Source organism: Oncorhynchus kisutch, linkage group LG16, assembly GCF_002021735.2.
Source record: "Oncorhynchus kisutch isolate 150728-3 linkage group LG16, Okis_V2, whole genome shotgun sequence".
NCBI classification, from domain to species: Eukaryota; Metazoa; Chordata; class Actinopteri; order Salmoniformes; family Salmonidae; genus Oncorhynchus; species Oncorhynchus kisutch.
In genome coordinates, this window is record NC_034189.2 from 21,620,505 (window position 1) to 21,692,593 (window position 72,089).

Here is a 72,089-nt window from a genome sequence, read left to right on the forward strand (position 1 = left end):
AGAGATTTGAGACTGGGACGGTGGTTCACCTTCCAGCAGCACAATGACCCTAAGCATACTGCTAAAGCAACACTCGAGTGGTTTAAGGGGAAACATTTAAATGTCTTGTAATGGCCTCGTCAAAGCCCAGACCTCAATCCAATTGAGAATCTGTGGTGTGATTTAAAGATTGCTGTACACCAGCGGAACCCATCCAACTTGAGGGAGCTGGAGCAGTTTTGCCTTGACGAATGGGCAAAATTCCCAGTGGCTAGATGTGCCAAGCTTATAGAAACATACCCCAAGAGACTTGCAGCTGTAATTGCTGCAAAAGGTGTCTCTACAAAGTATTGCTTTTGCATAACTGTTCACTCCCCCAAAACTCAAGTTCAGTTTTTTCGTCTTATTTCTTGTTTCACAATAAAAACAATTTTGCATCTTCAAAGCGGTAAGCATGTTGTGTAAATCAAATGTTACAAACCCCTCAAAAATACATTTTAATTTTAGGTTGTAAGGCAACAAAATAGGAAAAATGCCAAGGGGGGTGAATACTTTCGCAAGCCACTGTATATCAAAAAGCCTGTTGATTTTGAATTGCTTATTCAGTAGCCCGCTCCTTCTCCCTTTAAATGTGAGGCTGGTTGAGGCTAAGTTCCAGAGAGTCCGAGTGGAGGAGTGCAGACAGGGAAAAGTGCCCTTCAGGCGCTCATGAATCTGATCACCGGCCTGGTCAAGTAACACATCGGCGAGATGGACAGGAGAGTTACACAGGACAGAGATATTACAGAAAGGAGGAGATAGGAATCACAATGGGAATTGGAGGAACGTATAACACCCCACCCAGCAGACTGTCGACCAATCGCATTCAGGTTGTCATGCTGCGTCACGAGTTTGCTAATCTAATTGTCACGCAATCTCAAAATCACGGTATGAGTTCACGAAACCTGCCTATTTTTCTAAAAAAGTGCATAATGTCACGATTCTAAAGCTATATGATATGACAGAGAACTAGTTAATTATCTCACATCTCGGAAAATATTTGTAATGTTGTACTTCTTGTTTATGAAAATCATGCTAAAGTAGTTTTTTGGAATTGGCGCCCAATTGTCTCCCATTCACACCTTGAAGGAGAGCTCCCAGAATGCAGAATATCCCAGAATACAACCCATGCCCATTGACAATGTCAATGTCAATCTACACAATGGGCGGTAATACAATTCCAATGGTGTTTCCAGTCTCCTCAAAAGTATCTCTGCACAGGATAGGGAGGAGGAATAGAAATGTTAAGGTAATTTTCCGTTGCTGGAAGTATCTCCCTCTTTCTCTCTCTAGTGTACAGTCCTCCCTCTGTACGAGTTAAAACCTCTAGTGACTCCCCATCCTGCATGAGGGAGCGTAATCATCGACTGACACTAATTAGCATAACGCAATGGACATAAATATTCCTAGAAAATATTCCTATTCATGAAAATCACAAGTGAAATATATTGAGACACAGCTTAGCCTTTTGTTAATCACCCTGTCATCTCAGATTTTCAAAATATGCTTTACAGCCAAAGCTAGACAAGCATTTGTGTAAGTTTATCGATATTCTAGCATAGCATTTTGTCCAGCTAGCAGCAGATAACTTGGTCACGGAAATCAGTAAAGCAATCCAATTAAATCGTTTACCTTTGATGAGCTTCGGATGTTTTCACTCACGAGACCCCCAGTTAGATAGCCAATGTTCCTTTTTTCCAAAAATATAATTTTTGTAGGCGAAATAGCTCCGTTTGTTCTTCACGTTTGGCCGAGAAATCGCCCGGAAATTGCAATCACAAAAACACCAAAAAATATTCAAATTAGCTCCATAATATCGACAGAAACATGGTAAACGTTGTTTATTATCAATCCTCAAGGTGTTTTTAAATATCTACTCGATAATATATCCACCGGCACATTTGGTTTTTCAGTAGGACCGATTGGAATAATGGCTACCTCTGTATTTTACGCGAGAATCACTCTGAGAGCATCAGGTGACCACTTGCGCAATGTAGCCGCTTACGGGTATTCTTCAACATAAATGCGTAAAACTATGTCACAATGCTGTAGACACCTTGGGGAATACGGAGAAAAAGTAATCTGGTTGATAGCCCATTCACTGCTCAATAGGGAGGCATTGGAACACAGCACTTTCAAAAATGAGGCACTTCCGGATTGGATTTTTCTCAGGCTTTCGCCTGCAATATCAGTTCTGTTATACTCACAGACAATATTTGTATCGTTTTGGAAACTTTAGAGTGTTTTCTATCCTAAGCTGTCAATTATATGCATATTCTAGCATCTTGTCCTGACAAAATATCCCGTTTACTACGGGAACGTTATTTTTCCAAAAATGAAAATACTGCCCCCTAGTCACAAAAGGTTTTAAGACGGAACAGAGAACTCCCATACCACTCTGGTGGACATCAGCAGCGGAGGAATCATCAAGCCTCTTTGTGCTGACATTCAGAGAGAGAGAGAAAGAGAGAGAGAGAGGGTGAGTGTGTGTAGTGTACTAACAACTCTGATATCTAATGTCTCCTTTTCCCTATAGATGTAAGGCTGATGAGGGCTGAGGGTGAGGTCCAATACATTGATGTAGAGGAGCGCAGACAGGAAACAGAGCCCAGAAAGATGTTGGAACATTGCTGCAGGGACTTGGTTCCATTCAGCCACAAGAACATTAGTGAGGTCGGGCACTGATATTGGATGATTAGGCCTGGCTCACAGTCGGCATTCCAATTCATCCCAAAGGTGTTCATTGGGGTTGAGGTCAGGGCACTGTGCAGATCAGTCAAGTTCTTCCACATCGATCTTGACAAACCATTTCTGTGTGTCCAAACTTTTGACTGGTACTATATGTTTATGATTCTGGGAGTCAATTACCTTTTACATTATATGTCTGATTAATATTGTAAGGGAAAATATTGTGGTTGCACAACATTGCGATGTTGAAGCATTTTCTGAAATTTCGAACCTATAGCATGAATTATTAATATCGACATAAACATGAAATTATGTCTGATAGTACATCTGTTGAAAGTAATGAGGATTATAAACCAGACAAATGGAGATAAGACAGATTGTATGCACCTCTCGCCAAATATTACTTCCGTCCCAAGGCTGTGTTACTCCCGCCCCACCGGCAGTTACAAAAGTAACATTGCGTTAGTTCTGTTCTCTGTCTAGTTAACTTCAACAAATTTTCCCTAGAAATGAAATTACAGTTGCTAATGGTAGAGGACACATATAAGTTGTTTGTCATAAAATACAGTGTCTCTACCTTCATCCCGGTTCTCCTCTAGCCTGGAACTGTATGTTTATGACAGTTTGCGATGGGAACACATAAAAAAATGCTCTTTGTTAACCAGACCTTTATCTCTTTGTGATTATGTCTCCTGAAACTCTGTAAAGCCATTCTTCCTCACCGCCAATCCTGATAGGAAGGGTGCGGTCTGACACCACTGCCTTGCGTCAGTCAGGTTTATTGGCCAACTGTGTGTTGTTCTGGATTGATTTTTAAGGCTTCCCTCTTGACCTTAGTTTAGACATACGTTTGCTTGTTATCAAATGTCCTGCAACAGATGGTAGCTTGTGTAAGTTGGGTGTGTTACTTACAATTTATTTTTTGTCGGCTGTCATAACGAGTGATATCTGCTCTCAACGTTTATGTAGTCAGACATAAACACACTAGATCAAGGACAAAGGGCGACCATTGTACTTTTGTGGCTCTCCGCCACCTGATAAGAGAGAGCAGGAGACTTCCAGCAGTGGATACTTCACAATCTTAATATAAAATACAACATCCACAGGCAGCAGGCAATGATTATGTCCGTACACATTGTGCCTCTCAATCTTTTAAAATGTTTTACTACTTTCTTACATTTATACAGTATAAGAAAAACAGCACAACAGGGATAACTACACAAAAAGGGCCAATTGGTCACAAAATGTTCACACGCTGTAATACCATCCTTGACCAGTGGGAGACACACACTTGCACATTTTATACAGTAAGTTCAGAATCGAATAATGAGCAAGACGATGAAAGAGAAGCCATAGCCATCTCAAAGCACGTAGGACTACCAGGATGGTTAGGCTATTATTATTTTGACCACCTATGCTGCAAGTTAATGTCCTGTAACAGAGACTGCCGTCGCAGTGGAGGTTTCGTTGAGGAGGAAGACAATAAGTAGTAGACAACAAGTAGTAATGCAATGTCGAGGGGGCGAACGTTTATTTACAGTGCAGGTGAATATCTGGTCAACTGTGCACTATGTACATAACAAGGAAACATAACTGATAAATCAAATCATAATGAAGCTAAAATAAACCAGGCCTCAATAATACCCTGTAACAACCATGTAGCAACCTGTCCCATGCCTGGCCAAGACAGGAATGACCAGGCTTAATGCTGTGTTCAAAACAACTGGGAACTGGGAATTCTGAAAATCTCCGACTTCCAAATTCAGTACATTCAAAACAATTGGGAACTCGGAAAATAACAAGTTCCGACTGGGGAAGAAATCTATTTGAAAGGTGTTTTAGGGAATTTTTATCAATGATGACTAATTGTGTATACATTTAAATCTGGACTGAATAATGCGAATACTATTATGTTACTGTACATGTATGAATTTTCTCTCTTGCTCCCAGTATTGAATATAATGTAGTCAAGAGTTTAGTAACAATGACGGTCTGTTCCTTTGTACAAATGAATGAACTATCTCCAGATGGCAGGGACGGACTATCTCCAGACTGTCTAGAATGCTTATCGACACTGACTGACCTTGGCTTTAGGCGAGGAGGGAAGGCTCGAGAACTATAGGGCCTCTCTACCATTGTCAAGAAGAGATAGAACATTTAGAAAACGCTGACGCCATTTTCAGTTTCTAACCTGTGGTAAAATGTGTATGAAGGGAGTACTCTCTTGAATTAAACGCTGTTACCTGACTTTTAAGACCGGGGCTCTGTCCATTCTTATAAAATACTTACAAACCCTTCGAATGCATTGACAGAGTGTTTAATTTTGATTGGGAATTAAAACAGAGGAATTCGGAATTCCTTCAACAAAAGGTCATCCAACTAGGAATTCCAACTCGGGAACATGGGATCACTGACGTCATGATTTGACGTTCCAGTTCTTGCTGTGAGATGTTACCCCACTCTTCCACCAAGGCACCTGCAAGTTCCCAGACATTTCTGGAGGGAATGGCCCTAGCCCTCACCCTCCGATCCAACAGGTCCAAGACGTGCTCAATGGGATTGAGATCCAGGCTATTCACTGGCCATGGCAGAACACTGACATTCATGGCTTGCAGGAAATCACACAGAGAATGAGCAGTATGGCTGGTGGCATTGTCATGCTGGAGGGTCATTTCAGGATGAGCCTGCAGGAAGGGTACCACATGAGGGAGGAGGATGTCTTCCCTGTAACGCACAGCGTTAAGATTGCCTGCAATGACAACAAGCTCAGTCCCATGATGCTGTGACACACCGCCCCAGACCATGACGGACCCTCCACCTCCAAATCGATCCCGCTCCAGAGTATAGGCCTTGGTGTAACGCTCATTCCTTCGATGATAAACGCGAATCCGACCATGACCTCTAGTGAGACAAAACCGCGACTCGTCAGTGAAGAGCACTTTTTGCCAGTCCTGTCTGGTCCAGCGACGGTGGGTTTGAGCCCATAGGCGACGTTGTTGCCGGTGATGTCTGGTGAGGACTTGCCTTACAACAGGCCTACAAGCCCTCAGTCCAGCCTCTCTCAGCCTATTGCGGACAGTCTGAACACTATTGGAGGGATTGTGCATGCCTGGTGTAACTCGGGCAGTTGCAATCCTGTGCCTGTCCCGCAGGTGTGATGTTCTGATGTACCGATCCTGTGAAGGTGTTGTGACACGTGGTCTGCCACTGCGAGGACAATCATCTGTCCGTCCTGTCTCCTGTAGCACTGTCTTAGGCGTCTCACAGTACGGGCATTGCAATTTATTGCCCTGGCCACATCTGCAGGCCTCATGCCTCCTTGCAGCATGCCTAAAGGCACGTTCAAACAGATGAGTAGGGACCGTGGGCATCTTTCTTTTGGTGTTTTTCAGAGTCATTGGTGTCCTAAGTTTTCATAACTGTGACCTTAATTGCCTAACGTCTGTAAGCTGTTAATGTCTTAACGACCGTTCCACAGGTGCATGTTCATTAATTGTTTATGGTTCATTGAACAAGCATAGGAAACAGCCCACCCTGCCGACCCCTCGCAGTTTGGCCTAAACCTACCAGTATAGGCTATAGGCCCATGCCTATTGCCATGATGGACAGAGCAGTGGTGTAGAGCAGAAATCCATTGATGGCAGGACCGGCAAAAATGTTGGTGTGCCAAATTCTAGGCACTCAAATCGTCATTAAATTATCATAAAAGCACACCCTATAACCTACTGCATGGTTACCCAACTGGTGGCCCGCGGAATTGGGTGGCCCCCGGAGTGATTTTCATTTAAGTATTCCCACACACAGAGTATCTAAGCAAGGTTTGAAATGATTGTTTTAGTTAAGTATTATATCAGTTTGGGCTTCTTGCAGCCTACAAATGATGTGTTTGTAAATTGTAAATGAGAACTTGCCTACCTGGTTAAATAAAGCTGAAATAAAATAATAAAAATAAATGTGTAATTATGTTTATTTTTTTATTTAACCTTTATTTAAGCAGGTAGGCTAGTTGAGAACAAGTTCTTCAACTAAGTACTTATTAAAGGGTCTGAATACTTATGTAAACGTGATATTTCTAAAACCCTGTTTTTGCTTTGTCATTATGGGGTATTGTGTGTAGATTGATGAGGGGGGGAAACTATTTAATCAATTTTCGAATAAGGCTGTAACGTAACAAAATGTGAAAAAAGTCAAGGGGTCTAAGTACTTTCCGAATGCACGGTATCTGTATTCAGTACCAGTCAGAAGTTTGGACACACCTACTCATTCAATGTTTTTTCTTTATTTTGACTATTTTCTACATTGTAGAATAATAGTGAAGACATCAAAACTATGAAGTAACACATATGGAATCATGAAGTAACCAAAAAAGTGTTAAACAAATCAAATAATAGTATATTTGAGATTCTTCAAAGTAACCACCATTTTCCTTTGCACACTCTTTGCATTCTCTCAACCAGCTTCACCTGGAATTATTTTCCAACAGTCTTGAAGGAGTTCCCACATATGCTGAGCACTTGCTGGTTGCTTTTCCTTCACTCTGTGGTCCAACTCATCCCAAACCATCTCAATTGGTTTGAGGTCGTGTGATTGTGGAGGCCAGGTACAATGGGGCGGCAGGTAGCCTAGTGGTTAGAGCGTTGGACTAGTAACCGAAAGGTTGCAAGATCGAATCCCCGAGCTGACAAGGTAAAAATATGTTGTTCTGCCCCTTAACAAGGCAGTTAACCCACTGTTCCTAGGCCGTCATTGAAAATAAGAATTTGTTCTTAACTGACTTGCCTAGTTAAATGAAGTTTAAATAAAAACTCTCCTTCTTGGTAAAATAGCCCTTACACAGCCTGGAGGTGTGCTTTGAGTCATTGTCCTGTTGAAAAACAAATGACTAAGCGTAAACCAGATGGGATGGTGTATTGCTGCAGAATGCTGTGGTAGCCATGCTGGTTAAGTGTGCCCTCAATTCTAAATAAATCACTGACAGTGGCACCCACACATACCTCCTCCTCTTATTAGCAGTGGTTTCGTTGCAGCATTTTCACCATGAAGGCCTGATTCACACAGTCTCCTCAGAACAGTTGATGTTGAGATGTGTCTGTTACTTGAACTCTGTGAAGCGTTTATTTGGGCTGCAATTTCTGAGGCTGGTAACTCTACTGAACTTATCCTTTGCAGCAGCGGTATCTCTGGGTCTTCCTATCCTGTGGCCGTCCTCATGAGAGCCAGTTTAATAATAGTGCTTGATGGTTTTTGCGACTGCACTTGAAGAAACGTTCAAAGTTCTTAAAATGTTCAGTATTGACTGACCTTCATGTCTTAAAGTAACGATGGACTGTTGTTTCTTTTTGCTTATTTGAGCTGCTATTGCCATAGGACAACGACCCTAAGCACACAGCCAAGACAACTCAGGAGTGGCTTTGGGACAAGTCTCTGAATGTCCTTGAGTGGCCCTGCCAGAGCCAGGACGTGAACCCCATCGAACATCTCTGGAGAGACCTGAAAATAGCTGTGTTGCAATGCTCCCCATCCAACCTGACAGAGCTTGAGCGGATTTGCAGTGAAGAATGGGAGAAACTCCCCAAATACAGGTGTGCCAAGCTTGTAGCGTCATACCCAAGACTATAGGCTGTAATCTCTGCCAAAGGTTCTTCAACAAAGTACTGAGTAAAGGGTCTGAATACTTATGTAAATGTTATATATATTTTTTATGTGTTTATTTATTAGCAAAAAAAAAGCTTAAATTCTGTTTGATTTGTCAATATGGGGCATTGAGTGCAGATTGATGAGGGGGGAAAAAACTATTGAATCAATTTTAGAATAAGGCTGTAACCTAACCAAATGTAGAAAAATTCAAGGGGTCTGAATACTTTCCGTGGGCACTGTATATAATAGGCTACTGTAATCAAATAAATACAATTTCTAGTGGCACACTGACTCACCTAATGATGAAGCCATAGGCTATTGCCAAGACAAGCGCATCGCCCATCACCGTGAGTAGTAGCCTATCTCAAGTTGAGCTACTTTGAAAAACTGCTAATGTTCCCACAAAAATTGGGAGTTGGGAGAATTTCTTACAGACAGATTAGTCATCTTTTTTCAGCAGTGGGCATTTGCTTTCCAAACTGTATGTTTTTCCCACAATTGTATTTTGATATTTGCAAAATGAAAACAGACAGCCACAACCAACCATAGAAATATAATCCATAGATAGCAGTTTCCATTCAAGTCAGGACTGGCAGCCATTGTTAGCGTACCCATGCGTTTAATAGTCAGAGTATAGTAGAGTAAGAGGTTCCAAAACACTTATATGGATGATATGTCTATGGCCACAACGCAACAAGCTGTATATGTTGTGTGCATGCTAGCCAAATTGAGGCCTTGCCGGCAGGCAACCGGTAACTGCCAAAATAATGGAAACACTTGAGTAAATGAGGGACGCAAATTATGGTGTGGGGTGCATTTTCATGGTTTAGGTCCACTTGTAGAATCTATGCCAAGGCACATTGAAGCTGTTCTTGCAGCTCGTGGTGGCGAATCACCCTTAAGACAACAGGAGGGCTTCTTAAAGAAAAACTAACAGGTCTGTGAGAGCTGGAATTCTTACTGGTTGGTAGGTGATCAAATACTTATGTCATGCAATAAAATGCAAATTACTTACTTAAAAATCATACAATGTGATTTTCTGGATTTTTGTTTGAGATTCCGTCTCTCACAGCCTGAAATGTGGCAAAAGGTCGCAAAGTTCAAGGGGGCCTAATACTTTCGCAAGGCACTGTATATATGTCTCTATTAAGCAGTTCCCCCAATCAAGGCAGGGCCCCCCTTAGCAGAGCAGATATGTGGTTGTCCCACCTAGCTATCTTAAGATGAATGCACTAACTGTAAGTCACTCTGGATAAGAGTGTCTACTAAATGACTAATATGTAAATGTAATAAAATGGTAGAGCTTGAAGAACCTGTGTCTATGAGGGTCCAGATGCTGGCCCCCTCATCTGTGTCCTCAATACAAGTGGCATGTACTCATCGATGCCAAGGGAAGCCAAGCTTACCCCATAATTTTCTTTGATTTCGCAAGAGGCTGGATGTATCTCATTGGAGAAAGCCTCAGATGAGCTACACATACTGAGAAAGAGAGACACTGTTATGCTCCATCTATCTGATTGTGTCTAGTAAAGAAGAATACGACGTTGCTGCCGCCTTTAGCATTCTACATACTGAACAGCTATCACTAACCACAATTTGGATGAGGACTTCTACTTCAATGAGTCGGAAGCAAAATGCATATTGTTTATCGTGGATCAGGCCCAAATCAATGACACTTGAAGAAGTAGGAGACGTCGCTATAGAGGCCGGCGAGTGAGGGATACCTGACGAGACGACATCGGAGGGGATAAATCGACTCTACCCACTGTTCTATTGGCGAAAGTAGAATCACTGGAGAATAAACTGGATCAGCTCCATTGTTGACTATCCTATCAACATGATCTGAAGAACTGTAATATGTAATTTCGTAACTGAACAAGGACATGATAAATATACACTGAGTATACCAAACCTTATGAACACCTGCTCTTTTCATGAATCCAGTTGAAAGCTATGATCCGTTATTGCTGTCACTTGTTAAATCCACTTCAATCCATGTAGATGATGGGGGAGGAGACAGGTTGAAGAAGGATTTTTAAGCCTTGAGACATGAATTATGTGTGTGCGCCATTCAGAGGGTAAATGGGCAAGAACATTTTTTTTAAGTGCCTTTGAAAGAGGTATGGTATTAGGTGCCAATGCTGCTGGATTTTTCACACTCAACAGTTTACCGTGTGTATCAAGAATGGTCCACCACCCAAAGGACATCCAACCAACTTAACACAACTGTGGGAAGCATTGGAGTCAACATGGTCCAGCATTCCTGTGGAACATTTTCGACACCTTGTAGAGTCCATGCCCTGACAAATTGAGGCTGTTCTGAGGGCAAAAGCGAGGGTTGCAACTCATGTTTGGAAGGTGTTCCTAATGTTTTGTACACACACTACGCTGACACAAGCCCACACACATATACATTACATAAGCACACAGATATAACACACACGCACCCATACCGACGCCACACGTTGACAAACACACACACACATGCTGCTGTTTACAATTCAATAATGGAGAAATTGCCATTTTCAATTACTTCTCAATAAATTGAAAAGTAGAAGCTATTTATTTAAAAAGTTCAAAAAATGTAGATATTTTTTATTCATATCACTTCCTGAATTGACTGCCTTGAAGAGCCCAATTCTGCTCTTCACAGGCAGGTGCCAGTGATCTGATATAATGAACAATGCATAATCTAAGCTGGGTTTCCGGTCTGAAATGGACAGCTAAATGCCTTTCTGAGTAATTTGGTTAGAAAATGCTTATATTAGCACCCGGGGGCAGTGGTTAATCTATCAAAACCAAATTGTGGATAACAGTCTCTCCTTGTCCATAGATTTCCACTATTTTATTTTTTACCAATCAGACCAATAACTGGGGAAAAGATAAGAATTGGGATGCCTGTGTAAACGCAGCCAAATATACACATTTGTAATTTGGTTGAACTATCCCTTTAATGCACTGTCCTTCCCTGAGAAGTGCTTGTCCTTTTTCCCTGGCCTCATTACACCAACCCAAATGATAATTATTGTGCCCGATGCTTTGTCATGGTGAGTTTCAGTCATGGCCAAAGAGTTAATTAGTAGCTAGCTAACATTACTGGCGGCTTCTAAAGATAAAGAATACATAAAAACCAATAATCCTTATTCCTTCCTGTTGTAAAAATAGCCAGGCATGTTTTGTTTTTTTGTCCGACTGAAACCACAGCATGTGACTGCATCGTTATACTGTATTGATAAGAGAAAAACATGCAGATCAATACAGGTACTAAATATACAGTGTACAAAACAGGAACACATTCCTAATATTGAGTTGCACCCCCTTTTGCCCTCAGAACAACCTCAATTCATCAGTGCATGGACTCTTGAGGTGTCAAAAGCATTCCAAAGGGAAGCTGGCCAATGTTAAATCCAATTCTTCCCACAGTTGTGTCAAGTTGGCTGGATGTCCTTTGGGTGGTGGACCAACCCAGCAGCGTTGCAGTTCTTGACACACTCAAACGTTTGCGCCTGGCACGTTCAGATGAACTTAAATCTTTTGTCTTGCCCACTCACACCCTGATACCTACACAATCGATGTCTCAAGGTTTAAAAATCCCTATTTAACCTGTCTCCTCCCCCTCATCTACACAGATTGAAGTGGATTTAACAGGTGACATCAATAAGGGATCATAGCTTTCAGCTGGATTCACCTGGTCAGTCTGTCATGGAAAGAGCAGCTCTGACAAAATTGTTCACTCATGACATACCATGCCCTTTATTCATGTCACAGTTAAAAACCACAAAGCATCGGTCCTACAGTGATACTCAAATGTGTGGTTTGCTAACACTGAAAATCTGCAAGGCTTGGGGACAATGATGATCTTAATAGCTCCAATAGTGCCTTCCAGACACATACTTTAAGAAACCATACACAATTAATTAAAATGTTTTTATTTACAATCAAAACTGGAGAAAAAAAAATGTAATCGCTGAAACATCTTGGTATTTTGATACATAAAACAAAATCTGTTAGTATCATGCCATTATGATAACTTGAGTAAATGAGGTTATATTATGGATAAATAATGTTATCTTTACATGTTGTTTTCTTGCAGCTACACTGTCAATTAAAGACAAATGAAAGCCCTTTCCCCGAGGGCTGTTTTACTCTCGTGTACTGTCGTGGTATTCATCTTTACCCAATCCCTAAGAAAAGATGCCCCCTGTGGACAACATGAGTGATTCACATCACAGCTGCCTAATTCTTACCAACTACACACTTAGCAGCTTGGACACTACACCACAACACTTACCTCTAAACATAAGACAATTCCCTAAATACAAATGCTTTCTCTGTCTAAATTAGTAAAGACAACAATAATTGAAGTTAAATTGCACTTATAAAGAAATTAATTATAGTCCACCACATGCTTAGATGCTAACTCAGTGGCTGCTCAGGGTGCATGCTAACATACTGAGGTCAGTAAGTCAAGAGATGCCATTCAGTAACGTGTTCCATCACACTTATTTATAATATAGAAGACAAAGTGCCACATTAAACCTCTATGAATATACACATGTCAAATTCACTGGAATCAAAACCTGTTTCAAATATGAAGACAATTTAAGTGAATCTAAGGCTACTTTCAGAAATCAATCCCCAAAGATGGTTCCATGGGCAATGAGTGAAATGTTTTGGGAGATCCATGGGTGGTCTTCTCATCTTGGGGAACGGCAGCCATTTCCAACTTTAGTTTGAATTTGTTATGGGGAGAAGTTTGAGGAGGGCATGTCAGTCTTTCTTTGAAGCGTGTTAGCAAAACTAAGTCCCTCCCCACTCCATATTAGGACCTTGGACCATGACCCTTGGACACAGCCAATCCGATGAGGCCTGCTAATCCAGCCACGCCCAGGCCGATTCCTCCGACAATTGCCATGCCAACCAAACCATCTGTGTAGAAAAAAAGTGCCGTCAAAACATGAACATTGCCCTTATTACTTATACCTATTCAGCTTCTACCCATCCTGTGTCATGGTAATTTCCTGTATTACTAAACATCGAGAGAGCAAACCACACACAAGTCAGAGTTATATTATAAAGTCCATCTTTAATTATATGAGCTTCACCATAGCCCTGTGACTCTCAGATCAATTCAGTGTCTATAAATTAATTTTCTGAGAGTCCTTACAAAACACTTCTTAGTATAATTTATAGCCAAGACACACCCATCTCAACTCACATGTCAAAACACAGATCTTAGGAACATTACAAAGGAAGACTTTACTTGGGAGAGGAGTATCCCATAGCCAGACAGCATGAGCTATAAATTATCATTCAGTTTGCTCTCTTAAGACGAGGTTCTACTTCTCGTTCTTGGTACAACATACTACCAAACCATTACCTCATCCAATGGCATATCAATTGTCAATTCTAGATACTCCCATCTCAAATACAACCCCTCCTGGACAAGCTCACGGAGACAGTGAGCCTCTTAGGTCATATACTAGACCAAGATAAGTGCAACCTCAGAGGGGACATACAATAGTTAGACACATTCCCATAGAGAAGACAAGCCTCCATTCTGTCCTCCTCCCCTTCTGATATTCTTCATAGCATCACATGGTTTAACAGATACATTGACATATGAAGACATGCCTGACCACTCCCCTCTCTGGGCCCCTAGTGACTAAGCCCTAGCAGAGAAGGGAGAACTGCAAACTGCCAACAGTATTATCCAAAAGAAGACATTCTAATGACATATCGCACATAAGCATTATTATGTAAATAAAACATCTTATTTATGAATGTTACCTAACTAATTCTGATTCAGCCACGACACCTGTCCTGCCTGATCAGTGATCAGAGAGGAAAGAATATGAGAACATGACACAAATTAGACCCAGCATTGATAGGTGTTCCTTGGCCTCCCCACTCACCTTTCTTTAGAGCCTTGTCTATTAGCTTCTCCAGCTCCAAGGCCTGGTTGTTGCCCGGTTCATTCTTCAGGAGAGTGCGGATATACTTCAGACCTTTCTCATAATCCTGTGATGATAAAAAATATATACATATATGGAGCGATAAAGAGAGATAGAGATACAATTGAGTAAGAGGTGCTATGATATCTTCCGCAATTAACTCAAGAGATGGGAGACGGAGTCATCTATTTCATGAAAATAAGTTATCTAGTGAGCTTTGTCTTATAACCTATGGGTAATATAGTAGTACAATGAACATCACCTTCAGTCTGTAGTTGGCCACAGCTAGGTAGAACAGGAAGTCTCTGGCATCGTCCTTTGATCCCTTGTTAACCAGCTCTATAAAACAAATTGAGCAACAGTACCGGAAACATTACTATAGGCAGGTTATGTAGGCCAATGCATATTGCACTATGTCAGCATTTCATTCAAATAAGTTGGAAATCCAATCACTCATATTCATAGCTATGTAGAGAGACATTTGTAAGGATATCTTACTGACAGTCTTCTGAGTATACAAATACTGTTGGCTACCCACCTTCCAACAAAACAATTCCTTTCTTAATGTCGTCAGAATACTTGCTCCGGATCAGACACCATGCATATTCAAACTTGGTCTCCTTTGACACACCCCCCTTCACCAACTCAGCATTGTACTTCTTCTCAAATTTCTGGATGGTCAAAACAGAACAAATATGGGTACCTTCAGTGGTTTCAGACACTGACTGGCAAGGGTGATATGTTAGGCCAGGGTGTTGATAGTCTTCATGCTGAATTTACAGGAGGCAGTAACAGTAAACACTCAATTGCTGTGTTACATCTCAAGACTTGCTGCATTCCTGTCATAACGAAACACTTTTTTTTAATGATGTTGACAGTGCAGTAGCTACAGTAATGTAGTCTCATAATGCGTCATGGTAATGCATGTTGTGTAAAAGCCAACTCACATGGGACAGTAGCAGATAACGTCAATACAATATGATACACGCAATGTACTCAACAATTGGCTTTTAAACTTTTCATTGGATTGAAAAATCCATCAAAAGGCTTCATACATATCTGTATACTGTGTAGTTGGGGGAAAAATAACATACCAGAACGCAGCTGGTGTAAGTGATGATGTGTAAGGAATGACACAGCTAGCTACTAGCAATATGGCTAACGTTAGCTAGCATATGTTTCACTTCTACAGCTACACTGTTGTAAACGTTTGATCAACTATTAACGACTGTAGCTGGGTATTTAGACACCATATTGTCTACATAAAATACAGCTATGTTCTAAATCATGACAATAATAAAACGTAAACTTACCAAAAGGTCTTCTGGAGCTACCAAATCGCTCACAACAGCCTCCATGTTTTCAGAAGTAACAGATAGAAACGCACACTTTTACCACGTGACAAGCTCGATCAGTTTCCACTGGATACCACAGCCACAAAGTCTAAATTGGCTATATCAATTAAATTCATTAAAACAAAAACAAAAATTGTGTGGCTGTGGTAAAGTTAAAGTCATATCATTTCCATGTTTCCAATGAAACACGTTTTTGCTACATCAATTTGAATACAAGGTTTTATTGTCACACATGACGCTACAAAAACGTTAAAATCCTATGGTTTTATTTAATGCAAACAGACAATGGAGTGTATTGGAACATTTGACTCTTAGCCTGAAGAGTCAAACTAAACGTACTGTCCGTGGGCGTGGTGTAACGTTTGGCCAGAGGAAGGAGTGTGTAGGCCAGTCAAATATTTTCTCTTTCTTCTGAAAAAAAATGCGTTTTTCATTCTACGTTTTGAAGCTCCACAATGCCACTACAGAACACATTCCCATTTTGTACTTTAACTATTATCGTTACAACACTGTATATAGACATAATATGACATTTTAAATGTCTCTATTCCTTTGGAACTTTTTACTGTAAAAAAAATGTATTGTTTATTTCACTTTTGTTTATTATCTATTTACCTTACTTTGGAAATGTAAACATGTGTTTCCCATGCCAATAAAGCCCTTTGAATTGAGAGAGCGAGACACAGACAGACAGACAGACAGACAGACAGACAGACAGACAGACAGACGGACAGACGGACGGACGGACAGACGGACGGACGGACGGACAGACAGACGGACGGACAGACAGACATGGTTAGACTGGTTATTATAGATCATGGTTATAGACAGGTCAATATGTTTAGTTTCACCAGTCTTACAAGTAATTTAGAAGGTATGATTTAGAGGGCTACAGGGCTAGTATCTCACCATGTAACAGCAATGGCAGTCAAATTCCTGTGTCCCTATTTAAATATATATATATATATATATATATATATATATATATATATAGAGTCATATATATATATATATATATATATATATATATATATATATATATATTTATCCTTTATTTAACCAGGTAGGCTAGTTGAGAACAAGTTCTCATTTACAACTGCGACCTGGCCAAGATAAAGCAAAGCAGTGTGACACAAACAACACCAGAGTTACACATGGAATAAACAAACATACAGTCAATAAAACAATAGAACAAGTCTATATACAGTGTGTGCAAATGAGGTAAGATAAGGGAGAACAGGCAATAAATAGGCCATATTGCGAAATAATTACAATATAGCAATAAACACTGGAGTGATAGAAGTGCAGAAGATGAGTGTGCAAGTAGAGATACCGGGGTGCAAAGGAGCAAAATAAATAACAGTATGGGGATGAGGTAGTTGGATGGGCTATGTACAGGTGCAGTGATCTGTGAGCTGCTCTGACAGCTGGTGATTAAAGTTAATGAGGGAGATATGAGTCTCCAGCTTCAGAGAATTTTGCAGATCGTTCCAGTCATTGGCAGCAGAGAACTGGAGCTATGGCTCTCTGTGTTGCTGTTCTGTTCACTAGACATTGCAACCTATTACACACACAAACACACACATACATTCCATGTGGAAATTCATTTTACTTCAATTAGAGTAAAATGTGAAATGTGCAGCTGATGATAGTGGAAAGGTGACGTTAGTCAGTAATATCTAAGATATTACCTTTGATTATAGCGCTCTCTGCTGTCGATATTGCGGCATCGACCAAGAACCGTCTGTAAGGGCAATATGCCATTTCCAGTGACCTGATGCACTTTGAAACGAGTTCCCTCAGTTTAGCGTTGTCTGTGCACGAGATATGAGTAGGATGACACAGAAGAGAATACAATCAACACAAACGTACAAACGTAATGCTTTTAGCTCTATCTGCAGAGTCATATTTAGGATTGGCTGCGTGTTTAAAATACCGCTGATAATAAAATATAATGGTCTCTATTGTAGTGCACTTGCCTGCCATTGGAATCGAAAAGGGTCCTCCACAAATAGTGGACTCTACTTTGGCTTGTTTTGAAACTGAAAACGGAGATCATAGTATGACAACTTTATTTAAGTTACGATAGAGTGGTAGAAGTTGTTTTGCAAATGTATCATCTTACATCGGAAGGGACGAACCTACACTTGTGCAATGTTGAGCTCTATGCCATTGGTTCATGTTGACCTCTACGCCCGTCGGTTCAATGAAGGCGTGTGTCATTTTGGGGTGAGATTTGAAATGTGCCAGCACAGCCACAGTCTCTCAACATTAGAATAATGAAATGCCTGTTTCTACTTACTACAGTAAACACACATTCAACGAATACATTCAAAGAAAATGAAATATTTTGTAAGGAGAGCAGTTTTTCTTATTTGCTTTATTTTTCGTTGCAGTGACTAAAAGGCTTGCACGCGCCAATCGCACACCAATTTGGTGTTGGTGCCACAGAGCTCTCAAGCGTCCACACTGTGCAAACTGCAGTGTCTTCACATGTTTTTGCTTATAATCATAACTTGATTAGCCTGCTTAATAGCTTACACATTAGTTCAAACGGTTGAAATATTAAACTGTTTCCCATAACCCTGTTACCCAGATCACAAAGGACACGGTATTCTGAGGCCTCAACTCATCAGAAACCAAATCTTGAACTGGCTCAAGCTACTGAATTTCACTCTATACCTGACTACATGACAAAGTAGCAGATGATCAGTTTCGTATTAACCAACGTCTGTACTGATGCATGTATGTCATCTTGAGACTCAGAAGAAGAATTTGCTATTTTTTTAAGAGAGAGAGAGATCACAAACTCAACACCATGCTGAAAACAATGAACACTCATATTACGTTGTAATACTGTATGAGAGGTACTTTACCTATTATTGAGATCAGAACAGAAGACCGACCTGGAGACCGGTCTCCATTTTTTGTGATTCCTTTAAAGCTAAAGGGAAATAGACACAGGATTGGTATCTAAACAGTCATTTCAATGGACTTACAATCTGACTTAAAATATTTGATAGATGGGTCAGGGTTCAAAGTTTTTATTTCCTTAATTGCGACAGCAAAAACTCTGACATCTAAAGATTCCAGTTGCAGCTTATATTCACTAGACAATGAGACACTTCCAAGAAAGATAATGCATAAGATAAACACACACACTATAGTTAGCACTTATTATTACATTTGATTAACTTGACAAACTTTTTTTTTGGTAACTTTATTTCAAATGCTGAAATCATAGTGAATGGATGTCCAATGCCATGGAAATGAGCACAGACCTCAAATCAGTTATTGATAAAACTATACAGTATTCAATACATAGACTAGGAAATAGCGGAGCGATTTCTGCACAGTGCACCTTTAAAGACAGAATCCTATTTGATTTACTGGAAAAACACTATTCAACACAAGTTTTGCTGAACAGTAGGCTGGTTTGAAATGTCTTTATTGTGGCAGGATGTGAGGAAACAGTCGCCAAGCCACCACTAACACTTCACATGAGTTTTTCCCAATGATAATGCTTATAGTACATACTGTTTATTTCTCATTGAATTCAATGGGGAAGATGTTTGATTTTTTAGTTGATGTTATTAACCATATTAGTGTGTTTAGTTACAGCAAATAGACCAGATTGTCAAAAACCCTTTAGTCAAAAAGAAAGTCTCAGAATCACATGGAAAAGTCACATGAGAATGAATATGCAAAATCTTTGAGATTAATTCTAATACTTTCATGAATAATCAATAGTAGTCAACATATTGAAGATGAATCTGATGCTTATGTACAGTAGCCCACAGTGACTAAGTTTACGTCCATGATTCTATTGGATTATGTTGGTGATAATAGCATTTATAATTGAAGAGGGTTTTGCTAAATTGATATTCCATTGACAGCTGACACACATATGTGCAAGAGTGTTCAGCATATTCTAAAATAGTTTTGTAGTTCCAAATAAAGTGTTTAAATGCCTAATATTGCCTACTATTCTCCTTTCATCCCATTGGAACAAAATCCAACTCATAATTGCTTCATTTGGATTACTCTTGCCCAATAGCAGTGTTTTGCTGCGTTCAGGTGCTAGTCGGAACTAGGATACTCTGAAATGTCCAACATGCTAACTGGTTGAATGCAGCATGTGTATAACTACAAGCATTTGTATGGTGTGTTATATTCCAAATTAGTGTTCATTATGACTGATATTACGGGTACATTTCAGCACCCTCAGTAGCTAGGTTTCCATCCAATTGGAGACAGATTTGTATTTGAATATTAAAAAACATGTCCTGACGAAAAGGACTCTGAGCCAATGCATTATAACCATCATATTGTTTGAAGGTACTGCAGCCTGTTCATTGATTGATGGCTCCCTAAAACCTGAAATAAGGCTCTCATAGGATTGCCTCTGATAATTCAAAGGCTGACTCTTGCAGCACTCACTGAATTGCTGATAGAGTTTGATAGCCATCACTATCACTGCACTAATGTTCAACATGACAGAGGAAAATAATGTAAACCATGACAGTCTCATTATGGTTGGTTTGATATATACATATATTGATGTAGATTATCACGCTCAGGTCCGGACTGGTTCACCTGGCATTTCGGGCAAATGCCAGATGGGCTGGTGCATTTTTAGTCTAGTGGGCCTGTCTAACTTATTTTATTTAGTTGTGCACGATGATCATTATCTGGCTAATAATGGGGGAATTGAGGAAAAGAAATGGGCCAGTGTAGGGACCTCAAGGGAAAAAAATGGGTGTTGAAAATGCCAGGGCCGATTTCTGGTCCCAGTCCGCTCCTGATCACACTACCTGTAACAAAGTGGCATAAATAATGTATTGATGACTCAAGAAGGGCCATGCCAGAATGTCTGGCTGGTGATGATCAGAGCCGTGTATAGAGCTACTGTCTCTCATAATAAGGTCATAGCTATGTTAAAAAAAATATGTATGTATTTTTTATCCCATAATTAGGCATACTTTTTACCAATCAAGGCCCTTGAAATCAAAACAGGGCCTCATGCTCATGAATTAGGGATTTCTCTCACATATGACTGTACATGTGATGAGAATAAAGCCCACTACAGCTATACAAACATCCATGGGTCCAGGTGCAGAAGGGCACCAGCATTTGGAGCTGATGTATATGAACACCAAGACCAGGCATAAAGATCCAAGCAGAAAGGGATGAAGGAATGGACGTGGGAGTCATTGAAGTACACAACACCTAGAGATGCAAAGGTAAAATGTATTTACAGGGTGGGTTCTGGGACGGTGTGATTTCAATATGACGGTTGGAAATGTATGTGTTTGAAAGTGACCATAACTTACCCTTCATAATGTTGACCCAGCCTCAAATTCCACCAAATGATGGAAGCAACAATTCTAGGGTAATAGACAAGAAAGCTTACATACAGTTGGAAAGAGAGCCATTGCTATTATCTCTTTTGTGACAGCAAGGGCATCGCTGTTGACGGCTAATTCAATTTTTAAGTGAAAAATAAATAATGAATAAATTAGTAAATTTTCAAATTTTGTGTTTGGAAAAAGTGAAATAATGCAGATACACCTGAATGATGAGACAGAGTGTCCTGGCAGAAGTAAGGATGTAATTATAAACTGTTATCAAAGCTCAACACAAAACTGATATTCAAAAATAAAAACTCTTGTTTGCCTAAAAAGCAGAATGTTTCTGGTTAGTTACTCAAAATGTGATTGTAATGGTTGTGTTTACAAACTCTGATTTAAAAGACTCCAACAGACTTGGTCATTTGACAAGTATTTGAAAATATTTGTGTTATGCTTGATTAAGCTTGGACTTTTCACTTTTGGGACTATTCCATTGATTACATTATACAAGGCAACTCAATAAAGCACAACTCAAGTATTCAAAATCATTTTGACCCAGGTCTGCATACCGAAACAGTGTCTCAAAAAAGACGCATACGGTATACTCTAGGTCTAGTGCAGCCTATACTAATTTAATCACTATATTGTCCAATCATAGATATCAAAGGTAGGCCTACCCCGAATTGTGAATTGTTTATTTTAAAAGTATTAAATGAGAGATAATAGCTGTACAAAGAGTTGAAAGTTAAGTAAAGAGGATCCTACCGGCTGTAATCCTATGGTTCTATTTAGTAGTCAAATACCTACGCTATTAAAACTGAACACAGTTCATGTAAGGAATCTATTACTTTCAGTAATGACACATGACTAGTGAGGTAGCTGATAGTTAAAGATAGATATGATAATTAGTCAGTGATAGTAGACAAGCTATACAAACACAATGATAGTGTATATAAACCTGCTGCCTGATAATACACAAAGTGTGTGTAAAAAAAGTACTTCGATAAGATGCAGCGTGATGAGTTACAATAATACAGTAAATTGGATGAAAATGCTATTCCTCTGGCATAGAAAATACGACTGTGATCTAGAAGGAAGAACAAAAGCCTGTCAGTCAGAAAGTGCATATTCTAGATCTACATTATATCAAACAAGCTAAATGTAAGATAAATAGAGGCCAGGTTATTAAAGTGCAAGATTATTCTGTGGGGATTAGTTTCTTTTTGACTCTCATCAATCATTGACATGGATTTTATGGCTCATAAAAATTATATTAGGGTACTGAAGTTAGATATGCTATCAATTTAATGAGTCGATAAACCAGGAATATCCATTGATATTAAAATGCCTCAGACAGAAAAATGCAACTGTTACCCAGAAGGTATATTCACACCCCTTGACTTGTTCCACATTTTGTTGTGTTTACAGCAAACATTTTTTGTCACTGGCCTACACACAATACCCCATAATGTCAAAGTGGAATTATGTTTTTCAGAATGTTTTACAAATTAATACAAAATGAAAAGCTGAAATGTCTTGAGTCAATAAGTATTGAACCCCTTTGTTATGGCAAGCCTAAATAAGTTCAGGAGTAAAAAGGTGCCATACAGTATCACATAATGAGTTGCATGGACTCACTCTGTGTGCAATAATAGTGTTGACCATAATTTTTTAATGACTACCTCATATCTGTACCCCACATATACAATTACCCGTAAGGTCCCTAAGTCGAGCAGGAGATTCAAACACAAAAGGCAAAGGGTGGCTACTTTGACGAATGTCAAATATAACATTGATTTTGATTTGTTTAACACTTTTTTGGTTACTTCATGATTACATATGTATTATTTCATTGTTTTGATGTCTTCACTATTCTACAATGTATAAAGAAAAATAAAGAAAAACCCTTGAATGAGTAGGTGTCCAAACGTTTGACTGGTACTGTATATACAGTGCTTTCGGAAAGTATTCAGACCCCTTGACTTTATCCTCATTTTGTTACGTTACAACCTTATTGTAATATTAATTAAATCGTTTTTTCCCTCATCAATCTACACACAATACCCCATAATGACAAAGCAAAAACTTGTTTTCCAAAATTTTTGTACATTTATATATTTTTTTAATGGAAAAATTACATTTACATAAGTATTCAGACCCTTTAATTAGTACTTTGTTGAAGCACCGATTACTGCATCAAGTCTTCTTGGGTATGATTCTCCAAGTTTGGCACACCTGTATATTAGGAGTTTCTCCCATCTTCTCTGCAGATCCTCTCAAGCTCTGTCAGGTTGGAAAGGGGGCGTTGCTGCACAGCTATTTGCAGGTCTCTCCAGAGATGTTCGATCGGGTTCAAGACCGTGCTCTTGCTGGGCCACTCAAGGAGATTCGGAGAAGCCACTCCTGCGTTGTCTTGTCTGTGTGCTTAGGGTTGTTGTCCTGTTGGAAGGTAATCCTTCGACCCAGTCCGAGGTCCTGAGCACTCTGGAGCAGCTCCTTCAAGTTGGATGGGTTCCTGCTGGTGTCCAGCAATCTTTAAGTCATACCCAGATTCTCAATTAGATTGAGGTCTGGGCTTTGACTAGGCCATTCCAAGACATTTAAATGTTTCCCCTTAAACCACTTGAGTGTTGCTTTAGCAGTATGCTTAGGGTCATTGTCCTGATGGAAGGTGAAACTCCGTCCCAGTCTCAAATTTCTGGAAGACAGGTTTCACTCAAGAATTTTCCTGTATTTAGCTCCATCCATCCTTCCTTCAATTCTGACCAGTTTCCCAGTCCCTGCCGATGAAAAACATCCCCACATTATGATGCTGCCACCACCATGCTTCACTGTGGGGATGATGTTCTCGGGGTGATGAGAGGTGCTGGGTTTGTGCCAGACACGGTGTTTTCCTTGATGGTCCAAAAGCTCAATTTTAGTCTCATCTGACCAGAGTACCTTCTTCCATATGTTTGGGGAATCTCCTACATGCCTTTTGGTGAACATCAAACATGTTTGCTTATTTTTTTCTTTAAGCAATGGCTTTTTTTCTGGCCACTCTTCCGTTAAGCCCAGCTCTGTGGAGTGTATGGATTAAAGTGGTCCTATGAACAGATACTCCAATCTCCGCTGTGGAGCTTTGCAGCTCCTTTAGGGCTTGTTGTGGCCCTCTCTTGGCAGGTTTGTTGTGGTGTCATAATCTTTCAATTTTTTAATAATGGATTTAATGGTGCTCTGTGGGTTGTTCAAACGTTTTGGATACTTTTTTATAACCCAATTCTGATCTGTACTTCTCCACAACTTTGTCCCTGACCTGTTTGGAGACCTCCTTGGTCTCCATGGTGCTGCTTGCTTGGTGGTGTTACAGACTCTCGGGCCTTACAGAACAGATGTACTGTATATATACACTGAGATCATGTGACAGATGATGTGACACTTAAAGCCCAACTGTGTGCAATCTATTTAATTAATTATGTGACTTCTGAAGGTAATTGGTTGCACCAGATCATATTTAGGGGCTTCATAGCAAAGGGGGAAAATACATATGCAAAATATATATGCACGCACCACTTCTCCGTTTTTTTTTTTTTGAAACAAGTAATTTTTTTCATTTCACCAATTTTGACTATTTTGTGTATGTCCATTACATTAAATCCAAATAAAAACCCATTTAAATTACAGGTTGTAATGCAACAAAAGAGGAAAAATGCCAAGGGGGTGAATACTTTTGCAAGGCACTGTACAGTCACTGTGGGGATGATGTTATTGATGCACTTATTGATGAAGCCAGTGACTGATGTGGTGTACAATGCCATCGGAAGAATCCCGGGAAAATATTCCAGTCTGTGCTAGCAAAACAGTCCTCTAGCTTAGCATCTGCCTCATCTGACCACTTTTTTATTGACCGAGTCACTGGTGCTTCATGCTTTAATTGTTGCATGTAAACAGGAATTAGGAGGATAGAATTTTGGTCAGATTGCCAAATGGAGGGCGACCTTTGTACCCTTCTCTGTTTGTGGAGTAAAGGTGGTCTAGAGTTTTTTCCTCTATGGTTGCACATTTAACATGCTGATAGAAATGAGGTAAAACTGATTTAAGTTTGCCTGCATTAAAGTCCCCGGGCCACTAGGAGCGCTCTGGATGAGCGGTTTCCTTTTTGCTTATGGCAGTATGCAGCTCATTGAGGGAGTCCTAAGTGCCAGCATCAGTCTGTGGTGGTATGTAGACAGCTACGAAAAATACAGATGAAAACTCTCTCGGTAGATAGGGAGGTCTGCAGCTTATCATTAGATACTCTACCTCAGGCGAGCAAAACATAGACTTCCTTAGATATCGTGCACCAGCTGTTGTTTACAAATGTACATAGACTGCCAACACATGTCAAATAAAATAAAATAAAATGTATTTATATAGCCCTTTGTACATCAGCTGATATCTCAAAGTGCTGTACAGAAACCCAGCCTAAAACCCCAAACAGCAAGCAATGCAGGTGTAGAAGCACGGTGGCTAGGATAAACTCCCTAGAAAGGCCAAAACCTAGGAAGAAACCTAGAGAGGAACCAGGCTATGAGGGGTGCCTCTTCTGGCTTTGCCGGGTGGAGATTATAACAGAACATGGCCAAGATGTTCAAATGTTCATAAATGACCAGCATGGTCAAATAATAATAATCACAGGCAGAACACTTGTAACTGGAGCAGCAACACGGCCAGGTGGACTGGGGACAGCAAGGAGTCATCATGCCAGGTAGATCTGAGGCATGGTCCTAGGGCTCAGGTCCTCCGAGAGAGAGAAAGAAAGGGAGAAAGAGAGAATCAGAGAGAGCATACTTAAATTCACACAGGACACCGGATAAGACAGGAGAAGTACTCCAGATATAACAAACTGACCCTGGCCCCCCGACACATGAACTACTGCAGCATAAATACTGGAGGCTGAGACAGGAGGGGTCAGAAGACACTGTGGCCCCATCCGATGATACCCCCGGACAGGGCCTTGTTTTACCAGAGGCTGCTGTTCTATCCTGCCAATACAGTGTATAGCCCGCCAGCTGTATGTTATTCTTGTCGTCATTCTGCCACTTAAACGGTGTGCCATTCAGAAGGTGAATGGGCAAGACAAAAGATTTTAGTGCCTTTGGTAGAGGGTGCCAGGCTCAACGGTTTGAGTGTGTCAAGAACGGCAACGCTGCTGGGTATTTCACGCTCAACCGTTTCCTGTGTGTCAATGGGCCAATACCCAAAGGACATCCAGCCAACTTGGCACAACTGTGGGAAGCATTGGAGTCAACACGGACCAGCATCCCTGTGGAACGCTTTTGACACCTTGTAGAGTGCATGCCCCGACAAATTGAGGTTAAGTTCAATCTGAGAGTGCTTCAGAACAAAGACATAGGAATACACACCTTTGGACCGACCTTTGTCAATTGTGAATGATGCAGATACACCTGAATGATGAGACAGAGGTCTGGCAAAAATATTGCCACCTACATTTGAGCTTTTATGCTTTTATATTTTTATACATTTGAGCCCCTGCTAATTTTGTACTTTTGCCCACTGACAAAGAAATGATCCGTCTATAATTTTAATGGTAGGTTTATTTGAACAGTGAGAGACAGAATAACAACAAAAAAATCCAGAAAAACTCATGTCAAAAATGTTATAAATTGATTTGCATTTTAATGAGGGAAATAAGTATTTGACCCCTCTGCAAAACATGACTTAGTACTTGGTGGAAAACCCCTTGTTGGCAATCACAGAGGTCAGACGCTTCTTGTAGTTGGCCACCAGGTTTGCACACATCTCAGGAGGGATTTTGTCCCACTCCTCTTTGCAGATCTTCTACAAGTCATGAAGGTTTCGAGACTGACATTCAGCTCCCTCCACAGATTTTCTATGGGATTAAGGTCTGGAGACTGAATAGGCCACTCCAGGACCTTAATGTGCTTCTTCTTGAGCCACTCTTTTGTTGCCTTGGCCGTGTGTTTTGGGTCATTGTCATGCTGGAATACTCATCCACCACCCATGTTCAATGCCCTGGCTGAGGGAAGGAGGTTCTCACCCAAGATTTGATGCGGTGAAGTTGTCCTGTCCCCTTAGCAGAAAAACACCCCCAAAGCATAATGTTTCCACCTCCATGTTTGACGGTGGGGATGGTTTTTTGGGGTCATAGGCAGCATTCCTCCTCCGAACACGGCAAGTTGAGTTGATGCCAAAAGCAACATTTTGGTCTCATCTGACCACAACACTGTCACCCAGTTGTCCTCTGAATCATTCAGATGTTCATTGGCAAACTTCAGACGGGCATGTATATGTGCTTTCTTGAGCAGGGGGACCTTGTGGGCGCTGCAGGATTTCAGTCCTTCACAGCGTAGTGTGTTACCAATTGTTTTCTTGGTTACTATGGTCCCAGCTGCCTTGAGATCATTGACAAGATCCTCCTGTGTAGTTCTGGGCTGATTCAAATCAAATCAAATCAAATCTATTTGTCACATACACATGGTTAGCAGATGTTAATGCGAGTGTAGCGAAATGCTTGTGCTTCTAGTTCCGACAATGCAGTAATAACGAACAAGTAATCTAACTAACAATTCCAAAAAAAACTACTGTCTTATACACAGTGTAAGGGGATAAAGAATATGTACATAAGGATATATGAATGAGTGATGGTACAGAGCAGCATAGGCAAGATACAGTAGATGATATCGAGTACAGTATATACATATGAGATGAGTATGTAAACCAAGTGGCATAGTTAAAGTGGCTAGTGATACATGTATTACATAAGGATGCAGTCGATGATATAGAGTACAGTATCTACGTATGCATATGAGATGAATAATGTAGGGTAAGTAACATTATATAAGGTAGCATTGTTTAAAGTGGCTGGTGATATATTTACATCATTTCCCATCAATTCCCATGATTAAAGTGGCTGGAGTAGAGTCAGTGGCATTGACAGTGTGTTGGCAGTAGCCACTCAATGTTAGTGGTGGCTGTTTAACAGTCTGATGGCCTTGAGATAGAAGCTGTTTTTCAGTCTCTCGGTCCCAGCTTTGATGCACCTGTACTGACCTCGCCTTCTGGATGACAGCGGGGTGAACAGGCAGTGGCTCGGGTGGTTGATGTCCTTGATGATCTTTATGGCCTTCCTGTAGCATCGGGTGGTGTAGGTGTCCTGGAGGGCAGGTAGTTTGCCCCCGGTGATGCGTTGTGCAGACCTCACTACCCTCTGGAGAGCCTTACGGTTGAGGGCGGTGCAGTTGCCATACCAGGCGGTGATACAGCCCGCCAGGATGCTCTCGATTGTGCATCTGTAGAAGTTTGTGAGTGCTTTTGGTGACAAGCCGAATTTCTTCAGCCTCCTGAGGTTGAAGAGGCGCTGCTGCGCCTTCTTCACGATGCTGTCTGTGTGAGTGGACCAATTCAGTTTGTCTGTGATGTGTATGCCGAGGAACTTAAAACTTGCTACCCTCTCCACTACTGTTCCATCGATGTGGATGGGGGGGTGTTCCCTCTGCTGTTTCCTGAAGTCCACAATCATCTCCTTAGTTTTGTTGACGTTGAGTGTGAGGTTATTTTCCTGACACCACACTCCGAGGGCCCTCACCTCCTCCCTGTAGGCCGTCTCGTCGTTGTTGGTAATCAAGCCTACCACTGTTGTGTCATCCGCAAACTTGATGATTGAGTTGGAGGCGTGCGTGGCCACGCAGTCGTGGGTGAACAGGGAGTACAGGAGAGGGCTCAGAACGCACCCTTGTGGGGCCCCAGTGTTGAGGATCAGCGGGGAGGAGATGTTGCCTACCCTCACCACCTGGGGGCGGCCCGTCAGGAAGTCCAGTACCCAGTTGCACAGGGCGGGGTCGAGACCCAGGGTCTCGAGCTTGATGACGAGCTTGGAGGGTACTATGGTGTTGAATGCCGAGCTGTAGTCGATGAACAGCATTCTCACATAGGTATTCCTCTTGTCCAGATGGGTTAGGGCAGTGTGCAGTGTGGTTGAGATTGCATCGTCTGTGGACCTATTTGGGCGGTAAGCAAATTGGAGTGGGTCAAGGGTGTCAGGTAGGGTGGAGGTGATATGGTCCTTGACTAGTCTCTCAAAGCACTTCATGATGACGGATGTGAGTGCTACGGGGCGGTAGTCGTTTAGCTCAGTTACCTTAGCTTTCTTGGGAACAGGAACAATGGTGGCCCTCTTGAAGCATGTGGGAACAGCAGACTGGTATAGGGATTGGTTGAATATGTCCGTAAACACACCGGCCAGCTGGTCTGCGCATGCTCTGAGGGCGCGGCTGGGGATGCCGTCTGGGCCTGCAGCCTTGCGAGGGTTAACACGTTTAAATGTCTTACTCACTTCGGCTGCAGTGAAGGAGAGACCGCATGTTTTCGTTGCAGGCCGTGTCAGTGGCACTGTATTGTCCTCAAAGCGGGCAAAAAAGTTGTTTAGTCTGCCTGGGAGCAAGACATCCTGGTCCGTGACTGGGCTGGGTTTCTTCCTGTAGTCCGTGATTGACTGTAGACCCTGCCACATGCCTCTTGTGTCTGAGCCGTTGAATTGAGATTCTACTTTGTCTCTGTACTGGCGCTTAGCTTGTTTGATAGCCTTGCGGAGGGAATAGCTGCACTGTTTGTATTCAGTCATGTTACCAGACACCTTGCCCTGATTAAAAGCAGTGGTTCGCGCCTTCAGTTCCACACGAATGCTGCCATCAATCCACGATTTCTGGTTGGGGAATGTTTTAATCGTTGCTATGGGAACGACATCTTCAACGCACGTTCTAATGAACTCGCACACCGAATCAGCGTATTCGTCAATGTTGTTGGTTGACGCAATACGAAACATCTCCCAGTCCACGTGATGGAAGCAGTCTTGGAGTGTGGAGTCAGCTTGGTCGGACCAGCGTTGGACAGACCTCAGCGTGGGAGCTTCTTGTTTTAGTTTCTGTCTGTAGGCAGGGATCAACAAAATGGAGTCGTGGTCAGCTTTTCCGAAAGGGGGGCGGGGCAGGGCCTTATATGCGTCGCGGAAGTTAGAGTAACAATGATCCAGGGTCTTTCCACCCCTGGTTGCGCAATCGATATGCTGATAACATTTAGGGAGTCTTGTTTTCAGATTAGCCTTGTTAAAATCCCCAGCTACAATGAATGCAGCCTCCGGATAAATCGTTTCCAGTTTGCAGAGAGTTAAATAAAGTTCGTTCAGAGCCATCGATGTGTCTGCTTGGGGGGGGATATATACGGCTGTGATTATAATCGAAGAGAATTCTCTTGGTAGATAATGCGGTCTACATTTGATTGTGAGGAATTCTAAATCAGGTGAACAGAAGGATTTGAGTTCCTGTATGTTTCTTTCATCACACCATGTCACGTTGGCCATAAGGCATACGCCCCCGCCCCTCTTCTTACCAGAAAGATGTTCGTTTCTGTCCGCGCGATGCGTGGAGAAACCCGCTGGCTGCACCGCTTCGGATTGCGTCTCTCCAGTGAGCCACGTTTCCGTGAAACAGAGAACGTTACAGTCTCTGATGTCCCTCTGGAATGCTACCCTTGCTCGGATTTCATCAACCTTGTTGTCAAGAGACTGGACATTGGCAAGAAGAATGCTAGGGAGTGGTGCACGATGTGCCCGTCTCCGGAGTCTGACCAGAAGACCGCTTCGTTTCCCTCTTTTTCTGAGTCGTTTTTTTGGGTCGCTGCATGGGAACCATCCCGTGGCGCTGGTTGTAAGGCAGAACACAGGATCCGCATCGCGAAAAACATATTCTTGGTCGTACTGGTGGTGAGTTGACGCTGATCTTATATTCAGTAGTTCTTCTCGGCTGTATGTGATGAAACCTAAGATGACCTGGGGTACTAGTGTAAGAAATAACACGTAAAAAAACAAAAAACTGCATAGTTTCCTAGGAACGCGAAGCGAGGCGGCCATCTCTGTCGGCGCCGGAAGTTCATCGTTCTCATGACCATTGCAACTCCACGAGGTGAGATCTTGCATGGAGCCCCAGGCCAAGGGAGATTGACAGTTCTTTTGTGTTTCTTCCATTTGCAAATAATCGCACCAACTGTTGTCACCTTCTCACCAAGCTGCTTGGCAATGGTCTTATAGCCCATTCCAGCCTTGTGTAGGTCTACAATCTTGTCCCTGACATCCTTGGAGAGCTCTTTGTTCTTGGCCATGGTGGAGAGTTTGGAATCTGATTGATTGATTGCTTCTGTGGACAGGTGTATTTTATACAGGTAACAAATTGAGATTAGGAGCACTGCCTTTAAGAGTGTGCTCCAGATCTTTTTGTTACCTGTATAAAAAGACTCCTGGGAGCCAGAAATCTTTCTGATTGAGAGGGGGTCAAATACTTATTTCCCTCATTAAGTGACTCCCCATCCCGCATGAGGGAGCATAATCATCGACTGACACTAATTAGCATAATGCAACAGACATAAATATTCATAGAAAATGTTCCTATTCATGAAAATCACAAGTGAAATATATTGAGACACAGTTTAGCCTTTTGTTAATCACCCTGTCACCTCAGATTTTCAAAATATGCTTTACAGCCAAAGCTAGACAAGCATGTGTAAGTTTATCGATAGCCTAGCATAGCATTTTGTCCAGCTAGCAGCAGGTAACTTGGTCACGGAAATCAGAAAAGCAATCAAATTAAATAGTTTACCAGTCAAGAAAACGGCGAAAAATATTCAAAATTAGCTCCATAACATTGACAGAAACATAGCAAACGTTGTTTATAATCAATCCTCAAGGTGTTTTTCAAATATCTATTTGATAATATATCCACCGGGACAATTGGTTTTTCAGTAGGACCGATTGGAATAATGGCTACCTCTGTATTTTACCCGAGAATCACTCTGGGAGCATCAGGTGACCACTTGCGCAATGTAGCCGCTTACGGGTATTCTTCAACATAAATGTGTAAAACTACGTCACAATGCTGTAGACACCTTGGGGAATACGGAAAAAAGTAATCTGGTTGATAGCCCATTCACTGCTCAATTGGGACGCATTGGAACGCAGCTCTTTCAGAACATGAGGCACTTCCGGATTTGATTTTTCTCAGGCTTTCACCTGCAACTTCAGTTCTGTTATACTCACAGACAATATTTTTACAGTTTTGGAAACTTTAGAGTGTTTTCTATCCTAAGCTGTCAATTATATGCATATTCTAGCATCTTGTCCTGACAAAATATCCCGTTTACTACGGGAACGTTATTTTTCCAAAAATGAAAATACTGCCCCCTAGTCACAAAAGGAAGGCAAATCAATTTATAACAATTTTGACATGCGTTTTTCAGACTTTTTTTGTTATTCTCTCTCTCGCTGTTCAAATAAACCTACCATTAAAATTATAGACTGATCATTTCTTTGTCAGTGGGCAAACGTACAAAATCAGCAGGGGATCAAATACTTTTTTCCCTCACTGTATATGATTACATGAGAAGACATTTATAGACATTTTAAAGTAACCTCAAAATTTGGCCATAGATGTTACTCATTTTAAGGTTGAATGTTACATTAGTTTGTAAAATAGTCTTAACTTTAGGCTATTTATTGTATCATGCAAACAAATAACATTTTAAAGGAGCTGTACACTGAGTGTACAAAACATTATGAACACCTGCTCTTTCCATGACATAGACGGACCAGATGAATCCAAGTGAAAGCTATGATCCCTTACTGATCTCACTTGTTAAATCCACTTCATTCAGTCTAGATGAAGGGGAGGACACAGGTTAAAGAAGGATTTTTAAGCCTTGAGACAATTGAGACATGGATTGTGTATGTGTGCCATTCAGAGGGTGAGTGGGAAAGACAAACGATGTAAGTGCCTTTGACCGGGATATGGTAGTAAGTGCCAGGAGCACCGGTTTCTACCAAGAACTACAACACTGCTATGTTTTTCACTCTCAACAGTTTCCCATGTGTATCAAGAATGGTCCCCCACCCAAAAGACATCCAACCAACTTGAACATACTGTGGGAAGCATTGGAGTCAACATGGGCCATGGGCATCCCTGTGGAAAGCTTTCGACACCTTGTAGACTTCCTGCCCTGACAAATTGAGGCTGTTCTGAGGACAAAGGGTGTTCCTAATGGTTGGTATACTCAGTGTATCTTCTGCATGGATAGTTACATCTGTGCCACTGACTTAGTCTGGCTTTAGGTCCAGTTTATGTACAAATTGATTAGTTGGGTTCACGTCTCCATCTCAACCACATACACAATCAAATCGAACTCTAAATGCACTTTAAATAACGGGTTTATATTTTTTTATTTTTTTATCCAATTTATTTTCCATGTAGATTCCACGTCATAATACGATGACAAATTACGTTGAAACAACGCTGATTCCACCAGTTTTTGCGCAATGGGTATCTCCTTTAATCTAAATTTAATTTTTTTTTTAAGATGGTACATATTTCAAATGAATTCACAGCGGTCTGTAGGTTTTTGATGATGAGCATTGTGACAACTAGCCCCAGTCTCCCCTAATGCAAAGACATTTCTGATGTTCTCAATCAATCAATTACAATAATACACACAAAATAGTGTGTATTTCACAAGCAGATTCGTTAACAAAAACACAAATCAAGGGTCATTTGCTTTTGTACGACTTACTTTCGTGCTTCGTCTTGTGACAAACTGTCCTGTTGGTTATTGAAGTGCGTGCTGATACAGCTGCCAGTAAGAAGAGCCAGTGCCAAAGCCCAAATGTATTTACATATTTTGGAGCCTAGACCTGCACACATACCTATCGTGCCTACCTACATGTGAAAAAAGAAGACATTGTATTGTGAAACACATTTTAATGATAGCACACATTTGTCCCCTCAAGTCAGCAAAAGGGATTCGACCTTCGTATTATGTACACAACTTCAAATAACCTTGGCAGCTGTACAGAACCATTAATGTTTCACAGTTTGATTATTTTGCTTTAGGATAACGCTGTGCCCTATAAGGTCTGACCAGCAGAGATGTAAAACTAGGGCATGTATTTTACACATGAACTTATCTCCACTGCTTGTGTGTTCCAAATAAATCATTCCTCTTTACTTAGTAGTGCTGAGTTCTCATAACTATAGTGAAGGAATATATAAATGCAACATGCAACCATTTCTACGATTTTACTGAGTTACAGTTCATAGAAGGAAATCGGTCAATTGAAATAAATTATTTTAGGCCCTAATCTATGGATGCCTTGGAATACAGATATGCATCTGTTGGTTACAGATACCTTGAAAAAAAGGTGGTATCAAGAATATGCATATCCTTGCGTCAGGTTCTGAGCTACAGGCAGTTAGATTTGGGTATGTCATTTTAGGCGAAAATTAGGGAAAAAATGTCCGATCTTTAAGAGGTAAAAAAAAAAGGTATGGGTGTGGATCTGAAAACTAGTCAGTATCTGGTGTGACCACCATTTGCCTCATGCAGCACAACACATTTTCTTCGCATGACGTTGATCAGGTTGTTGATTGTGGCCTGTGGAATGTTGTACCACTCCTCTTCAAAGCCTGTGCGAAGTTGCTGGATATTGGTGGGAACTGGAACACGCTGTTGTACACTTCATTCCAGAGCATCCCAAATATGCTCAATGAATGACATGGTGAGTATGCAGGCCATCAAAGAACTGGGATATTTTCAGCTTCCAGGAATTGTGTACAGATCCTTGCGCCATGGGGCCGTGCGTTATCATGCTGAAACATGAGGTGATGGCGGCAGAAGAATTGTTACGGTTTTCTAGTGGTGATGAAGGAGAGTCGGACCAAACTGCAGCGTGTCGATTGCGATCCATGTTTAATACAACAAAGAAACACGAACTTACAAAAAACAAACAAAACCGAAACAGCCTATCTGGTGCAAACTAACAGAGAGTACACATAGGACACTAAGGATACTCAGGAAAAATAGGACAAATCACCCACAACAAACTCAAAGAATATGGCTGCCTAAATATGGTTCCCAATCAGAGACAACGATAAACACCTGCCTCTGATTGAGAACCACTCCAGACAGCCATAGACTTAGCTAGATAGCCCACTAAGCTACAATCCCAATACCAACACCAAAACCCCAAGACAAAACACACCACAATACAAAAACCCCATGCCACACCCTGGCCTGACCAAATACATAAAGATAAACACAAAATACTTCGACCAGGGCGTGACAGAACCCCCCCCCCCTAAGGTGCGGACTCCCGAACGCACCTCAAAACAATAGGGAGGGTCCGGGTGGGCGTCTGTCCATGGTGGCGGCTCCGGCGCGGGACGTGGACCCCACTCAGTCAATGTCTTAGTCCCCTCTCCCTTCGTCCCTGGATAGTCCACCCTCGCTGCCGACCATGGCCTAGTAGTCCTCACCCAGAACCCCACTGGACTGAGGAGCAGATCGGGACTGAGGAGCAGATCGGGACTGAAGGACAGCTCGGGACTGAGGCAGCTCGGGAGTGAGAGAAAGCTCAGGAGTGAGAGGAAGCTCAGGAGTGAGAGGAAGCTCAGGCAGGTAGGTAGATCTACCAGATCCTGGCTGGCTGGTGGTTTCAGCAGATCCTGGCTGACTGGCAGATCCTGGCTGACTGGCAGATCCTGGCGGATCCTGGCCGACTGGCGGATCCTGGCCGACTGGCGGATCCTGGCCGACTGGCGGATCTGGAAGAGTCTGGTTGACTGGCAGATCTGGAAGAGTCTGGTTGACTGGCAGATCTGGAAGAGTCTGGTTGACTGGCAGATCTGGAAGAGTCTGGCTGACTGGCAGATCTGGAAGAGTCTGGCTGACTGGCAGATCTGGAAGAGTCTGGCTGACTGGCAGATCTGGAAGAGTCTGGCTGACTGGCGGATCCTGGCAGACTGAAAGATCTGGCTGCTCCATGCTGACTGGCGGCTCTGGCTGCTCCATGCTGACTGACGGCTCTGGCTGCTCCATGTAGGCTGACAGCTCTGGCGGCTTCTTACAGACTGGCAGCTCTGGCGGCTCCGTGCAGACTGGCAGCTCCTTGCAGACTGGCAGCTCCTTACAGACTGGCAGCTCCTTGCAGACTGACAGCTCCGTGCAGACTGGCAGCTCCGTGCAGACTGGCAGCTCCGTGCAGACTGGCAGCTCCGTGCAGACTGGCAGCTCCTTGCAGACTGGCAGCTCCTTGCAGACTGGCAGCTCCTTGCAGACTGGCAGCTCCATGCAGACTGACGGCTCTGGCTGCTCCATGCAGACTGACGGCTCTGGCGGCTTCTTGCAGACTGACAGCTCTTTGCAGACTGGCAGCTCCTTGCACACTGGCATCTCTGGCTGCTCCATGCAGGCTGGCAGCTCTGGCTGCTCCATGCAGGCTGGCAGCTCCTTGCAGACTGACAGTTCAGGCTGCTCCATGCAGGCTGGCAGCTCTGGCTGCGCTGAACAGGCAGGAGACTCCAGCAGCGCAGGAGAGGAGAAAGGCTCTGGCTGCGCTAAACAGGCGGGAGAATCCAGCAGCGCTGTAGAGGAGGAAGGCTCTGGCAGCGCTGAACAGGCGGCAGACTCCGACAGCGCAGGAGAGGCGAGGCGCACTGTAGGCCTGGTGCGTGGTGCTGGTACTGGTGGTACTGGACCGAGGACACACACAGGAAGCCTGGTGCGGGGAGCTGCTACCGGAGGGCTGGGGTGTGGAGGTGGTACTGGATAGACCGGACCGTGCAGGCGCACTGGAGCTCTTGAGCACCGAGCCTGCCCAACCTTACCTGGCTCGATGCCCACTCTAGCCCGGCCGATACGAGGAGCTGGAATATATCGCACCGGACTATGCACCTGCACTGGGGACACCGTTTGCACCACTGCATAACACGGTGCCTGCCCGGTCTCTCTAGCCCCCCGGTAAGCACAGGGAGTTTGCGCAGGTCTCCTACCTGGCGTGGCCATACTCCCTGTGAGCCCCCCCCCCCCCCAATACATTTTTGGGGCTGACTCCCGGGCTTCCTTGCCAACCGTGTTCCCTCGTATCGCCGGCTCCTCTCTCCGGCTGCCTCTGCTCTCCTAAGTGCCTCCACCTGTTCCCATGGAAGGCGATCCCTTCCCGCCAGGATCTCCTCCCATGTGTAGCAACCCTTGCCATCCAATATATCGTCCCATGTCCAATCCTCATTGCGCCGCTGTTGCTGCCTTTGTTGCCTCTCCTGTGGCTCCTGCCTGTTGACACGCCGCTTGGTCCGTTGGTGGTGGGTGATTCTGTTACGGTTTTCTAGTGGTGATGAAGGAGAGTCGGACCAAACTGCAGCGTGTCGATTGCGATCCATGTTTAATACAACAAAGAAACACGAACTTACAAAAAACGAAACCGAAACAGCCTATCTGGTGCAAACTAACAGAGAGTACACATAGGACACTAAGGACACTCAGGAAAAATAGGACAATCACCCACGACAAACTCAAAGAATATGGCTGCCTAAATATGGTTCCCAATCAGAGACAACGATAAACACCTGCCTCTGATTGAGAACCACTCCAGACAGTCATAGACTTCGCTAGATACCCCACTAAGCTACAATCCCAATACCAACACCAAAACCCCAAGACAAAACACACCACAATACAAAAACCCCATGCCACACCCTGGCCTGACCAAATACATAAAGATAAACACAAAATACTTCGACCAGGGCGTGACAAGAATGGCATGACAATGGGCCTCAGGATCTCGTCATGGTAGCTCTGTGCATTCAAATTGCCATCGATAAATTGCAATTGTTTTCATTTCATCCCACCGTCACCCTGGGGCGCTCTGTACCACAATGTTGACATCAGATAACCACTCGCCCACACAAGTTGTGAGACCGGTTGGATGTACCGCTAAATTCCCTAAAACGATGTTGGAGGCAGCTTATGGCAAAGAAATTAACTTTCAATTCTCTGGCAACAGCTCTGGTGGATGTTCCTCCAGTCAACATGCCAATTGCACTCTCCCTCAACTTGAGACATCTGTGGCATTGTGTTGTGTGGCAAAATTGCACATTTTTGAGTGGCCATTTATTGTCCCCAGCACAAGGTGCACCTTGATATGCCACACCTGTCAGGTGGATGGATTATCTTGGCAAAGGAGAAATGCTCACTAATATCAATGTAAACAAATTTGTGCACAACATTTTAGAGAAATTAGCTTTTTGTGCAAATGGAACATTTCTAGAATCTTTTATTTCAGCTCATGAAAGATGTTGCAATTATATTTTTGTTCAGTGTATATGCATTAAGTTAATTCAAAGAGGTATTTGTCTTTGTTATTTATGGTAGTTCCAATTGATAAAGCTATTGAACCCGATACATTTGTCCAAATCTGCAGCCTCTTCCAGAAAATCAGTGATTGCATGGTTGCATCATGGGTGGTACAAGCCACAGCTGTCAGTTATAAGTCTGTTAGGCATTCGCTGGATGAGGTTTCCACATAGATACAGCCCCTGGATCCTGACCGTGACTGGCCACCCTGCAGGTCAATCACTCGGCTCCGCCCCTTCTCACTGTCGCTAGTCTGGAGCCGAGCCCCGCCCAGTAGTGTGTCCCACAGTAGACCATAGCTCCACAACTAAACACACACACACACACACACACACATGCAAGCATACACACATACATACAAAGAAAAGCAAATATTACATCCCTGAATATAACTAGAATCATAATACTTCAATTACTGTATCTACCCCAGTGTGTGTGTGTGTGTGTGTGTGTGTGTGTGTGTGTCTCACTGAGATGTGTATATTTCTAACCTCAATGCTAATATGTGCGTCTGGGTTTCTCCTGTAGAAAATGGCCCTGATGTTGAACTCTGGGTTTCCATCCTCCTTGAACACACGTGTTCTTATGGTGTCGTCCTCACACCAGATCACCGCATACACATCTGGTGCTACACAACACAGATACAGACACAATACATAGACAGTTAGTCTCATGTTTGTAGTCTTTGTAATCTTGTGAAAGATGCACATAGAGGTTTGTATACAATGAGATTACATGTGGCCAATAGTTGGTAAAAGACACCGTTCCGTATGATGGTAATGTATTTTATGATAATGTATGTTATGATATTGATAATGCATATTATGATATTGATCATGTATGTTTATAACGTCTGCTATGATATTGATAATGTATGTTTATAATGCATGCTATTGATCATGTATGTTTGTAATGCATGCTATTGATCATGTATGTTTGTAATGCATGCTATTGATCATGTATGTTTATAATGCATGCTATTGATCATGTATGTTTATAATGCATGCTATTGATCATGTATGTTTATAATGCATGCTATAGATCATGTATGTTTATAATGCATGCTATAGATCATGTATGTTTATAATGCATGCGATTGATCATGTATGTTTATAATGCATGCTATTGATCATGTATGTTTATAATGCATGCTATTGATCATGTATGTTTATAATGCATGCTATTGATCATGTATGTTTATAATGCATGCTATTGATCATGTATGTTTATAATGCATGCTATTGATCATGTATGTTTATAATGCATGCTATAGATCATGTATGTTTATAATGCATGCTATAGATCATGTATGTTTATAATGCATGCTATTGATCATGTATGTTTATAATGCATGCTATTGATCATGTATGTTTATAATGCATGCTATTGATCATGTATGCCCTAGTTATCTTTGTTTTCTTTATTATTTTGGTTAGGTCAGGGTGTGACATGGGGGATTTATGTGCTTGGCTTGTCTAGGGTTTTTTGTATGTTTATGGGGCTATTTCCTTTCTAGGTAGTTTTGTATGTTAATGTAGCTGTGACCTTTCTAGGTAAATTGTATGTTTATGGTTGCCTAGATTGGTTCTCAATTAGAGGCAGCTGTCTATCGTTGTCTCTGATTGGGAACCATATTTAGGCAGCCATATTCTTTGGGTATTTTGTGGGTGGTTGTCTCCTGAGTCAGTGCCACATGGGACTGTTTTAGTTTTTCCCACGTTTATTGTATTGTGTTCATGTTCAGTTTTTTCCTTATTAAAAACCATGGACACCTACCACGCTGCATTTTGGTCCGCGTCTCCTTCGACGGAAGAATCCTGTTACAGTATGTTTATAATGCATGCTATTGATCATGTATGTTTAACACGTATGTTCTGATATTGATAATGAATGTTATGATATTGATCATGTATGTTATGATATTGATAATAAATTGATATTGATCCTGTATGTGTAAGTTTATTTTACCTTTATTTAACTAGGCAAGTCAGTTAAGAACAAATTTTTATGTTCAATGATGGTCTAGGAACAGTGAGTTAACTGCCTGTTCAAGGGCAGAATTACATATTTGTACCTTGTCAGCTTGGGGATTTGAACTTGCAACCTTTCGGTTCCTAGTCCAACACTCTAATCACTAGGCTACCCTGCCGCCCCATATTGATAACGTATGTTATGATAATATTATGGCGTAATGTCACAGTGATGTAATATTTACCTGTCTGTTTAGGCTGGCTGAGTCCAGATGCTCGACGTAGGTGGACGGTGGTTACTATACTGGGCTGGGGAAGACAACACTGCCACAGTGAGGGAGCAGGCAACTCCTCTCTCAACTCACTAACAGAAGGTAGAGGGAGGGAGATAAATATAGTAGTGAAGTGGAAAAGGGGGAGAATCGATACAATCAATCAATCATTCTCTGGTGCTGACATGCTAAATGCAGAGGGAAACTAAGACAAACACTTTATATTCTTAACACCTTAATTCCTAACACATTTCATTCCTTAATTCCTAAGATACAGTACATTCTATTCCTTCATTCCTAACATTCACCCCATTCCTTCATTCCTAACATTCACCCCATTCCTAACATTCACCCCATTCCTTCATTCCTAAGATACAGTACATTCTATTCCTTCATTCATTCCTAACATTAACACCATTCCCTCTTCCCACCCCTAACCTGAGTCTGAGGTGGGAATGTGAGAAGAGGCGTATCAGGAAGCGTCCGGTCGCCCCGGGCTGGAAGGTGGTGGGCAGGAGGGCGTAGCGGCCGGGGCCCAGGGACACTCGCAGGGCCACACTACGGGAGTCCATGTACACAGAGCTCGCTGCCTGCTCCACCACACACTGCACACGGCTTAGCCGGTTCACCTCCACCTGACGACAGGGGTGGAGGGTGAATGAATAGAGGGTTAAACACACACAGGAAATATGGAGTATTCACACACTCACGGTCATATGCACACACACCTTGGGTGTACTATATCGAATCTTCCATTCCTCTCAAAAATTTTAGAGAAGGCTGTTGCGCAGCAACTCACTGCCTTCCTGAAGACAAACAATGTATACGAAATGCTTCAGTCTGGTTTTAGACCCCATCATAGCACTGAGACGGCACTTGTGAAGGTGGTAAATGACATTTTAATGGCATCGGACCGAGGCTCTGCATCTGTCCTCGTGCTCCTAGACCTTAGTGCTGCTTTTGATACCATCGATCACCACATTCTTTTGGAGAGATTGGAAACCCAAATTGGTCTACACGGACATGTTCTGGCCTGGTTTAGATCTTATCTGTCGGAAAGATATCAGTTTGTCTCTGTGAATGGTTTGTCCTCTGACAAATCAACTGTAAATTTCGGTGTTCCTCAAGGTTCCGTTTTAGGACCACTATTGTTTTCACTATATATTTTACCTCTTGGGGATGTTATTCGAAAACATAATGTAAACTTTCACTGCTATGCGGATGACACACAGCTGTACATTTCAATGAAACATGGTGAAGCCCCAAAATTGCCCTCGCTAGAAGCATGTGTTTCAGACATAAGGAAGTGGATGGCTACAAACTTTCTACTATTAAACTCGGACAAAACAGAGATGCTTGTTCTAGGTCCCAAGAAACAAAGGGATTTTCTGTTGAATCTGACAATTAATCTTAATGGTTGTACAGTCGTCTCAAATAAAACTGTGAAGGACCTCGGCGTTACTCTGGACCCTGATCTCTCTTTTGAAGAACATATCAAGACCATTTCGAGGACAGCTTTTTTCCATCTACGTAACATTGCAAAAATCAGAAACTTTCTGTCCAAAAATGATGCAGAAAAATTAATCCATGCTTTTGTCACTTCTAGGTTAGACTACTGCAATGCTCTATTTTCCGGCTACCCGGATAAAGCACTAAATAAACTTCAGTTAGTGCTAAATACGGCTGCTAGAATCCTGACTAGAACCCCAAAATTTGATCATATTACTCCAGTGCTAGCCTCTCTACACTGGCTTCCTGTCAAAGCAAGGGCTGATTTCAAGGTTTTACTGCTAACCTACAAAGCATTACATGGGCTTGCTCCTACCTATCTCTCTGATTTGGTCCTGCCGTACATACCTACACGTACGCTACGGTCACAAGACGCAGGCCTCCTAATTGTCCCTAGAATTTCTAAGCAAACAGCTGGAGGCAGGGCTTTCTCCTATAGAGCTCCATTTTTATGGAACGGTCTGCCTACCCATGTCAGAGACGCAAACTCGGTCTCAACCTTTAAGTCTTTACTGAAGACTCATCTCTTCAGTGGGTCATATGATTGAGTGTAGTCTGGCCCAGGAGTGGGAAGGTGAACGGAAAGGCTCTGGAGCAACGAACCGCCCTTGCTGTCTCTGCCTGGCCGGTTCCCCTCTTTCCACTGGGATTCTCTGCCTCTAACCCTATTACAGGGGCTGAGTCACTGGCTTGCTGGGGCTCTCTCATGCCGTCCCTGGAGGGGGTGCGTCACCTGAGTGGGTTGATTCACTGTTGTGGTCATCCTGTCTGGGTTGGCGCCCCCCCCCCCCCCCCCTTGGGTTGTGCCGTGGCGGAGATCTTTGTGGGCTATACTCAGCCTTGTCTCAGGATGGTAAGTTGGTGGTTGAAGATATCCCTCTAGTGGTGTGGGGGCTGTGCTTTGGCAAAGTGGGTGGGGTTATATCCTTCCTGTTTGGCCCTGTCCGGGGGTGTCCTCGGATGGGGCCACAGTGTCTCCTGACCCCTCCTGTCTCAGCCTCCAGTATTCATGCTGCAGTAGTTTATGTGTCGGGGGGCTGGGGTCAGTTTGTTATATCTGGAGTACTTCTCCTGTCCTATTCGGTGTCCTGTGTGAATCTAAGTGTGCGTTCTCTAATTTTCTCCTTCTCTCTTTCTTTCTCTCTCTCTCTCGGAGGACCTGAGCCCTAGGACCATGCCCCAGGACTACCTGACATGATGACTCCTTACTGTCCCCAGTCCACCTGGCCATGCTGCTGTTCCAGTTTCAACTGACCTGAGCCCTAGGACCATGCCCCAGGACTACCTGACATGATGACTCCTTGCTGTCCCCAGTCCACCTGGCCATGCTGCTGCTCCAGTTTCAACTTCCACCTGACTGTGCTGCTGCTCCAGTTTCAACTGTTCTGCCTTATTATTATTCGACCATGCTGGTCATTTATGAACATTTGAACATCTTGGCCATGTTCTGTTATAATCTCTACCCGGCACAGCCAGAAGAGGACTGGCCACCCCACATAGCCTGGTTCCTCTCTAGGTTTCTTCCTAGGTATTGGCCTTTCTAGGGAGTTTTTCCTAGCCACCGTGCTTCTACACCTGCATTGCTTGCTGTTTGGGGTTTTAGGCTGGGTTTCTGTACAGCACTTTGAGATATCAGCTGATGTACGAAGGGCTATATAAATAAATTTGATTTGATTTGACTACAGCGTTCTACAGCGGCTCTTTTGAAGCCCTGTGACTCACCCTCAGCACCTCGAAGCCGATGGGCAGATTCTCTCCTCCTCCATCCTTCCTCTTTATCCTCCTGTCCTCCTGCTGCAGACAGATCAACACCTCATCCTCCTTTCCCTGCACCTCAAACATGAACTGAGAAGGAGAGAAAGAGAGAATTGATTTATATTTTTATGTAACTTTTTTTTAACTAGGCAAGTCAGTTAAGAACAAATTCTTATTGAGAGAGAGAGCGAGAGAGAGAGAGAGAGAGAGAGAGAGCAACAGTAGAAGATTTAGAGTACCACTAATATAGCTTAGTGTCAGCCATGTTGTTTTTAGCTTCGCAATGTTGTTTCCAACAGCACCACTCTGAATAGGCTTTCACAGGTCTATTTCCATGCCATTAAGATTGTAGCAGTTGCCCAAATAGTTCACATTAATCCCTTACAATTTCAGCAACACAAGCTATTTGCATGCTTGTGGTATATGCATACTATATTTGAGATACTATTCTAGCATCCTGAGTGTCCTTCTCAGAATATCAAGAATGTGTTTTTCACTACAGTCCGAATGTAACAACTAAATTAGAACGAGACAGTTCTCCCCCACCCAGTCATAACCAAACATATTCTGAGTGTAGGATAAACTGGACCTCTACATAGAACCATTTAACCAGTTATTTTGAGCATAAACCTAGCTGAAGTGTAGGCTCACCTGGGGGTTGTGTAGAAAAGTGTCTTTGTGGTTGATGCATCCTCCACACCTACTCTTCTTATCAGTCTGTTCATCCCATCCTCCATCCACCTCTCCCTCCTTCTTCACCCCCTCCTCCTTCCTCTTCGTCTTCTTCTCCCCTTCTTTCGCAACAACCATTTTTTCCCTCCCTCCACCACGAACAGCTCGACCTCCCCCTCCACCCCTCTGTCTCTCCCCCAGTCTTGCCTCTTTCCGGTCCCCTCTCTGAGTCTGGTTCAACCCCCCAGGCTTGGCAGCATTCTTCCCCAGGTTGGGTGCCTGCCGCCTGGAGAGGAGGGTGCCGGGGGTGTTCGGGGCTGGAGCCCACTCCCCAGGGCAGCGTACTTCTCTCCAGTGAGTTCTGGGCCACAGCAGGGATCGTTCTACCAGACGACACACCACCACGTCTGTGAAGTAGCGGCAGAAGTCCTCAAACTCCATCCTGAGAGGAGAGGTGAAAACCCCTATTTATTTATCTTTTCAGGATGAATTGAAGTGTATTTGTTAACGTATGCTATGCATTGAGCATTTAAGTTGGTTTTCTGTTAAAATAGTAACATTTATTTGACTGTTTGTTTTTACCAGAACTCCCCCACATCTCTGACTATGAGGCCCATCTTCTCCCTTTCACCACGACCAACCCGCTGCCAATGTTGAGACCTGAATGTGGCGCAAAAGGGCTCTGTGTCAGTGGTTCCCTTCATGTGTGCTTTGCTATGAGACCCTCCAATTTTGTGGCCAGCCAAAATAGACAAAAACATGTTTCTAGCCAGATCCTGACATTTGTTATGACCCAAGTGAGGCTACCTTGACCTTGACCTATACCTATGAACAGTACAGTAATAGCCCCCTCACCCCTGACTCCAGGGCCCGGTCCAGTCGGCTGTACCCCATGGGTTCCTCATGCGCACCATGCAGAGGCGAACACCACAGCCACCCAGCAGCGACCTCTCCCCCAGACGCACTTTCCTCACCGCGGTGATACCGTAGGCATGGCCCCGCACCAGACCACAGTCTAGTACTGACTCTACTGTCTCCCCCTCCGCTGGCTGGGACAGACAGAGAGACACAGACAAAGAGACACAGACAAAGAGAGAGAGACAGAGAGAAAATACAGATATGCCATACAATACACAATAGAAATACACTAACATCAATACACAATACAGGCACTCTATGAAGGTCCCCTGATTTGTTTAATAAGAGTCATGCACTATATTATAACTACACAACAAACAATACAGATCATTAATCAATAAAGGCATGTATCTGGAGTGTTTATGAGGACAGGAAAGCGGAAGGGCAGAGAGCGAACAAAGACAAGAGAACGTGCCAGGATAGAGAGCATGCAGTGTCACTCCTGTCATAGTACAGTCAAGGTTGGTGTTAACATTGCTAATGCTGGACTATCCTTAACATAGCTAACTGTCTCTCTATGAAGCAGAATTCACCAAGCGTTGGATTGTTCACCCACTAATGGGGAACATGAGTTGGGTTTAGACCTTCGTGAGACATGTTAGTTTTAACCTACTGATGATGCGTTGTTGCAATAGTACAGTACAGTACAGTACAGTATTCAGAGGTGACCTCTCTGCTAGAATGACATTCATAGAATCTCTCTGGCCCAATCCCAAACCATTCATTACCACCCTTCATGCACATGTAATATCTAGGGCACGTGGGCACCAGTTTAGATCGAGGCCTCCAGTAATGGTCTCTGGTATTGTGATGGATTAAAATTCCACAGTCAAGCTGATCTTTTAGTACTAATTCACTGATCCAAGGTCAATTAAACATTTTCCCCTCACATGGTTGCTTTTACGTTTTGGGGACGGTAAGCTGATCCTAGATCTGCAGTTAAACAGAGAAATGTATATTGTTCACTGACCCGTATGGAGCAGGTGATGAGGGCTCTGCGTCCATGAGCCTTGGCCAGGGTCTGGAACAGTGCCTTCCTCTGATTGAGGTGAAGGGTGAGGGCCTCCCTGTCCAGGCTTAGGGGCTCTGACACACCCCCTGTGAAGTCGATCAGGGCCTCTGCCGTGTTACCTCCTTCCAACGCCTCATAGCAGCCGTTCAACCTTGGTGAGAGAAGAGAGGGGGAGATTAGTGGCTGGGGGACAGAGGGGAGAATACGAAGGTTGGAAGACCGGGAAAGAGGGGAAATGTTGAGGATGAGGAGAAACATTGAAGGGGTGGAATGGGGTTTATTTTGTCAAGTGTGTATTTGCTGTATGGTGTATACTTAAGCAATAAGGCCCGAGGAGGTGTGGTATATGGCCAATAAGGGCTGTTCCTATGCACGGCGCAACGCGGAGTGCCTGGACACAGCCCTTAGCCGTGGTATATTGGCCATATATCACAAACCCCCGAGGTGCCTTATTGATATTATGACCTGATTACCAATGTAATTAGAGCAGTAAAAATACAATGTTTTGTCATACCTGTGGTATACGGTCTGATATACCACGGCTGTCAGCCAATCAGCATTTAAGGCTCGAACCACCCAGTTTATAATGTATTCATGAGATAACAATTTACTAGGTGCAACTGGGACAATGAGATATTTAATTGACTGATTAACAACCTTTCTCTTAGCCAACCTGAAATCTAATTTCTCAGCTGGTTCTTGGCTTTAGCATAGTTTAAAGTCTCACTTGGCGTAGGCCTTCTCCAGCAGGGCGCTCCAGAACTCCCGTGGCGTGGCTGAGCGGCAGAAGAGCAGCGTTCCGTCCTCACTGACCGGCAGGCGGTCGTCCACCACCACGTCTGTCCAGCGCCCCAGCCGCCAGAAGCGGAAGTGGAAGATTCCGGCGTACAGGTCGGGACGCTTGAGGTTCCACTCCTGCTCCGTGTGGTCAGGAATCACCTGGTAGTTTAAACCAATCAAATATTATTTTTTTTTTTAATGTTTTCAGGGGTGGTTACTGAGAAAATACAGATATGCCATACAATACACAATAGAAATACACTAACATCAATACACAATACAGGCACTCTATGAAGGTCCCCTGATTTGTTTAATAAGAGTCATGCACTATATTATAACTACACAACAAACAATACAGATCATTAATCAATAAAGGCATGTATCTGGAGTGTTTATGAGGACAGGAAAGCGGAAGTGCAGAGAGCGAACAAAAATATTTTTAATGTTTTCAGGGGTGGTTACTGAATGTGTTATTACAGTGGTCACATGGTGTTCAGGATTTTGGTCCAGCCCAGCGCTAACATGTCAGATTAAGCTACAAGCAACTGATCATCAAGACCTCTCAAGTAAAAATGAAATTAAATCAGTGACCAAGAAGTAAACCAGTGAGGTGACCTACAGAGATTTGGCTTCTGCCCTTTGACCCCTCACCTTCTTCCAAAGTGAGGGTTCTGAGGCCAGACAGGAAGTTGCCGCCACCATCCAGCAGTTACCCAGACTGCCTTGGTGCAGATCCCGCGTGCTGATGCCGTCCACAAAGAGACGAGGGTCCTTACACAGCTCCTGAGAGAGAGAGAGAGAGAGAGAGAGAGAGAGAGAGAATTATAATGTATTATAGGCCCAAAAGTAAACTGGGTGCAACATACTGTACAGTACAGTAAGCCAATTGGATCTAGTTTATCTTGTCATGGTGCCATTGTATTTGTCAGGACTAGTGTGTTAATCCAGTTTACTCTTATTTGACTTTGATGTCAGAGCAGTGTAGTAGAGAGAGATCCTGTCCAATTGGAGCTGTTGATCTTAGTTTTGTAGTATCAGGTCACAGCAGAGTTATAAAGATACACACACTCATACACTAACACACACACACTGCTACACACACACACAGGACATAATTTGTACAAATGTAACTTTAGAAAAGTTATGAACTTCATTTTCCCTTAGATGATATCATGTTCAACCTACCGGATGAAGTATGAACCTGACTGGATGATAGCTGAGGAAGTTCACAGTGTCCAAGCATCCTGTATGTGTGTGTGCACGTGCGCGATTATATGAGTGAGTGTGTGTCTCACTGCAGAGTGAGGTGACAGATGTCATCCTATCATTTGACCCCCGGTGGATGCACGCTTAAAATTCCTGCACAGAGCATGAGGAAGACACTACAGAAAAGAGTGAGATTAGCTACCACCTATAGTACAAGGCATGTGCACAGATAGGGCTCAACCAGTCCTCTAGGGCTCAACCAGTCCTCTAGCGCTCAAGAAAGAAAAGTGCCCTGTCAGCTCTGTGGATTTTTTATTTATTTTTTAAATTGCTTTTAACATTTTATTTTGAGTCTCTTTTCATTTAGCTTTTCGTTTGAAGTGAAATGATTTGCACATCAAACTAGCTAATTTCATAAGCTCTTGAATATCAGAAAATTCCCCATCCGCCCTACTGCTGGGGAGACTTGAATACTGGTACGAGCAAAGTGCGAAACAGTAGACAGACATTTTTTGAACATTTTAAAAGGCATTTCCTTGCAATTCTACACAGTTTGACATTACTTATCTAATACATTTTTAAAAATTATGAATGAGATATTTGGCTACAGAAGTGACAGTTCTTACCGATCTCTACATCTTCCATCCAAAAACAAGTCCCCGCCTCCCCATGGCAGTTTTGTCTATGTATAGGAGGCTACTTTTGAGTTGGATGTGTCATGTGTCTCTCACTGTTAAGGTGCCCCCATACTGGGTTCGGTTTGCCCCCATACTAGTTTCGGTTTGCTCCTAGCAGAGCTCGGCTTGACAAATTGGACGTCTGTGACACACATACTCCCTCGCATATGACCTTTTATTGAAAAACTAGAAAAAGCATCAATATTAACGTTTGTCCCTCTTGAGGCGCTGTAGCAAAATAGTCGAAGTAATCTAAGATAAATCAAGAAATCTGTAATTAATTTGGATGTTTTTGCAGAGGAAGTGTTAGTTGCGCAATTTTACATCTAACTAAGATTTTTGGTGCAGTATTTATCATGTGAAAAAATGTACACGAAAACTAGTTGAATGACACTTCATTGAAGAATCCCATCCATCCTGTCCGTACTGTTGACCAATCACCGACAAAGGGGCATAGACTTCGGCTACCTAACGTCGACCCGCTGAACACAAAACACCACAAAATTTACCTAGCTAGCATACTAACATCTAATATTAACATAACATATTAACAACATAAACATTCTCCCATCATTCGCTGATAGCTGAAAGTCATTATTTTCCAATCATCTGTCACCGTCTCTAGGCCTAGTAGTCAATGGCACTAGCTGGCTTACAATCTGTGATGATGAGTGACTGTGTTGTTGCAGAAAATAAATGCTGAAATGTTGGCTACAGAGGCAGTTAAGACACAACCTGTAAGTACAGTATTATATATTTAGCAATACAATCAACATCAGACCTCCTATAATTTGTGTATCTTGTATGTACAGTGCATTCGGAAAGTACTCAGCCCCCTTGACTTGTTACTTTACAACGTTATTCTAAAATGGATTAAATAGATTTTCCCCCCTCATCAATCTACACACAATACCGCATAACGACAAAGCAAAAACAGGGTTTTAGAAATGCTAGCAAAAAAAAAGATTTTAAAAACCTTTACTCAATACTTTGTTGAAGTACCTTTGGCAGTGATTACAGCATCGAGTCTTCTTAGGTATGATGCTACAAGCTTGGCACACCTGTATTTGGGGAGATTCTCCCATTCTTCTCTGCAGATCCTCTCAAGCGCTGTCAGGTTGGATGGGGAGCGTCGCTGCACAGCTATTTTCAGGTCTCTCCAGAGATGTTTGATCGGGTTCAAGTCTGGGCTCTGGCTGTGTCACTCAAGGACATTCAGAGACTTGTCCTGAAGCCACTCCTGCATTGTCTTGGCTGTGTGCTCAGGGTCGTTGTCCTGTTCGACGGTGAACCTTCGCCCCAGTCTGAGGTCCTGAGTGCTCTGGAGCAGGTTTTCATCAAGGATCTCTCTGTACTTTGCTCCGTTAATCTTTCCCTCGATCCTGACTAGTCTCCCTGCCGTTGAAAAACATCCCAACAGCATGATGCTACCACCATCATGCTTCACCATAGGGATGGTGCCAGGTTTCCTCCAGACGTGACGCTTGTCATTCAGGCCAAAGAGTTCAATCTTGGTTTCATCAGACCAGAGAATCTTGTTTCTCATGGTCAGAGTCATTTAGGTGCCTTTTGGCAAACTCCAAACTCCGGGCTGTGATGTGCCTTTTACTGAGGAGTGGGTTCCGTCTGGCCACTCTACCATAAATGCCTGATTGGTGGAGTGCTGCAGAGATGGTTGTCCTTCTGGAAGGTACTCTGGAGCGCTGTCAGAGTGCCCATCGGATTCTTGGTCACCTCCCTGGCCAAGGCCCTTTTCCCTTCATTGCTCAGTTTGGCCGGGCAGACAGCTCAAGGAATAGTCTTGGTGGATGGAAGATTTCTTCCATTAAATAATGATGGAATCCACTGTGTTCTTGGGGACTTTCAATACTGCAGAAATGTTTTGGTACCCTTCCCCAGATCTGTGCCTCGACACAATCCTGTCTCGGCGCTCTATGGACAATTCCTTCGACCTCATGTCTTGGTTTTTGAACTGACATGCACTGTCAACTGTGGGACCTTATATAGACAGGTGTATGTCTTTCCAAAACATCTGCAATCAATTGAATTACCACAGGTGGACTCCAATCAACTTGTAGAAACATCTCAAGGATGATCAATGGAAACAGGATGCACCTGAGCTCAATTCTGAGTCTCATAGCAAAGGGCCTGAATAATTATGTAAATAAGGTATTACTGTTTAAAACATTTTTTTAAGTTTGCTAAAAATTCAAAAAAACTGTTTTTGCCTTGTAATTATGGGGTAATGTGTTGATGAGGAAAAATGGTAATTTAATACATTTTAGACTAAGGCTGTAACATAACAAAATGTGGAAAAAGTCAAGGGGTCTGGATGCTTTCTGAATGCACTGTATGTCTTGCATGTTAAGACTACATACAACCTCAACCTCATATCCAATAAATAGCCAACCTTGAAGACACACCACTACGCTTCCCTTCCCCACTCGTCATCACAGACATATGCTATTTAAATCGAGTGTTTCTTTTATAAACACACACTGATACCCTGGTCATTTTCAGATCCTAATCCGCAACACGCGCCACACACACTCTGGACCGGGTCGGGTTACTCTGTCCTGGCTCGTCTGGTCCTTTAGAGAGGCTTCAATTAACTAGATCTGGAATAAAACCTGCTGAGTGGATGACTAGAATTAGACTGGTGCCCCCTGCCACGGGGAAAGGGCATGTAGGGGAGTCCAGAGGTCCAGCACGAGTGTGTGGTTTTAGACAGAAAAATACATTGACTGATTGATTTTGATGGAATAATGTGTTATCAGGATTTACAGTCTTTTACAGTGGGGCAAAAAAGTATTTAGCCAATTGTGCAAGTTCTGCCACCCTCTTGATTCTAGCCATCCCGGATCCGGGATCGTGAATACAGCCTCAAGCTCATTAGCATAACACAACGTTAACTATTCATGAAAATCGCAAATGAAATGAAATAAATATGCTAGCTCTCAAGCTTAGCCTTTTGTTAACGACACTGTCATCTCAGATTTTCCAAATATGCTTTTCAACCATAGCAAAACAAGCATTTGTGTAACAGTATTGACAGCTAGCGTAGCATTTAGCGTAGCATTCAGCGGGCAACATTTTCACAAAAACAAGAAAAGCATTCAAATAAAATAATTTACCTTTTGAAGAACTTCGGATGTTTTCAATGAGGAGACTCTCAGTTAGATAGCAAATGTTCAGTTTTTCCAAAAATATTCTTTGTGTATGAGAAATCGCTCTGTTTTGTTCATCACGTTTGGCTACCCAAAAAAAACGAAAATTCAGTCATCAAAATGCCAAACTTTTTTCCAAATTAACTCCATAATATCGACTGAAACATGGCAAACGCTGTTTAGAATCAATCCTCAAGGTGTTTTTCACATATCTCTTCGATGATATATCGTTTGTGGAAGTCTGGTCTCTCCTCTGAATCACATGGAAGAATGCTTGCAGTTTAAGATTACGCACCAATTTCGACAAAGGACACCGGGCGGACACCTGGTAAATGTAGTCTCTTATGGCCAATCTTCCAATGATATGCGTACAAATACGTCACAATGCTGCAGACACCTTGGGAAAACGGCAGAAAGTGTAGGCTCGTTCAGGGCGCATTCACAGCCATATAAGGAGACATTGGAACACAGCGCCTTCAAAATCTGGGCCATTTCCTGTTTGAAATTTCATCTTGGTTTCGCCTGTAGCATCAGTTATGTGGCACTCACAGATAATGTCTTTGCAGTTTTGGAAACGTCAGGTGTTTTCTTTCCAAAGCTGTCAATTATATGCATAGTTGAGCATCTTTTCGTGACAAAATATCTTGTTTAAAACGGGAACGTTTTTTTATCCATAAATTAAAAGAGCGCCCCCTATATCCAAGAAGATGAGAGAGGACTGTAATTTTCATCATAGGTACACTTCAACTATTACATACAAAATAAGAAAGAATATACAGAAAATCACATTGTAGGATTTTTTATGAATTTATTTGCAAATTATGGTGGAAAATAAGTATTTTGTCATGCCCTGGTCTAAGTATTTTGTGTTTTTCTTCATGTATTGGGTCAGGCCAGGGTGTGGCATGGAGTTTTTGTATTGTGGTGTGTTTTGTCTTGGGGTTTTGGTGTGTATGTATTTGGGATTGTAGCTAGTGGGGTTATCTAGCAAGGTCTATGGCTGTCTGGAGTGATTCTCAATCAGAGGCAGGTGCTTATCGTTGTCTCTGATTGGGAACCATATTTAGGCAGCCATATTCTTTGAGTTTGTCGTGGGTGATTGTCCTTAGTGTCTTTGTTCCTGTCGCTGTGTTAGTTGACAAGTATAGGCTGTTTCGGTTTTCACATTACGTTTATTGTTTTGTAGTGTTTGTGTTATTTCGTGTTTACTTTTGTTTGACTAAAAATGGATCGCAATCTACACGCTGCGTTTTGGTCCGACTCTCCTTCACCACACCTAGAAAACCGTTACATATTTGGTCAATAATAAAAGTTTATCTCAATACTTTGTTATTTACCCTTTGTTGGCAATGACAGAGGTCAAATGTTTTCTGTAAGTCTTCACAAGGTTTTCACACACTGTTGCTGGTATTTTGGCCCATTCCTCCATGCAGATCTCCTCTAGAGCAGTGATGTTTTGGGGCTGTTGCTGGGCAACACAGACTTTCAACTCCCTCCAAAGATTTTCTATGGGGTTGAGATCTGGAGACTGGCTAGGCCACTCCAGGACCTTAAAATGCTTCTTACGAAGCCACTCCTTCGTTACCCGGGCGGTGTGTTTGGGATCATTGTCATGCTGAAAGACCCAGCCACGTTTAATCTTCAATGCCCTTGCTGATGGAAGGAGGTTTTCACTCAGGTTTTCACTGCAGGATTTGAGTCCCTGGCGGCATAGTGTGTTACTGATGGTAGGCTTTGTTACTTTGGTCCCAGCTCTCTGAAGGTCATTCACTAGGTCCCCCTGTGTGGTTCTGGGATTTTTGCTCACCGTTCTTGTGATCATTTTGACTCCATTGGGTGAGATCGTGCGTGGAGCCCCAGATAGAGGGAGATTATCAGTGGTCTTGTTGTCACGCCTTGGTCTTAGTATTTTGTGTTTTCTTTAATTATTTGTTCAGGCCAGGGTGTGACATGGGTTTGTGTGTTGTGTTTCGTATTGGGGTTTGTAGTATTTGGGATCGCGGCTGATTAGGGGTGTTGTATAGGCTTGGCTGCCTGAGGCGGTTCTCAATCAGCAGTCAGGTGCTTCTCGTTGCCTCTGATTGGGAACCGTATTTAGGTAGCCTGAGTTCGCTTTGTCTTTCGTGGGTGATTGTTCCTGTCTCTGTGTAGTTTCACCAGATAGGCTGTAATTAGGTTTCACGTTCCGTTTGTTGTTTTGTATTTATTATAGTTATTTCATGTATCGTCACTTTTCTTCATTAAAGACATGAGTAACCACCACGCTGCATTTCGGTCCGACTCTCTTTCAACAAACGAAGAACGCCGTTACACTTGCATTTCTTCCATTTCCTAATAATTGCTCCCACAGTTGATTTCTTCAAACCAAGCTGCTTACCTATTGCATATTCAGTCTTCCCAGCCTGGTGCAGGTCTACAATTTTGTTTCTTGTGTCCTTTGACAGCTCTTTGGTCTTGGCCATAGTGGAGTTTGGAGTGTGACTGTTTGAGGTTGTGGACAGGTGTCTTTTAGACTGATAACAAGTTCAAACCGGTGCCATGAATACAGGTAACGAGTGGAGGACAGAGGAGCCTCTTAAAGTAGAAGTTACAGATCTGTGAGAGCCAGAAATCTTGCTTGTTTGTAGGTGACCAAATACTTATTTTCCCCCATAATTTGCAAATAAATTAATTAAAAATCCTACAATGTGATTTTCTGGATTTTTTTTCTTCTTATTTTGTCTGCCATAGTTGACATAAGGTGAAAATTACAGGCCTCTCTCATCTTTTTAAGTGGGAGAACTTGCACAATTGGTGGCTGACTAAATACTTTTTTGCCCCACTGTATGTATTGTGTTGTCATCAACTCCAATTTGAATGTTAGCCTAGGTCGTTAAATAGCCTGCCCCATATTTGCTAAATATGTTGAACATGTTTGTGGTCCACATGGTTCAAATTGCTTTGCTTCAATATGGAAATATATTGTTAAACATAGGCTATAGCGTTCACACTTATATAGGGGCTAGGCCTCCTGTAAATTGTAGTCTGGACATGGACATGCCAAACGTTGTCTTGCCCATTAACCCTCTGAATGGCTCACATACACAATCCATGAGGAAACTTACCGAAAAGGTCATGCTGAAGTACTGAAATTCCCACAGAAGAACGTTGTAACGTTCTCTGATCATTCTGAGAACATGACTTTAAACAGAACCATGAGTAAACCTGTAGAATACGTTATGCTGAAGTACTGAAATTACCACCTTTAGAAACATGGTTCTCAGAACCTTATGTGCTAGCTGGGTATCCTGCACCATTCTCAGAACATTGTGGGAAGGTTGTATGCAAAATAACCATAGGACAACCACGCTCTCACCAAACTCTAACAAACATATGGTTCTTAGAACGTTATGTGCTAGCTGGGGACACGCCTCAACTATTGCCTCTCCTCCCACCTCAGCACAAGAGCTGATGTTAAACAGGTAAATTGCCAAACCTGGCTTTAGAGCTGGAAAATTCCAGAAATGGATGAAATTGCGTTTGACACTTGCGCCTCCTTAGCACTCATCCACTCACTCTTTCCAATTCTCTCTCCCCTCCATCCTCCAATCTCTCACCCGTGGTCTCTTCCATGTGAGTCCAGGGGGTGGGTCTCGTTTGTAGAAGAGTGACAGTGCAGAGGGGGGGAAGAGGGGGTCCTGGAAGAGCTTGCCCCGCCGCAGACACGCCCTCTTCAGCTTGTGGAAACTCTGCCCCTGGAACCCATACACCCTCTCTGGCATACTGAGGATGAGAGAGAAAAAGTGGAGACAGGGATTGAGAGAGAAATTGATGGGGCATGAGAGAGGATATGGGGGAACAGCAAGTAGAATGTCTGTTCATTTCACTATTTAGAACATGATATTACATATCCTCTCATTCTATTGGTGCCTATGGTAAGATAGTTTCATGTTGTTATTGTTCATTGTCACATGCACTAGTACAGTGAAATGACTTTCTTGCTTGCTCTTTCACAACAATGCAGTAATCAATATCAGTAGTAGGAAGACACATTTCAGTCGAAGGCAGTTGTACAACTGACTAGTATCCCCCTTTCCATTTCCTTTCCCTTACTATAAAACATGTATTAAAAAGTCAAGTAGAACAAAAAGACACGAGAAATAGAAAGTAACTAAGCTATTCACAGATAGTACACCACATTAATGAAAAGTGTGGAGCTAGAAGGGTTAGCGTTAAGGTCATCAGGGTCAGGGGGAGGGGACATGAGGTGAGGACACAGTCATTAGACCGAGCTACTGCCAAGGGGGCAGATACCAGCCAGCAGAGTGTGTATGAGTGTGCATCACTGTGTGTGTGTGTGTGTGTGTGTGTGTGTGTGTGTGTGTGTGTGTGTGTGTGTCTGTGTGATTGAGTGTGTGCATCATAGTGTGTGTGTGCATTAGTGTGTGTGAGCCAGGTGCGATTCTGTGTCAGTTCTTTTGCCAGGAGACGGTGTGTGTGTGTGTGTGTGTGTGGTGTAGGTGGCTGGAGTGCTAAGTACCGACACACACACACACAGACACACACACACACACACACACACACACACACACACACACACACACACACACACACACACACACACAGGCCAACATTAGTAAATTACACTCTGACTTTTCCTCCCCGGGTACCATGTTAAGGGAAGTTAAAGACGAGAAGCACTTCTTCACATTAGCAATTCTAAAATGAACTGATATTGGTTCTGTCTATAAGAGTATGGCAGAACTGAAAATAACCTATCCTCTGTGCATGACAAAGGTAAGAATGACAGAAGCCTTGCTACAGTGTTTCTCTGCAATATAATGTCTCAATCTGTTAATATGTCTAGATGCCCAGTTGTTAACCTGTACATATTCAAATAAGTCAATAAATAAAATAAAATATTCTAACTAAGTACAGTGAATACCTGTTCTAGATGGATTGTCACTGTATCCACTTTGGTTCCCGGTATGAGCAAATTCCTAGAGCTCAGGTACGTCCCGTGAAACACTCCCTCTTAGTCATAAATGCAGTTCCATCTGATTGGTCCAATACAGTATAATGTTATCTAGGGAATCTAAATGTCAGGAAAGCCTCTTCTGGACACCCATATATCCCATAGAGGATGTTAGAGAGAGAGAGAGAGAGGTTGTATGGGAGCTATAGGGTCAGCTTCTGTTGTTCCTGTCTGTCTCCTCCGTCTCTAAGGCAACCCATACAGGCACGCAGACCAGCTGTAGGTCTTGTGGTAGTTTTCCAGTGTTTAGAGTGGCATCTTGACCAGCTCTCCCTTGGAAAACATGTTCTTTATGTTCAATGGATTTCCTGGTTCAAAAAAAGTTGAATAAAAAAATATGACATGATTTTAGCATGTGAGCATACTGTTATTACAGCATGAATAGTAATTCTTAATGTTTGGGGCTATTGTCATTTATTTTATCTTCAGTCTGTGTGTGTGTGTGTGTGTGTGTGTGTGTGTGTGTGTGTGTGTGTGTGTGTGTGTGTGTGTGTGTGTGTGTGTGTGTGTGTGTGTGTGTGTGTGTGTGTGTGTGTGTGTGTCTGTGTGCCTCTCTCTGTCTGACTTCTCTGTGTGTGTAGTTCTGACATGAGCGACATCGCTTGTGACTTTTTAAAGCGTCTAAGTGTGTTTGTGAATACGTAACAGAGCATACTGTAACAGCTGAGTGACACGCTGTATGTGTGATGTCCATGTTCAACCTGTCACAACCTGTGCAGCCATGTGCCATTCCTATGTGACTTCATATGATGTGTAGGTGTGTGTGTGTCGGTCAGACCTGTGTTCAAATACAATTTTAAATCTTTCAAATCCTTTTACCTTTGTCTTTAGCCTGCTTGGATTGCCAGATAGGCGGGGATTGCTACTATTCAATTAAGTCTTGTGCCTGGACGCTCAATCAAGACCAGCTAAAGTATTTGCAACTATTTTAAATAGTATTGAACCCAAGTCTGGTGGAAGTGTTTGTGGCTTTAAGCGTGACAGGGCATCAGTAACATCAGTAGACCTGTGTAGCTGTGTGCTGCTGTAACCCTACCCTCCAGAAAGACAATGGATATTCACTCCTTCCATTGCTCTGTGATATACTGTAACACACAATTAGCAAAAGCTAGCCACTGTAGCCTCTCACACTGGGGAAACACCACAGGGTTACGTTCAGACATGCTAATGTTTCACCCATTACAGTAAAAACACTCTTCATCCTCTAACCCACACTCTTAGGGAAAAAAAGGTGCTATCTAGAATCAAAAAGGGTTCTTTGGCTGTCCCCATAGGAAAACACTTTGAAGAAGCCATTTTTGTTCCAGGTAGAACCCTTTTGTGTTCCATGTAGAACCCAGGGTTCTCCTATGGGGACAGCCACAGAACCTTTTTGGACCCCCTTTTTCTAAGAGTGCACATATGAGACTGTCCCAGGAGCATAGGACAGAGGGAGCAGACACAAACTAACCAATCAAGAGAACTTGAGACCATGCAAGGCTATACTTGTTAGTGTGTAGGCTATTCCATGCAAAGCCACACAGCACATACACATTAAGGTGCAGGTTGGTTGTTTCTTCATTGAGCCACTTATTGATCTTGCTCTCGCTTTCTCCTGTGTGTGTGTGTGTGTGTGTGTGTGTGTGTGTGTGTGTGTGTGTGTGTGTGTGTGTGTGTGTGTGTGTGTGTGTGTGTGTGTGTGTGTGTGTGTGTGTGTGTGTGTGTGTGTGTGTGTGTGTGTAAAGGTATCAGTGGAAGTATCTCTTACCGCTGGGTCTGCTCCTCTCTTCAGATCCTCTGCATAGTGTTCTGTCCTCTCCCTGAACCCCATACTCCCCCGGCAACTTTATATGTGCAAGACCCCTCTTGTACCTCTCACTCTCCCTCCTTCTCTCTTTCTCCTCCCCCTCTCTTTTTCTCTCTCTCTCTCTCTCTCTCTCCCTCACTTTATACTTGTCATTTACACATTCACATAAATCTTCGTTCATTCACATTTTACCCCTCGTTCTCTCTATTTTTGGTCCTTCCTTTCTGCCTTTGTCTCTATTTCTCTCTCTTTCTCTCTCTCTTTCTCTCTCTCTCTCATGTTGTCATTAAGCGCATGTTCCATCCGCAGGGGGCACCCACCTCCTCCTCTCCTCTTCTGCATCCCCCCCATTTAACCCCTTCATTGCCAGTCTCAAATCTGATTATCTCATTTAAATTTAAATAGCTATGTATCTATGTCATGTTTTTTTCATTTGCAGCTAACAGCTGGTTGCGGTGTGCACACAGGAAACAGTGGGACAGGACAATATTATCGACTAGATACCACTGCAGACTGGAAACTTATGCTCATGAGAGCACATGCGCAGGTAGGATTATAGATGTGACGCTATTAAACATAACTTATGTCTATGAAATATTTTAGATGCAGGTCTGATGATGTTTCTCAAACGCACACCACCATTTTAGGAGATATTCCGAGTTGGATTGCAATGAATCTGCTAGTCACAATCACATTAAATAAGTCATATATTTATAAACCCCACCTTCGCTTATCAATCTACTCACTCCTTCATACCAGAACTTCTTTCTATCTGAAGTATCTTCCTCACCCACACCCAACTGTCAACAAGAATACCACCACAATGACATGACATAAACCCTACAAGCCGTGCTGTGTCATAATTAATCATATATACACTGCCTATTAATAAATAGTGTTTATAAATAAATAGTAGGCCCTAGTTCTGAATTCTAGCACTGACAAGCAGTTGGGGTCTTGGGTCTCCAAAGCCTCAAACTCACCAACCAAATTCACTTGATCAAATCCTCATGAGATCAAATAAATGCATTAGTATCTTAGCATGTTTTTTTGTATTGTTGTGTTTTCATTTGACAAGTGTGCTCTGAATACCGTTCCCTACCTAGACTAGATTTCCTGAATTCAAACGGGCACAATCCCCCTTTTCCTATTTTGGGTAGTGTCAACTACCACACTGCGCCAGTGCACTGACATTTACTTACTGTGAGTCTGAGAGTGTTTTCATGCTTTGTCCCTTTCAGACAATTTTTGTGAGAAGTTTCGACACTCAAATGGAACTTAGACACTTCAAAAGAGCCCCCGATGAGAACCCAGATGATTTGAGTCCGGTTTGCTTGAATTCCTCGGTCCGGTTCCCTTTGTTTGGGGCATTATGAACACAAAGCTCCCCAGTTGTGCTTGTCATTATTACACGCACCAAACACCACTGCAATACCGTTGCCCGTGCCATAAACTCTCACATTGGTGCCACAAAATAGAGAAGATGATGATGTGCAGGTTTGTGGAAAAAACATGTCCTATTTTTGATATTGATTAGCGATAGTCAAGGATGAGTTTTTAGTTCAGATTCTTTGTTTACAATATGTGTTAAATAAAGGTAAACAAATATATATAATATGTGATCTATAGGTTAAGAGAGCTTCATAAACTGTTTATTTGATTGAGGGGTTTGAATAGTGTAAGACAACAACATATTTGTTGAGAATCACCGTGGCGCAGTGGTCTAAGGCACTGCATCTCATTGCAAGAGGCAGCACTACAGTCCGAATCCAGGCTGTATCACATCCGGCCGTGATTGGGAGTCCTATAGGGTGGCGCACAATTGGCCCAGCGTTGGCCGGGGTAGGCTGTCATTTTAAATAAGAATTTGTTCTTAACTGACTTGCCTAGTTAAATAAAATAAAAAATATTTATATAAAAAACATTGGCTGCAAAATCTATTCTAGCTCTTAAAGGGGCGGTAGCCTACATTGGGTGTACAATTTTCAATTACATCATTATTCATTTGCAGTTATTCTTCTGCTATTTATTCTGTTACCAATAATATTTTCGTACATGTTAACAGTATCTTCTGATTACAATTATCATTTCACATATTTTAACTAAATGCAATCTATTAGCTTCCAAAATGTAATTAGGTAAATATAGCTGTCCGACAACACATTCTGAGTGTGCATTGAGTGAATTTTGGAAAAATATTTTGGTTCCTTTCTAAACATAGCAATGTGAATGCAAAGAGGACTCAGACCACAAAATAAGTGAAGTGAAATGGCAAAAGAGTTGAGTCCTCATTCAAAGGCAAGGGCAGTGTGAATACAAAGACAACTGAGTTAAAGAGGACTGAGATCAGTTATTTTAAAGAGGACAATATGTGAAAACACCCTGAGTCTCCCAAAAATGATCCATGTGGATTCTGTAAACAGATTTAGGTAAACAAGCTGGCGAAAAGTGAGAATAAAGTTGCAATTGAACTTTTTTTCTCGTGCTTACTTTGGGTGTGAATCTTCGCTATAGCAGCCGAGGACAAAAGACTGCTCAATAGATGCGAAGGTAGACTACAAATTCAATGTGATGATGATGCCTTGTCCAGCTTAGTTAGCTATTCAACGTTACTTGGCTAAGTCTGTCTGCGAGTGTATTGTCTTATATGGGATGTGTGAATAAACCTAAATTAACATGCATTATAGCAAAATATATGCTACTCCTCTGCAGTGGCATGTATTCATGGTTACCAAGGGAAGCCAGACTTCCTAAAATTGGCCACGAAAAAAAGAAAAAATATATCAAATTATTTATCTTTTGTCTCGCTGTGTTTTATAATTTTCAATTCGCCAGAGACTGAATGTATCTCACCAGAAAAGGCACATGAGCGAGCGAAACAGTGCCCCTTTGTCTCTGTATGTGTAGGCCATCTATCTGATGCTGTCTGGTACAAAAGAGTATGAACTTGTTGCCCCTCGTGGCATTGAATGCAAGGGAAGCCAGCGAGCATTTGACCTCCCTTGATAATATTTGGGATAAAATAATAGTCAATTAGAGTTGAGCTAAATTTAGTGAGTTTAACTGTGAATGGTCCTGGGGCACCAAAAAAAAGTGTCAAGGGAAACCAGTTTGGATTTGGCATGGAGAGCATATATCACTGACATAAACTCGCTGTGCATCTCGTTGTGTTGTTGTCCTCCGGTGGCTAGCTAGCTAGTTCAAATTAGCCCTTTTCTAAATTAGCCATGGATGGAGATAGGGATTAGGACTTGTGGTTTACTTAATTATCCGTACTGGCCAATGATTATAATGGCAATTCTGATCCAACAATAAATGTATACATTGTGCCCCTGGCTTGAGAGGATGGAAGTTCAATATGTGGCTAGATGTAGAAGGCTAATGTTAACTAGCTAACGTTAGCCATGAAAGGAAGTTAGGCTGGCGAGCAAGCTTTTTAGCCAGGTAGCCTAGGACAACAATTTTGACTGAAGTCCTCCTTCAGTAAAAAATCTAAATCGTTGGAGGACGTTTTGATGTGATTTGACCACTCATTATGTAACACACCTGAGTCAACTAATGGCCTGTGTATGTTTCAGGGTACCTCTGAAGAACCTGGTGCATAAAGGGGTGAAGGTGGAGCTGGGCCTGCCCTATGAAGTCTGGGACGAACCCTAGGTGGAGGTGTCCAACATGAAGAAACAGGTACATACCCGTGTGTGTACCAGTGGAGGCTGGTGGGAGGAGCTATAGGAGGGCGGGCTCATTGTAGGTGCTGGAATGGAATAAAAGGAACAGAGTCAAACGTGGTTTCCATATGTTTGACTCCGTTCCATTCATTCCCTTCCAGCCATTACAATGAGCCCGTCCTCCTATAGCTCCTCCCACCAGCCTCCACTGGTGTGTACACATTGACATACAGCCCTACTGGAGCAGCATGAGGAGGTTGTTGAGGACTGGTACCTCCACCATCTGGAGGAGAGGCTGAACACTTCCTGTGTGAGACGCACGTCCTCAAGACCTACGAGCAAGGTCAGACACACACTATAACATGCACACACTTGCAAAGCAAACTCACGCCTAATGCCCACACTCACTCAAGCAGACACTTGAATAGAGGCAAACACAACATAGCTTCACATGAGTTCATGGAGAGTTCAACACTGAGCCCTCTATCTCTTTCAGAATGTCTACGGGAGGTTTGGAAGGGTGATATGGGAACGAAGGGATTGAATGAGGAGATAACAAGCAAAGGAGAGGGAGGGAGGAAAGACAGACGATGCAGGAGAACTGTGAAATCACCCTAAATGGTGTGTCGCTATCAGGATTAACCCCTCCCTCCATCCCATATGGTCACTCTATGGAGTGGGGCATAGTTTAAAAGCATGGAGCGTAGATGCAATGTTACATTCAACAGAAGTAATAATGTATGTAGCAGACCAATCAAATGAATATGACATTTCCTAGCTCTGAATAGACTATCAGCCTTCTGATAGAGTGAACCAAGTCAAGTCTCCCAGAACTTTCAGTACTTCATCACTCTAAAATCATCTGTGGAGCAAGAGGCCATCTAGTGGTGTCGGTCCAAATGCTTTGACAGATGTGTCATCATGGCTTACAATTTGCATCGAATCAATATCATCCATTTACACAATCCTGAAGCCACCATGAATGTGCCTTTTCTATAGGTGAGTTGACACTCAGAATGCTACACTATAAAAAAAAAATCCATTTATAACACCAACAGGATTTGTTCCTTGGTGCCCACATCACCAACAAACTAACATGGTCCAAGCACACCATGGCAGTCGTGAAGCGGGCACGACATAACCTACGACAAAACGACAAAATCTCAGGAGACTGAAAAGATTTGGCATGGGTCCTCAGATCCTCAAAAGGTTCTACAGCTCGAGAGCGTTGCATCACTGCCTGGTATGGCAACTGCTCGGCCTCCGCAAGGCACTACAGAGGGTAGTGCAAACGGCCCAGTAAATAACTGGGCCCAAGCTTCCTGCCATCCAGGACCTCTATACCAGTGTTAGAGGAAGGCCCTGAAAATTGCCAAAGACTCCAGCCACCCTAGTCATAGACTGTTCTTTCTGCTACCACACGGCAAGCGGTACCGGAGAGCCAAGTCTAGGTCCAAGAGTCTTCTACCCCCAAGCTATAAGACTCCTGAACATCTAGTCAAATGGCTACCCAGACTATTCACATTGCCCCGCCTCCCCTCTCCACACCACTGCCACTCTCTGTTGTAATCTATACATAGTCACTTTAATTAACTTGACCTACATGTACATACTACCTCAACTAACCGGTGTCCCTGCACATTGACTCTGTACCGGTACCCCCCTGTATATATTTAAATTTTTTACTGCTCCTCTTTAATTACTTGTTACTTTTATCTCTTATTCTTATCTGTATTTTTTGAAACTGCACTGTCGGTTAGGGGCTTGTAAGTAAGCATTTCACTGTAATGTCTACACCTGTTGTATTCGGCGCATGTGACAAAATGAATTTGATTTGATTTGGTGTAAGAAACCGCAAGTAAAACTAAAGAACGGGAAGTATAGAACTGACGCACATAGAACAGATATACTACTTCTTAGACTTGCAATTAATGAGAATGACAGCTGTATAACTCACATTTCTATGTGAATTGGGTCATCGCCCAAAAAGTTGCATTTGGCTGTTTTGACAGCCCTGGAGATTTGTACTGTACTGTGCTGCCATCTTGTGGTATATAATTGCCTTGATAAGGTGGTAAAACGTTTTGTATTGTGAAAGTGAACTCCTCCGTAATGGGGTCCAGGTGCACCTGCCAGTAGACTACACTTGATTGGTCACTTCATTATCTCCAACAACTCTGATTGGCGAATTAACAATCAGCACAACTTTCTATAGCTAGGTATCCATCCAATTGGCTACAGATTGTATTTGAAATTCTAAAATAGGCATAAAGAAAATTGTCCCACCAGTGCTGCGTTTCCGCCAGACGGACTTATAAAAAGAAAAGTGTGCGGTGACGTTCAATGTATCTCCATTGCATTTTCACCTCTACGGATAAGTTTGTCACTAAAACGGTTGCCTTAAATAGCAAATGTGCCTACTCTGGTCTTGGCACGAGCGCTCTAGTCAACAGCTGGCAGATACAGGTAGTCTACAGCATGAGATTGTTATGGATGCGAGAAAGAACCTTTTCATTTGTCAAATGGCAGTCAAGCATCGATCATCCTCACACCAGAATCCGACCCTCAATGTTTATTGGAAAGGAGCATCAAGATCACATGTACTTTCACCGCCTTGTAAAGTTAATCATATGTTATTTCATGTGTAGCCATAGCCACGGGAATTTAACTAGTGTTAGCGGACCGGACGTCTGTAGGGCGGGCAACAACAAAAAAATTCAGCATCTCTGCTTTGGCAAAAAAGGTAGTTGTATAATTAAGAACAGTATCTTGCAGCGTTCAATTGTCGGAATTTGAAGAGTTCTTGCCCTGTCGCCTTTCCTGAAGTTGTAATTCTAATGGAATCCAGAAAGAACAAAACCCTGTCCTCAAACATTTACATCAAAAGGTGCAAAGCTATGGACAAAGACACAAAACATCCACATCACATGTAATGTTGTTATTGATCAAATAACATGGAAACAATCACTTTTTGTGCTGTATTAATTAATTTGCCATCCCTACAAACCACTGTATTGTACAGAGGCTGGTAATCTAGGTTTGTACCTGTAGACTTTCCATCACCATGAAGAAAAACAATGCACAATATTGTAATGAAGTACATTGAGAAATCAAGTGGTTTCTGATCATGTGATGATCTGGCTCAGTTGGTAGAGCATGGTGCTTGCAATGCTAGGGTTGTGTGTTTGATTACCATGGGGGATGAGTATGAATATGTATGCACTCACTACTTTAAGTTGCTCTGGATAAGAGTGTCTCCTAAAATGGAGGATGAATAGACCATTTGCTAAGTATTTCAAGAAACTGGAAAGCATACAGTACCAGTCAAAAGTTTCAGCACACCTACTCATTCAAGGGATTTTCTATATTTGTACTATTTTCTACATTGTATAATAATTGTGAAGACATCAAAACTATGAAATAACACATGGAATCATGTAGTAACCAAAAAAGTGTTAAACCAATCAAAATGTATTTTATCTTTGATTCTTCAAAGTAGCCACCCTTTGCCTTGACAGCTTTGCACACTCTTGGCATTCTCTCAACCAGCTTCATGAGGTAGTCACCTGGAATACATTTCAATTAACAGGTGTGCCTTGTTAAAAGTGAATTTGTGGAATTTCTTCCCTTCTTATTGCATTTGAGCCAAACAGTTGTGTTGTGACAAGGTGGGGGTGTTATACAGAAAATAGCCATATTTGGTAAAAGACCAAGTCCAAATTATTGCAAGAACAGCTCAAATAAGGAAATAGAAATGACAGTCCATCATTACTTTATGACATGAAGGTAAGTCAATCCGGAAAATGTCAATAACTTTTAAAGTTTCTTCATGTACTGTCGCAAAAACCATCAACCGCTATGATGAAACTGGCTCTCATGAGGACTGACACAGGAAAGGAAGACCCAGAGTTACCTCTGCTGCAGAGGATAAATTCATTAGAGTTAACTGCACCTCAGATTGAAGCCCAAATAAATGCTTCACAGAGTTCAAGTAACAGACACATTTCAACTGTTCTGAGGAGACTGTGTGAATTGCTGCAAAGAAACCACTTCTAAAGGACACCAATAAGAAGAAGAGACTTGCTAGGGCCAAGAAACATGAGCAATGGACTTTAGACCGGTGTCTGATGAGTCCAAATTTGAGATGTTTGGTTCCAACAGCCATGTCTTTGTGAGATGCAGAGTAGGTGAACGGATGATCTCTGCATGTGGTTCCCACCGTGAATCCATGGAGGAGGAGGTGCGATGGTTTGGGGGTGCTTTGCTTTGCTGGTGACAATGTCAGTGATTTATTTAGAATTCAAGGCACACTTAACCAGCATGGCTACCACAGCATTCTGCAGCTATACGCCATCCCATCTGGTTTGCACTTAGTGGGACTATCATTTGTTTTTCTACAGGACAGTGACCCAACATCCCTCCAGGCTGTGTAAGGGCTATTTGATCAAGGAGAGTGATGGAGTGCTGCATCGGATGATCTGGCCTCCACAATCACCTGACCTCAACCCCATGGGATGAATTTGATAAGCTGGACCGCAGGTGCTCAGCATATGTGGGAACACTTTCAAGTCTGTTGGAAAAGCATTCCAAGTAAAGCTATTTGAGAGAATGCCAAGAGTGTGCAAAGCTGTCATCAAAGTAAAGGGTGGCAACTTTGAAGAATATAAATACACTGCTCAAAAAAATAAAGGGAACACTAAAATAACACATCCTAGATCTGAATGAATTAAATATTCTTATTAAAAAAATTTTTCTTTACATAGTTGAATGTGCTGACAACAAAATCACGCAAAAATTATCAATGGAAATCAAATTTCTCAACCCATGGAGGTCTGGATTTGGAGTCACACTCAAAATTAAAGTGGAAAACCACACTACAGGCTGATGTAATGACCTTAAAACAAGTCAAAATGAGGCTCAGTAGTGTGTGTGGCCTCCACGTGCCTCTATGACCTCCCTACAATGCCTGGGCATGCTCCTGATGAGGTGGCGGATGGTCTCCTGAGGGATCTCCTCCCAGACCTGGACTAAAGCATCCGCCAACTCCTGGACAGTCTGTGGTGCAACGTGGCGTTGGTGGATGGAGCGAGACATGATGCCCCAGATGTGCTCAATTGGATTCAGGTCTGGGGAATGGGCGGGCCAGTCCATAGCATCAATGCCTTCCTCTTGCAGGAACTGCGACACACTCCAGCCACATGAGGTCTAGCATTGTCTTGCATTAGGAGGAACCCACCCAAATAAATGCCACCCCACACTATGACTGACCCACCGCCAAACTGGTCATGCTGCAGGATGTTGCAGGCAGCAGAACGTTCTCCACGGCGTCTCCAGACTCTGTCACGCCTGTCACATGTGCTCAGTGTGAACCTGCTTTCATCTGTGAAGAGCACAGGGCGCCAGTGGCGAATTTGCCAATCTTGGTGTTATCTGGCAAATGCCAAACATCCTGCATGGTGTTGGGCTGTAAGCACAACCCCCACCTGTGGACGTTGGGCCCTCATACCACCCTCATGGAGTCTGTTTCTGACTGTTTGAGCAGACACATGCACATTTGTGGCCTGCTGGAGGTCATTTTGCAGGGCTCTGGCAGTGCTCCTCCTGCTCCTCCTTGCACAAAGGCAGAGGTAGCGGTCCTGCTGCTGGGTTGTTGCTCTCCTACTGCCTCCTACATGTCTCCTGATGTACTGGCCTGTCTCCTGGTAGCGCCTCCATGCTCTGGACACTACGCTGACAGACACAGCAAAACTTCTTGCCACAGCTCGCATTGATGTGCCATCCTGGATGAGCTGCACTACCTGAGCCACTTGTGTGGGTTGTAGACTCCGTCTCATGCTACCACTAGAGTGAAAGCACCGCCAGCATTCAAAAGTGACCAAAACATCAGCCAGGAAGCATAGGAACTGAGTAGTGGTCTGTGGTCACCACCTGCAGAACCACTCCTTTCTTGGGGGTGTCTTGCTAATTGCCTATAATTTCCACCTGTTGTCTATTCCATTTGCACAACAGCATGTGAAATTTATTGTCAATCGGTGTTGCTTCCTAAGTGAACAGTTTGATTTCAGAGAAGTGTGATTGACTTGGTGTTACATTGTGTTGTTTAAGTGTTCCCTTTATTTTTTTGAGCAGTGTATATTTGAATTTGTTTAACACTATTTTGGTTACTACATGATTCCATATGTGTTGTTTCATAGTTTTGTTGTCTTCACTATTATCCTACAATGTAGAAAATAGTCAAAGTAAAGAAAAACCCTTGAATGTCCAAACTTTTGACTGGTACTGTATATCAAGAAACTATTATCAGATTAACTATTTTGTACAGATAATTAGGCTATCAGATTCAAGTCACAAATGCTGGTAAACACTCAAATACATTTTAAAAAATTACCACAAAAGTAGTCCACTGGGCCTTTACTAGTCCTGTATTAGCAGACCATTACAGATGGTGGGGGGTTTTCTTCAAACATCGGCAAAACAATTGCAGCACCCCCACCCCCAAACTACTTAATGTGGCTATGTCTGTATCCTAAAAAACTGCATGGTTTCCCTAGTTGTAGTGGGAGGACCATACAACATACTGCTGTTACTCCAAGATTACTTAAAAAATGTTGGTTATTATAGCAATATTTGCGCATAAAAGCTTTTCCACCACCATTTCTCGCGTATGAAATTTTACTGACACAAAAAAAATCCCACGTTGTTGAACAAATGAATTATCTGTCTGCATTTATTAAATTGTACCTAAACTTCCTGTTTCCATCACAGCTGTCAGAATTTTTTTGTCCTGTATGACTTTCCTCACATAAAAGCTGTGTGAAGGGAAGCATTGTGGACCCTGTTGGCTCAGCTTTTGTCTCTTAGTTCTGATGGTCTCTGACTTTATAGACAAATTGTTGTTTGATAAACCAGAGTGAACCATTGTGGTGTGTTTGTTCAAATATAAATCAGGCTGATTGTGATTCTTTGAGCTGTTGTTTTGACAGCAGTGTTATTATGAAAATGTAGATAGGACCATTATTCTGTTTACATTGAATTGTGATCTGATGGTAGGACTTGACATCTTGTTTATGTGTTGGCTGTTTGTATATCCAATTGAATTTCATTATATTTGTCCGAGAGATCTAGACTAGACCTACCCATCACATAAAATTGCCATGTTCTCTCAGTGACTCTCCACTGCAACAAGGATGGTCCGTTTGTGGTGTGCTGGCTTGAAACATAATCGAACCTCATCTGGACTTTGTACACTGTCAGTCTACAGGGATGAAAGGGTGGAGAGGGAGGTGATGATGAATCCACCTGCAGCCCTGTTGACATCAGTCAAAGCCTGTGGCAGTAGGGTACAGGTATGTATGAAATAGAACAAATAAATCACACAGGCATTGACTGCCATAGAACTGATTTTTTAATCAAACCACTATTGCAATGCCTTTTCATCTGAGGGTGAAGAGGACTCTGTCGTATGATAATGTTCTGTCATCTTTATATGAGGCGATGGAAGGACGCTCTGCCAGAGTTACAATGGGACAGTCTACCAGTGAGTGTAAACCACAATTATCTGAGGCCAATATCGCTGTACAGTTGCATTGTTTGTTTCTCTAAATGAATAATGTGTACAATCCTCTCGCAGGCTTATAATATAGTGTAGATACTCCAGAAGTGATTTTGTCAGATTAGGTCTTAGCGATTCCTCCGCCCCTTCCTGCCAAGGTCCAAGGACTCCTGCGCGTGGAGCTTTAATTGACTAGAGGTAGTGATTGACATAAACACGTTCAAACGATCCCTTCCTTCAAATAGGCACTAACCTAACTGAATTGCTCATACATTGGGAGAATCTCAAATGCATTTCCTTGACACCTCGCCTCCTCTCAATACCCATTGGATGACAAAGTCAGAGGTCCCCTAAAATCCAATGGATTTTGCAATTGTGATTCTGCCAATGTATACCGAACAAAAATGTAAAGTGTTGGTCCCATGTTTCATGAGCTGATATAAAAGATCCCAAACATTTTCCATATGCACAAAAAGCTTATATCTCTAAAATGTTGTGCACAAATTTGTTTACATCCCTGTTAGTGAGCTTTTCTCCTTTGCCAAGATAATCCATCCAGCAGACAGGTGTGGCATAACAAGAAGCTGATTAAACAGCATGATAATTACACAGGCACACCTTGTGCTGGGTACAATAAAAGGCCACTCTAAAATGTGCAATTTTGTCACACAACACAATGCCACAAATGTCTCAAGTTTTGAGGGAGTGTGCAATTGACACGCTAACTGCAGGAATGTCCTCCAGAGCTGCTGCCAGAGAAATTAATGTTAATTTCTCTACCATAAGCCACCTCCATCGTTTTAGAGAGTTTGCAGTATGTCCAACAGCAAACCACGTGTAACCCCGCCGGCCCAGGGCCTCCACATCTGGCTTCCTCACCTGCGGGATCGTCTGAGACCAGCCACCCGGACAGCTAATGAAACAGAGGAGTATTTCTGTCTGTAATAAAGTCCTTTTGTGGGGAAAAACTCATTTTGATTGGCAGCCATGGGTGGGCCCGGAAGGGCAAAGGCCCACCCACTTGGGAGCTAGTCCTACCCATGGCTGCGCCCATGCCCACTCATGTGAAATCCATAGATTAGGGTATAATGAATTCATTTCAATTGATTGATTTCCTTATTTGAACTGTAACTCAGTAAAATCATTGAAATTGTTTCATGTTGCGTTTATATTTTTGTTGAATATAGTTGGTCTGGCACCCTTCCTCTCACCTTGAAGGAAAGTAGACAAGGAGAAGAAGCCACATTTAGAAGAGAGACACCCCTGGTTTAAAACCTCCATCCATCTTCCATCTGGCCAAAGGAGGACCACCCTGTCACCAAGGTCCTGGGGAAACCTGTGTACGTGGAGTGGCGGGTGATGGAGAAAAGCGACCCTGACCTGGTCCTGACTCTGCAGGAGTGCTGGGCCACCTCCAGCTCTGTCAGCCTGCCCCGCTGGAGCTTCCTGGTCCACGGGTAAATAAAAAAATACGTCAAAACGTTCTGTTTTTTTTTATTTGTCTCTTTTTCACGTCTGATGCTATGACAAACCAAATTCCCTCTCTGGGGATCAATCATTTTCATTAATTCAGTACTTTTAGATGAATACAATTGTGCCTCCTAGCATTGTTGATTACATGTCTTTAGTTCAGGGTTTCCCAAACTCGGTCCTTGGGACACCAAGGGATGCATGTTTTGGTTTTTGCCCTAGCACTACACAGCTGATTCAAATAATTAACTACATTTTACATTTACATTTTAGTCATTTAAGCAGATGCTCTTATTCAGAGCACCTTACAGTTAGTGCATTCATCTTAAGATAGCTAGGTGGGACAACCACATATCACAGGCACATATAAAGTACATTTTTCGTCAATAACGTAGCAGTCAGTAGAGTCAGAGCTAGAAGGGGGGGGGGGGG

General features: G+C 42.6%; 2 protein-coding genes across 5 annotated transcripts; both read right to left on the reverse strand.

Annotated features, from left to right (window-relative positions):
* Nucleotides 1–12,251: 12,251 nt before the first annotated feature.
* fis1 (fission, mitochondrial 1) lies at nucleotides 12,252–15,741 on the reverse strand. Its single transcript, XM_020504198.2, has 5 exons — nucleotides 15,611–15,741; nucleotides 14,836–14,968; nucleotides 14,560–14,636; nucleotides 14,259–14,364; nucleotides 12,252–13,272 (listed from the first exon to the last, which is right to left on the reverse strand). The coding sequence occupies exons 1-5, from the start codon at nucleotides 15,653–15,655 to the stop codon at nucleotides 13,166–13,168; spliced, it is 468 nt and encodes a 155-aa protein (XP_020359787.1). The 5' UTR covers nucleotides 15,656–15,741; the 3' UTR covers nucleotides 12,252–13,165.
* Nucleotides 15,742–38,129: 22,388 nt separating this feature from the next.
* On the reverse strand, nucleotides 38,130–59,025 carry LOC109906252 (calpain-5). Of its 4 annotated transcripts, XM_020503867.2 has the most exons (14): nucleotides 58,929–59,025; nucleotides 57,092–57,489; nucleotides 55,764–55,929; nucleotides 47,769–47,900; nucleotides 47,065–47,276; nucleotides 46,296–46,488; nucleotides 45,263–45,456; nucleotides 44,990–45,067; nucleotides 44,387–44,849; nucleotides 43,703–43,825; nucleotides 40,910–41,106; nucleotides 40,445–40,563; nucleotides 38,721–38,857; nucleotides 38,130–38,536 (listed from the first exon to the last, which is right to left on the reverse strand). In XM_020503867.2, the coding sequence occupies exons 3-14, from the start codon at nucleotides 55,926–55,928 to the stop codon at nucleotides 38,360–38,362; spliced, it is 2,190 nt and encodes a 729-aa protein (XP_020359456.2). In that variant the 5' UTR covers nucleotide 55,929; nucleotides 57,092–57,489; nucleotides 58,929–59,025; the 3' UTR covers nucleotides 38,130–38,359. The 4 variants fall into 4 exon arrangements, with proteins under 4 accessions (XP_020359456.2, XP_031647858.1, XP_031647857.1 ...); XM_031791998.1 differs by lacking the exon at nucleotides 44,990–45,067; XM_031791997.1 differs by lacking the exon at nucleotides 57,092–57,489 and having other exon boundaries at nucleotides 58,929–58,993.
* Nucleotides 59,026–72,089: the final 13,064 nt, after the last annotated feature.

What these genes read in the sequence shown, in the direction of transcription:
- fis1 (XM_020504198.2), bottom strand. Translation starts at nt 15,655, where the DNA reads ATGGAGGCTGTTGTGAGCGATTTGGTAGCTCCAGAAGACCTTTTG. An exon ending in TAGCTCCAGAAGACCTTTTG is followed by an intron (nt 14,969 to 15,610) that starts GTAAGTTTACGT and finishes TTGACCATCCAG; the next exon opens with AAATTTGAGAAGAAGTACAA. An exon ending in AGACAAGGCTCTAAAGAAAG is followed by an intron (nt 13,273 to 14,258) that starts GTGAGTGGGGAG and finishes TTTTCTACACAG; the next exon opens with ATGGTTTGGTTGGCATGGCA.
- LOC109906252 (XM_020503867.2), bottom strand. Translation starts at nt 55,928, where the DNA reads ATGCCAGAGAGGGTGTATGGGTTCCAGGGGCAGAGTTTCCACAAGCTG. An exon ending in CTTTTCTACACAACCCCCAG is followed by an intron (nt 43,826 to 44,386) that starts GTGAGCCTACAC and finishes TCTCCTTCTCAG; the next exon opens with TTCATGTTTGAGGTGCAGGG. An exon ending in ACGCACATATTAGCATTGAG is followed by an intron (nt 38,537 to 38,720) that starts GTTAGAAATATA and finishes GTGTGTGTTTAG; the next exon opens with TTGTGGAGCTATGGTCTACT.